This window comes from Lutzomyia longipalpis, chromosome 4, assembly GCF_024334085.1.
Source record: "Lutzomyia longipalpis isolate SR_M1_2022 chromosome 4, ASM2433408v1".
NCBI classification, from domain to species: Eukaryota; Metazoa; Arthropoda; class Insecta; order Diptera; family Psychodidae; genus Lutzomyia; species Lutzomyia longipalpis.
In genome coordinates this window covers 16,260,802-16,329,654 of record NC_074710.1, presented here as the reverse complement: position 1 = coordinate 16,329,654, position 68,853 = coordinate 16,260,802, and the positions used below count along the sequence as shown (strand labels likewise).

The following is a 68,853-nucleotide window of genomic DNA, read 5'->3' as shown; positions in this document are numbered from 1 at the left end:
TCATCCAGGCATCAAGTGGCAGCCCAGAAGCTTACACGGCCATCGTGCTGCACTGCACCACCCTCCTGGCCATCAATATTGTATTTGTGGAATTTTCACCTCTTCCCGAAACATCATCCCGTGTCTATGTGTGTGGAATGTTTAGCCAGCATGTGGTGCAGTATTGAGTTTCCCTGCCCATCATACCAAAGAATTTAGCAGCAGCAGCAGCAGCATTGGATGGTTGGAGGAGGATTCGCATTACGAGGAGAGACGGCAGCGGATGGGCCAAAAGGATTATGCCACACACATGTTTCACATCTCCCGGACAGATGATATTGAAGGCAAACAAGCGAGGCAATCCAGATGCTATCGCACCCACCATCGTTGCGTGGCCGAGGAGGGATGTTAGATTGCTACAGTTCGATTAAATCAAAACCACTTAATAGGTGAATGAAGCAAAGGCAAGAGTGAAGGCAGCACATAATTCCATTTAGTGTGCACCAGCACGAAAGTCATGTTGTTGTGCTCCAATGGGCTTTTGATATTAATATTTGAGCTTCATTCTTCACCATTCATCCCTCTCCTCTCTCTTCGATGTTTTGCACACAGAGAGGGAACTTAATACTGTGCGATGGGGATGAGTTTTTGGGGTTTTGTTTTGCAATTGGGATGCACAACAGCACATTGCAAAGAGGATGGATCAGATTGTAAGGGGAGCCTCGTCAGCGCCATAATTGGGGGCGATGTGCAATGGAAAAGCATTGCACTCGTCACCCCATTTATTGTGCTGACGAGGAACCCAAAAATTAATAAAACAGATGAAAGTATGAATAAAGAAGTTAGTCGCACTAAATGAGTCTTTTGAATCACCTGGAACCTTGCATGGCGATCCTGCCAGTTCCACATAAAATGTGAAAAAATTGAAAGAAAAAAAAATCATTAAAAACTTTAAGTGTAGAAGTGAACAAATAGTAGTTCCACATAAATTGTGAAAATTGAAAGAAAAAAAAAATCAAAAAAAAAAAAAAAACTTTAAGTGCAGAAGTGAACAAATAGTGAATCCAGCATGGGGAACTATTGTACAGCGGAAAAAGAGGCCCTCAACAATCTACAACAGGGAGGAAACAACGCAATGAGTGCAACCGTCGAAAGGCCCAACGTGTTCGAGCAACGTGAAGTGATCTATATAATCATCTTGGCCATCGGCGTCACCCTCCTCGTCCAGGCTGGTTGGAAACTCTGTTGGAAGAAACTAGAGGCCCGAAGACAACAAGTAAACGTCGTCTAAACAACTATCCAACGCAGAAGTCAACCACTATCCAGCGCAGATGCAACAGATATCAACGAAGATGCAACGTAGCCCCATCGCATAAAGCAGACAAAGAAAAGGATTAAGCTAAGTTTTTACATTATACATGGCCTTAAGCCAAAGTAATACCGATTTCCAAAGCGAAGTTAAACAATATTTAATCGAATTAAAAAATATATGGACTAATTTGAAAAAAGATGGACCAAATAGACAACGAACAAAAAAGTTGATTTTAGAAAAACAAACTCGGATAAATGAAATTAGATTAAAAACAAGAGAGCTACTGAGCGGGAAATCAGTAGACTCTGAAATAATAAAAGAAAGAAAAAAGTACTTAGAAGAAATCGAAGAAATATTAAAAAATTCCAAATTAATAGCTGAAGAAGCAGAAATAGGTGAAGAAATATTGAATAATCCAAAAGAAAGAGCTGAAGAAGCAGAAGTAAATGAAATCCCAATCCCCAATTCAGAAAACCCTAATAAAATGTCGGTATTTGATATTAGAACCGCGGCCACTATTCTTCCATGTCTCGAAGACACAGAAGAAAGTGCACACCGATTAATTGACGCGATTGAGATGTACAGCCTCGTCCTTGCTGCATCGGAACAAACATTGTTGATTAAATTTGTGTTAAAAACAAGACTTTCCCAAGGAGCCAAGCTCAAACTAAAGAATGAGTATGCGAACGTAGAGAATTTAGTGCGTGACATCAAGAAATTTTTATTACCAATCAGATCACAAACGGCGCTGATGCACAATCTCTGCACAGCTAAACAAGGAAGTGACAGTGTTGAAAATTTTGCTAAACAAATCGAAGAAACGTTCATCAAATTGACAATCTCCCAAGCACAAGGAGATGGTACTACACACTCTATTTTATCCCACACCAATGAAAAAATCGCGATAAATTCTTTTGCCAATGGATTAAAAAGCAGTCAGTTAGGAACTATAGTTAAAGCACGGAATTACGAAACCCTAAAAGAAGCAATCAGAGGTGCTCTAGACGAAGAGAGTACAAGAGGGCAAAGTTCAGGACAGATTTTTCACGCAGAAAAGAGAAATTTCACGCCAAAACGCGGACGTGGAAACAATTACCGAGGAAGACCAAATCGCGAAAATTATAACAGAACAAATAATAGAGGACAATACAGAGGACAATACAGAGGACAATCTAGAGGACAATATAGAGGTCAAAATAGAGGTCAAAATAGAGGACAAAATAGAGGAAACGCTAGAGGAAATAGTAGGAATACAAATTCAAATCAGTCAATCCGAACCGCAGAAGAGGAAAATGAACCTTCTGTAAATACCCTTTGTGAAGACGAATACTTTAACGCATTTTTTGCTTAAACATGAATTATTTAAGAATTCTAGTACATAAGAAACAATTTCGCTTCCTCATCGATACAGGAGCGTCAATTAGCGCTATAAAGAGTGAATGTGTAACGAATGACATGCAAATAAATAAGACTAAGAAAATAAAAATAAACGGAATAAGTGGATCGACATTTTCACTGGGATCAGCAAAATTGAAATGTAGGTTGAGGAATGAATGTTTTGATCACGAATTTTTAATACTAAGCACTCCAATTAATAATGCAGACGGAATTTTGGGCACAGACTTTCTTACAAAATTTGCAGCACGCATTGATTACACAACAGGCAATATTTCGATTAAATTGGACAAACAAAATCTTATTTTACCAATGGAAGCATCTGATGAATCCCTAAGTATGACTGTGGCAACTGATGTAAGAATCCCAAGCAGATGCGAATGTATGAGATATATAAGAACAAATGCAACAAAAGAATGTGTAATATTAGGGAATGAAGTAGAAAAAGGTGTGTTTGTAGCAGGAATGATTGCGAAACCTATGAATGGCAAAATACCTATAAGATTTTTGAATGTACGTGCGGAAGAGGTAATTATTAATAACTTTCAAACAGAAATACATGACGCAGACGATTTTACTGTAGGAGATTATGGTAAAGGGTACAACTCAGCAAAGAGAGTTGATAAGTTATTCAAATCATTAGAATTAGATTATCTCACAGGAGAAGAAAAGAAAACGATTAGCAATATCTGTAAAAAATATGCAGACATATTTTTCGTCGAAGGAGACAAACTTGACGTTACTAACGTATTACAACAAAAAATCCATCTAAAACCCAACACAAAACCAGTGTATGTAAAGCCCTATCGCCTGCCTCAGTCCCAAAAAGACGAAATACACCGTCAAATCCAAAAACTCCAAAAAGACGGCATAATAGAGGAGGCAAGGTCATCCTGGTCGTCACCACTTCTTTTAGTCCCTAAAAAAGTTGATAAAAATGGAAACAAAAAATGGCGACTCGTGATCGACTATAGGCTACTCAATAAGACAATTGAAGACGACAAATTCCCGCTACCAAACATAGTAGAAATTTTAGATTCGCTGGCTGGTGCGATCTACTTCAGCCACCTTGACCTATCCCAAGGTTATTATCAGCTTAAATTGCAGCCGGAAAGTAGGCCTGTAACGGCATTCACTACGGACCGGGGGCAATATCAGTTAACACGACTACCTATGGGGCTAAAAATTAGCCCAAGTTGCTTTTCCCGTTTAATGACAATCAGTATGGCAGGGCTAAATTATGAGGCCTGCCTAGTTTATCTCGACGACCTAATAGTCTTTGGAAGAAATTTAGAGGGTCATAATAAAAACCTTATCAAAGTCTTCCAAAGACTACGCGAGGTGAATTTGAAACTCAATCCGGAAAAATGTGAATTTTTAAAAAAAGAAATACTTTATTTAGGACACAATATAACCTCTGAGGGCATTTTTCCCGACCCTGCAAAAATAGAAGCAATGAAAAAATACCCTGTCCCACAAGATGCCGATGCAACAAAGAGATTTGTAGCATTTGCAAACTATTACAGAAAATTTATACAAAATTTTGCCCATATAGCAGCACCACTTACGAATCTAACGAAAAAGAACGTACAATTTATCTGGACAGATGAGTGTCAAAAGGCATTCGAAACATTAAAACAAAAACTAGTAAACCCATCGATACTACAATACCCCGACTTCTCAAAAGAAAACACCTTTGCAATTCATACGGACGCGTCTGGATTAGCGATAGGTGCAGTACTCAGCAACAAAGATGGTAAACCCGTTGCATATGCAAGTCGTACTTTAAATAAAGCCGAAGTAAACTACGCGGTCCCAGAAAAAGAACTATTAGCGATAGTGTGGGCAGTAAAATATTTTAGGCCATACATCTACGGGCGAAAATTTATAGTCTATACTGACCATCGGCCACTGGTCAGCCTATTTAGTATAAAAAACCCGTCAAGTAGACTCATGAAATTCAGACTTATACTGGAGGAATACGATTTCTCAGTGATTTATATCCCAGGAAAGAATAATGTAGCAGCAGATGCTTTGTCAAGAATCGAAGTCACATCATCAGACTTAAAAGCCATAAAAGAATCGCAAATATTCGTCACCACGAGAGCACAAAAACGAAAAGAAGAAATGGAGAATAAAGACAATTTAAACGAAAAGAACACGTCATTTGACCCAACGGTAGTAGAAATTTTGAAAAAGCCAAATAAATCGATAGAATTACGCGTTGTAGAAAAAATTAACTTTAACGAGATTAAAGGGAAAGAATGCATCGCGGATAAGAAGAGAGCTGTCGTATACGTTCCTTCTAAGAATACAATCTTCTTGACTCTAGATACTCCGGCAATGCTGACACGAGATGAAGTGTTGGGAGTACTAGACAAACTTTGTAAACAGGAAAGCATAAAGGAATTAATTCTAATCAAAAACCCCGGGAACGAATTAGTTTCAGACTTCCTTGAAAAATTAAAAAGAAAAGAAGCGCGCACACTCCTTAAAAACGTACGTATACTCATCTTAAAGGGAGTCAAAGTAATAAAACAGGAAGATAACAAATTGCTAATTTTGAATGAATTTCACTTACTACCGAGCAGCGGGCATGCCGGAATAAACCGAATGTATAACAATATCCGAAAAAGCTACTATTGGAATGGCATGCGGAAAGACGTCGAAAATTTCGTAAAATGCTGTGAAAAATGCCAAAAATTCAAGCACTCCCAACCCACAAAAGAAAAACTAATCATTACTACTACTGCTTCAACGGCGTTTGAAAAAATTTATATGGATTTAGTAGGACCATTTGAAAGAGATAACAATGATTATGCGTATGCATTGACATTACAATGTGAACTTACCAAATATATTGAAGTATACCCACTAAAAACTAAAGAGACAGCGGAAGTAGCAAAAAGCTTTGTTAATAATTTTGTATTACGTTATGGCATTCCAGATATTATTGCCACTGACAAAGGAAAAGAATTTACTTCCAATATTTTTGAAGAAATATGTAAATTATTAAAAATGAAGAAACTGTGTTCCACGGCATACCACCACGAGTCGATTGGATCTTTAGAGAATACCCATAAGTCTCTGGGAGCATTCCTAAGGATGCAAGTCGATGAGTATCCGGGTTCGTGGAGTACATGGTTACCTTTTTGGAGCTTCTCTTTTAACACGACAGTGCATACGGAAACGAAATATGCTCCGTATGAGCTTGTTTTTGGTAAGAGATGTAAGCTACCATCAGGGTTAGAAAGAGTAGATCCCGTCTACAATTTTGAAAATTACGCTCTTGAGTTGAAGTACAGACTTCAGAGAGCTCATGAGGACACAAAAACAAATCTATTAAAATCTAAGAAAAAAAGAAAAGAAAATTATGACAAAGTCACAAACCCAAAAGATTTCAATGTTAATGACAACGTTCTAACAAAAAGAGAATGTAGTTCAAAATTAGAGGCACTTTTTGAAGGGCCATACAAAGTCCTAAGGGTGGAACACCCAAATTTAATTATATTAAAAAATAACAAAGAATATACAATACATAAAAATAGGTGTAAATTATTCCATCAAGTAAACTAAATATTTAAATAGCTATTGCAAAGGTCACTATAACAAAAAAAAAATTTAATAAATAAATAATTAAACAAAAAAAAAAAAACTAATTAAATAAAATCTAAAATAAATAAATTTATGTAGAATTTAAATTTTATTGCAAAGATCACCTTCAAAATAAAAAATCAAAATAAAATAATATATCTATAGAAAAATTATGTATTAATAATAAATAATTTTTTTTTAAGTTAAGGGGGTGATGTAAGGGGAGCCTCGTCAGCGCCATAATTGGGGGCGATGTGCAATGGAAAAGCATTGCACTCGTCACCCCATTTATTGTGCTGACGAGGAACCCAAAAATTAATAAAACAGATGAAAGTATGAATAAAGAAGTTAGTCGCACTAAATGAGTCTTTTGAATCACCTGGAACCTTGCAAGATGCACGCATTCCATTGACTTACAATCCTCACGCACATCCTATTTCATCGTGTGTAGGTACTTCACTCAATGTGTAATAACTAATGAATACTTTGAGGGGAATTTCATTGAACATTTTAGTTTGCTTCTGTTGCATCTCAATATTAGGCTCTTTTTCCAAGAAAGATACTTTGCTCCATGTTTTGGGTTTTATGATCAGAAGAGAAGAGATTTATGCTTCAAATTTGTTTGCCAGTTAATAAGCAAATACTACGTAAATTACAGAATATGGAAGCTTTCGTTGTAGAAGATCTCTAAGCTTTTGCGTGCTAAAGGAGTTTGTTCATTTTTAAATTCATTGAAAAATAAAATACAAAACATTCATGAAAATTCAAAGAGATTTTTCACAAAAACCCTTAAAAGACTTTAAGGGAAACAGAGAGACATTTTATGTACAAAAAAATATTTTAAAGTTCTTTTATGAGCTTAAATAATTTTTGGCAAAGAATAAGATTTTAATTCTTTTCAGGCATTGAAGTAAAAATCTCTTAATAATATTCTGACTACTCCAAAGTTAATAAACTCCTTTAACCATTTGAAGACCAGGGTTAAAAATTATCAGAAGCCTCAACATAAATCCACCAAACTTCCGTTTATTTTTAAATCCTCTCACCATATTGGGGGTTTATTTAAATTTTAAAATGGGAATGTTTTTACAAGAATTTCCACACACTCTTGCGATAAAAAAACATTCAGTGCACTGTCGGAGGTGCAACAACACAACAAATTAAAGCAAAAAAAAAAAGTCCACCAATTATTCTTTTATTTATCCTCCCTTCGCCATTCCCGGAGGGATTCATCTGCATACCACGCAAAGGGTTTAAATTAAAAACAAAAAAAACGAGAGCCGGCTAATTTATATATAGAGTGGCCCCCGCGAGAGATTCTCCACGCAGCCCAATGGCTTCTGTCAATATTGGTTGGGGCGTTGTGCATTAATTCCACTTTATCGAATGAGTTAGCATCGTTTAGCTTTTAACATAAATCTCGATGGACCGCGCCAGGGCAACAAAAAGAGTTTTTTTTTGTTCTCTGCATTTTGGAATAAAATTCAACGCTAAAACGGCTGCCGCGCCACACTTTTTTCCTCCTTCTGCAGACAAATTCTGCCCTTTTTTCGGGGATCTCTTCGCCTCACACCACATACGCAAGAAAGGGGTTGATCATTAATGCGAATTTTGTGTTATTCCTTTTTTGGTGAATTCTGCACAGAAGAAGGGAATTCATTGCACTACCTCATGGCGATGATGAAGAATCTCACACGCAGCACACGAGACGAAATGGAGGAAAAAGAGCCGATTCCCCTTGAAATCTGATCTGCAAGCAAGGCAAGATCTGCAGCAGGAGAGCCATGGCGAACTCGTGTATAATTAAAATTAAATTCAATGCCCATTTCGTTGGCTTTAAGCGTGGTCATCGATTAATTTAGCAGCAATTTAATAAATTCATCCCTCGTTGCGCGGTAGGATGTTTCTCACGCACACCCAGAGTCCCAAACAAGGTGACAATTAATGAGATTGTCCATCTTCCCGCACTGATACGGTCGCCTCTCATCGTTGTTTTTTTCTCTGTAATTCCTTTAAACTTCTTCTCAGTGCATTGAGTTTTGCAAAAAGAAAAAAAAATAAGGAGAAGAAAAAAGGTACGAAAATGAGCCTGCTGATTAAAGGTGTTGATAGCATCTCTCCTCCTCCTTCTTTTTCCTCCGTGGTTTGTGTCACTTTTCACCTGGCCCCGTAGGAAGTCTCCTCTTCTGCCACTTCTCAATTAAAATTAAAGAAAATAATACGCGTTCTTTTGGGCAATTACACTCGCGTAAGCAACAACAGCAGAAAGGAACAAGATAGTGGGGTGAGAAGGAAGGAAAAATTTATTGAGTGTGGACACAAACTGCCGTTAACGGTCATTTATTTGATTATTTGAAATTAACTTGAAGATTATTCTTATCGTACAGCACAGACTCATACCCATTTTTTTTAAGCGGAGAGATAAAATTATCTTGCGACTTTAGTCGGATTTTTGGGATTCTTCACGAAGTAGAAGATCTTTTTTTATATTTCAATGAAGCATTGTAAGATCTGGCGTAGTGGCAGCTAAGGAGAGGGCTAAGACAATTCAGATTTTTATTTATTTAAAAAGGAAAAAAATCAAACGTTATAAATCAAAATGTAAAAAGTTTAAAAAAAAAGTTTAAAAAAAAAAACTCTAAAAGGCAAAATTTGAATTTAAAAATAAACGTCAAAAATTGGAAAACAAAATTCAAAATTTAATAAGATATGTCAAAAACGTTACAAAAAACCTCACTCAGTCAGTTCTGTTTCTTTTTATTTTTAGGCTATTTCCTTCATTTAACCTATCTATTAAGTTAGTTTTCCGGGTTTTTCGTCGGATCGGTATGGATGGAGATTAAAACACCAGAGTTTTCATCCCAGAGCTTTCGGCTTTACACAAAGCCTTCTTCAGTGGCTGTGGAAAAGTTTATTTGAACATTAGCAGCCGTACAATCATAAATATTTTTCTCAAAAACATACTCAAAAGGTTGGTGATTTTCTTTCTTCTCCTCAGCTCTGTTCGTCAAACATAGTCCCAACAATCTGGGCCACCACACAACAACATGGAAATTCTTTACAAAAACATCCAAGGTATGGAGGGCATCCTTCCATACCTTGATATTTCCATCCACAGGGCTTCCGATGGGTCCCTCAGCACCACATGGTACACGAAAAGCTGTGCATCAAACAGATTGTTAAACTTCAAGAGTGGCCATCCTGTGAACACAGTGATCAATGTGGGCAAGAATCTGGTGAGGAGAGCTCGTGCACTTACCACGAAGGATGATGATCGTCTGGATGCGAAATTGAGGAGTATACTCAAGCTGAACGACTTCCCGGATAAAATCATTCGCAGGATTATGAGACCCAACGAGAGAATTCCGGCGAGGGATGCTGCTGCCGGAAGCGCTAATGAGCCGAGGACATACAAGTCGATGTCGTACATTAGAGGGGTGTCTGAGAGGATGCGGAAGCTCATCGCGCGGGATACAAATGTGTCTCCAGCATTCTCTACACGTGAGAAAGTGGGCAACTACTTCAGTCGCCTGAAAGATCCAGTCCCGCTGGGACAGAGACGTCATGTCGTGTATGAGATTCCATGTGGAGATTGTCATAAGACCTACATTGGTACTACATCCCAGATGTTGTCCAAGCGGGTCTCCCAGCATGAAGGCGACTGCAGACCCCCCGTCAGGAACAAAGAGGTATCCGCCTTATGCGCCCACAGTGTTGGTTCCGGACATTCTTTCAAGTTTGGCGAGACGAAAATCATCGACACACACCAAACCTATGAAAAGAGACTACTGTTAGAAGCACTCCACATAAAAAGGAACCAGCACAAGACAGTAAACAAACGATCGGATTATGCTGGGGTGAGCGTAGTTTATGCTTCCTTGATAGAACACAGCAAAAGTGGATGATTCACATTGATGATTGTTTTGGTTTTGCACCTGACAGCTGTCAGTGATGACATCACTGTGGAATGACTTGGATAATGCGGATGCGCCACCTACGGCGGATGAATGAATGATACATTTTCCATCAAAGCGCGGGAGAAGGAAGTTTGGCTTTTTGTGTGTTTTCTCTCTAATTATTGTTTTTGTAAAGAATTTCCATGTTGTTGTGTGGTGGCCCAGATTGTTGGGACTATGTTTGACGAACAGAGCTGAGGAGAAGAAAGAAAATCACCAACCTTTTGAGTATGTTTTTGAGAAAAATATTTATGATTGTACGGCTGCTAATGTTCAAATAAACTTTTCCACAGCCACTGAAGAAGGCTTTGTGTAAAGCCGAAAGCTCTGGGATGAAAACTCTGGTGTTTTAATCTCCATCCATACCGATCCGACGAAAAACCCGGAAAACTAAATTGATCAATCACGTCGGTAAAAACAATCAACTATCTATTAAGTTTTCTTAAGCAAAATTTAATATTTCTTAGGAATTCTAAAATTTTCGAAAGATTTTCTTAAACGAAAATTAATGATTAAATCTTTTGATCAGAAAATTACGGTTTTGGTCAAAAAAAATCTACTCTTGCAAATATGTATCTTTAATTTTTCTTAAGAAAACATAATAAATATTAAGCAGATTAAAAAAAAATCTTTAGATAGGTATCGTAAAAAATCTTAAGAAGCCTTAACTTTCGCTTAAGAAAACTTAAGAAATTTTAAGTTTAATTTGAGGAAATTAACGAAATTTTAAGTTTTTCTAAGGAAATTTTGGGGTTTTTTAATGAAAATTTAAGAAAACTTAAGGTTTTCATGAGAAAAATTAAGAATGTCTTAGAAAATCTTTAAAAAATCTTAAGACTATAGTGATTTTCATCATTCATTTCCAAGATAAAATTCGTGTTATAAAAACAAACAAAAAGTTCTATTTTTGAACGAAAAAAAAAAAAGATTTTTGCCAAAAGCAAAATTGAAAATAATTAGGTATTATTTTTATTTAAAACGAATTGAAAGTTTTTTTTAACTAGACAATCCTCAAAAGGTTAGAATGGAGACTTAAGGAGAAATTCAGATAATTTTCCACGTGAAAATAAATCGGATGTCTCACTGATTTTGACGAGAAATAACCAACAAGTTCTTAAGATTTTAATTTAAATTTTTATTCATCTCCATTTTCATTCACAAATCATTAAAATTTCCTTCATAGTTGCTCTTATTTCCTATTAGGTGTTTTATTACTGTTTTACTTGCGCAAAAGAAATGTGGGCGATGCTTGTGTGCCTCCAAGGCTCTGCGGGATGCAAAAGAAGTGTCTTCTCCAATTAGCCTCCCCTTAAGAGGTTATCATCGTTTTTTCCATGCCAACAAAAAAGGTGCAAAGGAGGCCTCTTAAAACGCATGAAGAGGTGTAAAATGTTGCACTCATGTTTGCATTTATGCTGCATCAATTTAGTCTTTATTTGTATTCATTCATTCATTTTTTCTTCCCTTTTTGCCATGGCGCGTCTTCTCTCTCAAATAGAGTGTGGTGGTGCCCCATAAGAATATTTTCCATGGAGCAGAGGAGCTTCGCGGGCAGTGTCTGCATTTTTTCTTTCTTCATCATCACTCTGTATGCACTTCATTCGAAATAATATAATTTTGATGCCACTCTATAAACACATTTTACGATGGCAACCATAAGCGAAAAAGCTGCGCGCACGAGGTGTTGCAAAAGACGCGGGCAAGCGGAGGGATATGTTGGTGCTGCGTTCCGCCTTGTTAGTGATGGAGTCGCCCGGAGCGTCCAGGAGGATGACCACGGTGATGCCGTATATTTCGTCCCTTGTTGGTTTCTTAATAATTGGAGTGTAATGAAAGGAATTTTAATAAACTCCAATATTTATTTGCTGTTTGTATTCCTTTTATTATCTTCTCCCCATCCTCTCCCTGTGTGCTCCCCGCGCGCATATGCTTCTCTGCGCCTTGACTCCTATATTGCATGCAATAAAAATTTCTCAATAGGCCCATACAGCGGAATGAATGCCCATATGACGATCTCTTTTCGCCTTCTTCTCATATTCTTTCCATATTCTCTACCCCGGCTGCTACATAGCTTCAAACTATATGTAGTGTGTATGAGGAATAAAGGTGAAAATGTCGTGGGGCGAACAACTAACCCACTTTTAGGGATTTTTGAACTTTTTTTTTCTTTTGCTAAACATTTGACTAAATTTTCTTTTTTTGTGAGCTTTTTATTAAATTTATGATTCAAAAAACAATTGCGTGAAATAATTGAGAAAAACATTCGATGGTTGATGTATTGACTAATGTCGATAAGTTGATTGATCAACGAATTCTCGTCAAAATAAACTGTAATTCTGTATGATTTGCATAAAACAATTATTACAAAGCAATTATTTTAGGATCTTATGTAATGTCAAAAACTTCAGTAAAATATAATAACGAAAGATAGTTTGAACTTTCCTAAAAAACTGTCGAAAAGTAGTTTGTGTCTTGGGTTAAAAAAAAAGCACGATTAAAGCTAAGAAAATTACTACGATAAGTATTACGGAATTTTAATGATTGTTTAAAATATTTTCTTATATTAAATAAAAAATAAAAAATAAATATTTTGGCGCTACATCCCATATAGGAACAGGGCCGGCCGCCCTATATGATGTTGTTGTTCTCCTTGCGGAGAAGTAGTGGGCGGCCTTGCTAGATACTACCACGTGTGGGCCATTTTACGGATAGGAGTGTATCAATCTCCTGATCCAACCGGTCAACGTGATCGCTTGAGTGCGCATCCAAAGGTCGCCGGTTCGAATACAGAACCCGGCAACGCGCCCCATCCGCCAACGTGCAATTTTCTTATATTATACTCTTCTTTATTGAACAGTTTTAAATAATCTTAAAATTGAATTATCGTGAAGTGGTTTGTGACTTTGATAGAAAAAAGTAGATTTGTGGATTATTAAGCCTTTTGTGTTAACAAGAAATATTTGGATTTTTTATTATGGATGCTTTCTTAGAATATTTCTCAGGCAAAACGTTTTCTTTGACCCCTTCCTAGCAATTTAAGACTATTTTCAACATAAAAAAAATAATTTTTTTTTATATTATGGGAAATGTAAATTGTCACATTTAGATCATGGGCCAATGGACGTGAAAGGGTTAAAATTAACTAAAATTTTATTATTTTCATGAAATTTTGAAGATATCTTAAAAAATGTTTTACAATTTAAACAAATAAATAATTGTTCGTGAAAATAGTGTGTGTCTTGGCTAAAAAAAAACGATAAGTGATTTTTTTTAAATACTTTAAATATTTTTCTTTTTAAATTCCTAAAATACTTTGCAAAAAGTTCCATAAATGCGTTTAAAATTAAATAATCGTAAAGTAGTTTGTATCTTGGATAAGAGAAGTCGATAAGACGAATAAAATGGTGAGAAGCATATAAATTCGAATTAAAACTTGGAGGACAAAATTAGTAAATCGCTGCCAATTCCATTTTTAGAGGTGCTCAATTACTTAGAGTTCATCAAAAGTAAATTTTCGTTTTTTATGTGAAAATTAAGGTCAAAGTTCGAAGTTACAATTCTTGGTCCTCCAAGTGTTACACAGAAGCAAAAAAAATTAATATTGAACGTTAGAAATCTACTTAGGCACCCCCAATATTTTGTACGATAAACTAAACCCAAACAAACCCATGAGTGCGAGAGATTCCTTGGAAATATGTGCATAAAATCCACCATCGTGAAGCACAATGAGGTATAATATGCAAAGTGGAGGCACACGCGGCTATCACAATGGCTTCTGGGTATTCTCCACAACTCATCCAACAATCTCTTCTACGCAAATTTCACAATTGAACCATTTGAAGTGCTTTTCACATTATACCTACCAAAGCCATGCAGCAGAGCAATTACTAAATCAGCAAATTTTCCTGCCAGTTTTTGATGGTTTCGTGATTTATTTTAGCCTCTCTTCCACACCACGTACATATATGTATGTACAAACCCGAATTGGGATCATTTTGATTTATGCAAAATTACCATGAGAACGCCCGGATTGTGAGAGACAATGGCCCCACGTGAAAGTCTCAAAGCGCGCGCGCGTAATTTTGCAACCTTAAATGCACTTAAGCCCAAAACAATTTCTTCCAAAAGCCACTCTCGCGAGAAGGAAATTGCTTGATATGTATACATTATGTAGGTGAGATTGTGAAGGGTGATAAAATTATGTGAAATGGTTCGAGAGCTTTGATGGTGCGGTGTTTACTTTAAATCGAATCATCAATTGGTTGGCTATTTCGTTAGAAAAAACCTTTTGCCACTTTTGACGGCTTTTGTCTTTTATCTGAGGGTGATTACTTTAAAAATAATCTAAAAATTTTAAATTAAAAAATGAATTGAATTTTTCTAAATTTTTACCCCTTAAATACCAAACTTATCGACATTTTTATCTGAGACACAAACTACTTTACGATAAATTTTGTTTAATGGAACTCGTATAACACTGATAAAAAATATATTTTTTTGTAAATTCGGCGTGAAAAGAAAATATCCTTTCATTGATTTTTATCTCGGTTTTCTTTTAATTTTTGGCGAAATTGGTGGAGCATCAGAGAAAGCGTTTGGAAAAAAAAATATTCAGTTTTTAGGAAATTTTATTTTATGTAATTTATTTATTTATAAAAGAGATGGCATCATCCGTGATAATTTCCCTATTTAGAAAATGATCGACTTGTTGAATATTTGTAATTGGAATCTCAACTATAGAACTGTCGTAAGGTAGTTTGCATCTTGGATAAAAAGGGTCGACAAGACAAATATTTTTTACCAAAATATTCCCCAAATCCTACACCGAAAATATGCCAAATCTTGCATCAAAAAAATTACAAAATTTCTCAAAATCTCGAGTAACTCTCGCTATAAAGTTAATCAGTTTATCAGGTAATTTCTGATAAATTATATCAGGTTAAAAAATCTATATGCAACGTGATGGGAAATTTTCATGACGAATCAATTTGAAATTATGTTAAAGAAAGATTTGATAAAGGGAACTTTTAGAGTATTTTTGGTCAGTATTCAGCTGTCTCGCGGGCTTTAACGAACTCTGCAGGATGCCTTCGACAAATTTCAATAGTGGAGTTTATCAGAAGTACATCGGAATCCGTGATTACTACACAGAGCTTTTCATTGAAAAATTGAGTGAATTGGTGAAATGGAGGCCAAATGGATCAATTCTTGAGGTTGGATGTGGAACAGGTGATGCAACGCTCAAGTACATTTGTCCAGAACTTCCTGAAGACTTCTCCAAGTTAGTCTGCACAGATATCTCGGAAGAAATGGTGAAGGATACTCAGAAGCTCTTTGCGGAGGATCCCAAAGTATCCTGCAGAGTTCTGGACATCGGCAGAGACATAGAAGCTTCGGAGAAGGATCAATTTGATCAAGTTCTATCATTGAATTGCCTGATGTGGGTGCCAAATCAAAAGAAAGCCTTTCAAAATTTGTACGATTTCCTAAAACCTGGAGGAAGCTGCTTCCTGATCTTCGTTTGCACAGCTTCATTGTGGGACGTTATATTTGAACTTATTTCAAGACCAAAATGGAGAAAATTTGTTCCACATCCCAAGAAAATATATCCATTTCCCTACAGACAGGACCCAAATCCCGTCAAAACTGTTACAGAATTAATGGAGTCAATTGGATTTGTTAATGTTAAAGTTGAAATGCGTGAAAGCAAATTCCTGTTTCGGAGCAAGGAAGAATTTATGGGTTAGTTTTTACTTAATTTAAAAAAATAATTTGTTGGAATTTCATTAAATTCTTTCGTTCTTTGTAGGATTTGTTAAAGCTCTTCCTAATCCGTTGGATCAGATGACTCTGGAGGAGCAGGATGAATACTTAAAGGAAGCAGTTGACTTGGCTTTCTCCTATGAGAATGTAATTGATCAATCTGGCTGTGATGAAAAGGTGTCTGGGACACAACTAATGGCTTACGGAGAGAAATAAAGAGAGATAAGGCTTTAATCTAAATTCTAAACATAAGTTTTAATAAATTTTTAAAGAAATCTTGAATAGTTTTACTGACTTTATTCGGCAATAAATGAAACTTGAGTCTCAAATCTGTGTTAGAAAAAATCTAGTCCTAATTTCTAAATTATTTGCCTTTTTCGCATAATGAGCAGAATTTACTACTCAGTCGGACTTTAAAATTCAAATCGGTTTTTAAATTAGTCTTAAGGTTTTAAGTCAGTTCTTTTTAAGTCTGACTTAAAAATTTCAAGACCTACTTACAAATTTTGTTACCGACTTAAAAATTTTAAGTCAGACTTTAAAAAAAACCGACTTGAAACCTTAAGACCGACTTAAAAACTGACTTAAATTTTTAAGCCCGACTGAATTCCACCCAATTGTGAAGATTTATAATAATATTCATTCACAATTATATTAGGATTTAACTTTTTTTTAGAAGCGATGAGCTGATAAGTTCCGTCACGTATTTTTATACGTCACTTAATACTTCATAAGAAGTACCTAATCTCAAGAAAAGAACTTTATTAACCAACTTGAAAGTAGATAACATTTTATCAGTCTATTTTTGCGTGAATGAAATTTGATATTAAATTCAAGGTTTAATACTTTGGAATGTTTGATAAAATTGAAAGACTTTCACCTTTAATTTTTTCCAGAAAAATCAGAAACAGGGTGAATCAGTTTTTAATGAAATAAATCCATTTAAATAAAATTCTTTAATTCTTTTATTTAGAAATCTTTTAATTATGCTTAAAATTTATTCTAAAAATACTTATTTTATTCAGCAAAAAAATACATTAAACAAAAAAAATCATTTTAATTTCAAATACATTTTTTGCTGGAAATGAAAGCCTTTTTCATCCTATGCTGTTTTTTTTTCACGATCAGATTTTCCCATTTGGCGTGATTTATTTAGCGAGAATTTAGTGAAACGAATTGATTTTTTTAATAGATTTTTTCGGGGGGTGAATCATCCACCAATTGTCACCCCAAATGAACGTTAAAAAAATATGTTCTATCTTGTTTTTTTTGGGTGGAGAATGATTTATTTGGCAAAATATTGTGACAATCAGGGGTAGTTTATTGAGGTGAATTAAAGCAAAGAAGGTTGGACCACCTCTGAGGACATTTTGGCATATATTTTGTGCACAGCCCTCCATGAAAGGACCTCTGCGAAGGCATTTAAATGGCGCGTATTGTTGAAATTTTAAAAATCCATCAATTTTGGGATGATGCCTGTGGTCTCATTTTTGGTCATCCCATCCGCAATAGAGCCCTTCCTCTCATATTGTTCTCACTCCCCCTTCTAAAGAAGGTTCAAAAGGCCCATCAAATGTGATTCCAAAACCGCGCCATACGGAAATTCAAAAGGACACAAAAATCCTCTGCTGTGAAGATATAGATAGATAGATAGATAGATGATTAATTCAAAGGACTAAGAGGGGAAGGATGTGTGTGTGGTGCATTCCAAATGCGTCTCTAAATGATTTATTCCCTGACACGTTGTTTGACAACAAAGTCCAGGATGTTTTTCAATGCACATTCGGTGACTTTTGAGCCTTCCCTTTCCCTTTTGTTAGAGCTTCCAACTGATTTATTTTTACCTTCGAGGCTTCCTCAAAATCTCTGTTTTTGCCACAAGCTAACAACAAGACCTTTGTCACCTTTGTTTGAGGTGTTTCTATACTTTGCAGGAGTTTCTCTTTCAAAGGGATTTTTCTTCTTCATCCTGAAACTCACAGTCTCTCTCTCCGTCCCTTCTGCAGCATCTGCAGAGTCGTTGCATTGGTATGGATTATAGAAATTAAATTAGTCAATTGTGTGGTAGGATGTTTGTTGGGATATGAAGAAGAAAAAAATCCCTGAAATGGCATCGTGCAGCCGAACCACAGATTTATGATGTCCTTTTGTGTCCTGTGCCCATTCATTCGGGGATAAAATTGCATTAAATATGAATGTTTCACACAACTGTTTGAATTTTCTTTTGCTTCCCTCTCTCTGCCTGCGCGCAACTCGAAGGTATTTTAGCAAATTTTCTTCATCCCTTTTCAGGGTTTGTTTCTGGGGGAGGGATTTGTATTTATATTATTACAAAAAGGGATTTAAATGATAAAATATATTTGAAATTTATTCACAATTTTCTTCATTAAGGAAGGGATGGCAAAAAAGTCGTTGAGATTTTGTTTAGATTCAAAAATAGACGAGGAATTCCCAAGAGGTGAGCCATTGAGAGAAAAGAAGGTTATCCATTAAAGAAAAAGGATTTGGAAGAAAAAAGATAGAGAATAGAGGTCAATTAAAAAGAATTGTATATGAATACCTTTAAAGATAGTGGTAGAGCAGTGGTTAAGGTAATCCCATCAATTTTCTCCCTTCAATCCCTAACACAGCCCTCTAACTCTGCAGCTCTATGCGCAGTCTCACCTGTACAGATCATACGATTATATTAATATTCGGCGATGTGGGATCAAAAAATTTATTGTGGTCCCGGATGCTCTCAGGTGATTTCAATTGCCCATAAGAAGTACCACGAGGTGGCACGTGTAGTCTCGAAATCCTGCTGAATTTTACAATTCCCAATGAAACAGCCAATTCTCCGTTCACTTATCACTCAATATTTATTTCACAGCAAGTAATTTAATTTAATAAATAATTCAATTTTTTTCAGACAATTCTAGAGTAAATCTTTCCACACAATCAGCACACGGATAAGTAAGAGATGATCTCCAAAACTCTCCACTCTTATCAGTCTCTTTCAATGTGTGTGCGCATTTGCGGGTCTCCCGCGGTGATTTAAACCAACAGTCATTTGAATTTAACTTAGACTTCAATATTTCATGAAATTTTCAATAGAATGAAGTAAGGGGAAAGTAAATAAAAAAAATAGAACGGGAAATTCATTGAGAAAGTAAAGACCTTTCATCGAGTTCCCATTTAGTCACGAGAGTGAGCAGTCGAATTTTAGTTCTCTCTCTGATATTGTGAATTTTTTGGCGTAATTAAAGCGGTTTTTTGGTAGAAATTCCAAGTTAAATAATTTTTAAAGTTGCAATTAGTATTTTAAAGAAGTTTTGAAGTGGTGAAAAAGACTTTTCCGCAGTTTTCTTTCAAAATTTAAACTTTTTATTTCTCTTTTGTAAAGTACTATACAAACTAGTTTCTGTGTGAGTGAGTGAAAGAGACAGGAAGATGGCGGCAGCGTCGTCAGGCGCTAGCCGAAAGAGAGGTATGAATTTGGCAACGGACACTGATTTTCCCCCACTGGACTCTGGACAAAAGAAGAGAAACCGGAATATTTTTATTTTTGGAAGAGGTGATGAATTGAGCAGCCCGCGTTATCTGGTTGTGGAGAGAACTGGAGAAGGGGAGAGTATGAAATCTCTCTCTGTATTCAAAGTGAAGAGAGAAATTACCAAACTAGTTGGCAAGGTCAAACGCCTGCAACCGCTGCTGATGCAAGGAAAGACACTACTGATTGAGATTTCCTCTGATGATCAGGCGAATAAGCTCCTGGAAATGAAAATTCTTGCTGGAAAATCTGTCAAGGTATCATGGCATCAGACCATGAACAAGAGCAAGGGAATTATAGCGTGCTTTGATTGGACATACATTCCATTGGATGAGCTTAAAGAGGAATTGAAAGCTTTCAACATCTCTGACGTCACGGCGATCAAGAGAAAGGCTGAATCAGGACAAATGATTGATACTGGGACATTTATCGTCACTTTTGATTCTCCGAACTTGCCGGATTCAATTGATGCATTCTATTATCCTCTCAAGGTCAAGGTCTTTGTACCAAATCCTGCGCGGTGCTTCAAATGCCAGAAATACGGTCACTTTGTGGATAAGTGCCGTATCACGAGGAAAATTTGTGGAAAATGCTTGCACGATGAACACGAGGGAGAATGTCAGCATCCTCACATTTGCGCAAATTGTGGAGAAAATCACCTCTCTTGGTCCAGGAAGTGTCCGATTTTCAAGCAGGAATTCGCGATCATGCGAATCAAGGTCACACAGAAGATGTCGTACTATGCTGCTAAGCAAGAATACAAGAGAAACAGAAATATGGATCAGTCTTTTGCGGAGACGGTGGCAAAATCCAAGGCCACGAAGATGCTGAAGAATATTCAACCGGCAAAGAAAAACGTCTTTCCTGGACATGAGCAAGAACAGTCAAGTACAGCTGGAGTCAATGGAGTGGGGCTTCCCTCGACGGAATTTGTGAATTCACTTAGAAACGATAGGATCAATGTTGACGATCCACAACCTGGCACATCGACGGATGGACATCAGCTCGCAGGTGTCTCCCCAGGAGACACCTCTTTGGGTGCTATTCCTAGCACCGGTAGCTTTTTAAGTCTTCCAACAACAGGAATTTTGATCAGAGAAGCGATAAATGCTTTAGCTGAAGAATATTAGATTAATTATATATACTTTTGTATATATAATTAAATTTTTTAAAGAATTTTTTCTTACTAAAATTTTTTTTTTTTTTTGGTAAATAATGGCTCTTTGGAGTCAATTAATTGAAAAATTGAATAGTAATTGATTTTTTAATATATATATTAATTGTCGAGCAGTTATGTATTATACACGCTATGGCTTCGGCCCCTGTGTAATTTTTATCTTAAATATATCTATATAATAAAGAAAGGTCTGTTTGTTGGTAATCTTCGTGTCTGTACAGCTATACAAATCTACACCGTTTAATCGATTGCGATGAAATTTGGTACAGAGGCTCCTTATATCAGGCGCTTTCGAGTGGCCGTATTCATTTTCCCCCCAAAGCCCCCTTCAGGTAGCCCCCATATAAAAGTCATGCATTTTTTGCAAATTTTTGAATTTGGCGCCTGATATGTTGTATGAAAATGATTTCTTCTCTTTGCAAATTTTTTTCTTTGGGTTTGATAAGTTTTCCAAATATACTTATAAACCATCATAATTTTTTCTCTCTGAAATTTGCGCGAAGCGCAACAAATCCCCGCGAAGCGGGGCGAGGTAAATTGGAGCGAAGCGACAATTTACCTCGTATATATATATATAAAGACCTTTCACGTGGAGCGTGAACAAGAATATCATCAAGAATTTTAAGAAATGAATAAATAAAATTGGCCAAAACAGTAATCATCACATTTTATCCATATAAAATATTAAAATATTTTACATATTCACAACATAATTACTCCTTCTCACCATAAACAACTAAATTGTCTCCAGCATCTTCCAATTTACCCGATTCATTAATAACATTGTTGACATAAGCCAGTTCAACATTTTCTCTTAAGTACTCTTCTTGCTCAGGTTTAGTCATCAAATGCAAAGGATTCGGAAGGGTCATTAGGAATCCTGCGTAAAACGAAAATGTATTTCAGAAGAAGTTTTTTTTATTCTCTAAAGGATTTCGGACTTACCAAAAAATTCTTCTTTATTGGCAAAAGCAAAAGTGTTTGGTTCCAAATAAACTTCCACGTTAACGTACCCAATCTTCTTCATCATGCTCCTTATTCTTTCAACGGGATCAGGATCATTTTGGTAGGGGAATGGATAAACTTCTCTTGGATTTGGAATGAATTTCTTCCATTTGGGGCGTTGAATTACCTCTAAGATTGTCTCCATGAAAATATGCCTCTGAATGAAGACGTGGAAACTTCGTCCTCCAGGTGCTAGAAGTTCGTACATATTCTTGAAGGCTTTCGACTGATCTGCCACCCACATCAGGCACCACATAGAGAAGATGTGATCAAAGGTATTCGTTTCATTTAACTTCTTCGTTATGTCCAAGAGTTCAAAGGAAACTCTGGGTTTCCCCGCAAACTTCTTCTCCGCTTCCTTAAGCATTGTAGGCGATATGTCAGAGCAAACGTAGCGTGAATAATTTTTGGGAATGAGTGGATAAATAAACTTCGAGGATATATCTCCTGTTCCACAGCCAACATCAAGAATAGCTTCTTTCGGCGTCCAATTAAGCAGATAGCCGTATTTTGAGAATATCGGTTTAAGTTCAGAGTCACGAATCCGATTAAACTGATTAATGAGGTGTGAATCAAAGCCAACACTCATGTCTGCTTACTTCTTCTTACAAAATTTCACTTCAACTGATCACTTTCATTCGCAGATTGTCTTTTATATTCTCACTCAGATACAATCAAATAAGTGCAAGGGGAGTTTAACTGATTAAAAAAAAAAGTAAAATTCGGATACATATTTTTGTGAATATTTGAAAATACGGAAAATACTTAATTTGAGATTTAAAATTCTTTGAATATTTGAGAAAAACTATTAAAAAATTAAATAAAAAATGATTAAGATTAGAGAAAGAAAACATGCTAAAAGGACTGCAAAATTATGTCAAATGAAGAGCCTGTAATCATTTAAAAAAAATCGTGATAACAGTGTAATAAAGTTAATAAAAAAAATGAATCAAAAGTATTCGAAACGTTAATTAACACATTTAAGGATCAATGAAACAAATTATTAAGAAATGACGATATTAACCAACACTCTGTAAAACATTCGAAATGAATTAAAAAAATATTCGGCGAAAATTTCCAAATATTTGCCAGATAAATACCCCTTGGCAAAGTATCGAGAATAATTTTACGTTTGAACATTGAACTATGATAATGAAATGCTTTATACGGCCTCTCGGAGAATAGCCTCATTATTAAATTTAAGATTTTATAACAATGTGTAATTTCTGTTCTATTTGTGTTCTGAAGGCTTTAAACTTGTTTATTAATTATAGCTTCTGACTAAGCTGCAAAATGAGTAAATTAACGATTAGTTTTTAAGCTTTCCGTAACTATTGGCTTTTATCTCATAGCCCACGATTTAATTTTTTTTAATAAGAACAAGATTTATTTTATTATTTATTTTATTATTTTCCTTTACAGTGCTTTACATGTTTTATAAGTAAGTTATCTTTTTTATTGTATGTCCTTGTAGAACGTAGAGTATTCAGAGAATTTGCTCTATATGTAGAGGAAAAATCTTTTTATTTTTCCCCGTAAACTATAAAATTTTTTCCAGCATCTTTAAATTCACTCGGATCTGTAATAGCATTGTTGGCATAACCAATTTCAAGGGCTTCCTTTAGGTACTCTTCCTGCTCTTCTTCCGTCATCAAATGCAGAGGATTCGGAAGGGCTTTTAGGAATCCTGCAAAACGGATAAATTTCAGTTGAGAAAAAATTCTGTTTTTCTGTATAACTTCGTCTTACCCAAAAATTCTTCATCACTCGAAAAGCCAAAAGTATTTGTCTCCAAATAAACTTGCACATTAATAAATCCAATGTCCTCCATCATACTTTTTATACTGGCGACAGGATCTGGATCATTTCGATAGGGGAATGGATAAACTTCTCTTGGATTCGGGACGAATGGTTGCCATTTTGGCCTCTCAAGTAACTCAAGGATTGTCTCAATCATAATGTGCTTCTCAACGAAGATCAGGTAAGTTCCTCCACCAGGCACGAGAAGATCATAAATATTCCTGAAGGCTTTTACGTGATCCGACACCCACATCAAGCACCAAATGGAGAAGATGTGATCATAGATGTTCGTCTCATTTAAATCCTTCGCAATGTCCAATTGCTGGAAGAAAACTTTCGGATAATCTGCAAAAGTTTTCTCAGCTTCCTGCACCATTGCTTGGGAAATGTCTGAGCAGACGTAGCGTGAGTAGTCCTCCGGGATGAGGGGATAGATAAATTCCTTCGAAGTGAATCCACTACCGCAGCCAATGTCCAGGATCACCTCATTTGGCGACCAATGCACCAAATTGTCGTACTTTGCGAAAATCGGTGGAAGCTGGGAGTTTTGAATCACATCAAAGTGATTCAGAAGGTCTATATTAAAATCCGCACACATTTTTCTAAATTAATTTTCAGCACAAAGTTTCACCTTTAACTGAACATCTGGAGCCCCAGATTCGTCTATTTATTCCCAGGTGATAACACCTTCAGACAGATAGCACAAAAAGTTTAACTATTCTAAGTAATCGTCTTTGAACTATGATTTACGTGAATTCATTATTTTTTTTTTAATTTAATTACTTAGCATAACCACGTGTACACTGAGAGAAAAATTTACTTCAAAGTTTGTGAAAAATTATTGCTAAAGAAATTTATTCGTTGCTATTATCTCCCTATGAGCTATTTTTTTTTATAAAAATTGAAATCTTAATACAGTCATTTTTTTTAAAATAAACTTCATTTTCCATTAAATTTAATTACATTCCAATGAAAACAAGATGTGGGAAAAAACAAGGATAGAAAATTGTTTGAAAATTCTCCCTGGTGGTTGGAGGATAAACCTCTTGTCTTCATCAAAGCTTTTGTCCGCGGAGAAAAAAACGGCGCCCCTTTGTCGCGCGTTGAGGGTGGAGTTTTAATCCACCCCATTCAGCACAATTTACTCTCAAACAGCAATGAATGGCATTCCACAGGACGAAGACAAACATCCCCGCGCGCATTGTGAGTAACTCACGCGGAGTAAATCTCATGTTTTTCCAATCTGCAACCCTTTGTTCGTCATCCCCCTTTTTCCCTATTTTTTCCTGCTTCACTTTTCACGGGGAAAACAATCACAAAAGGAGGCATGAGCCACAAGTTCCCTATTAAATGAAGAACATTCGCAGTCAAAAGGGAGACTCTCCTTTAGGTCTTTAAGAGGAACAATCCCCAAAGAAAAAATCCTTTTTTTATATTACAATTTTTATCGTTGAATAAGCGCACAAAATGAGGGAACAAAGGGCTTTTCGGTGGGAGCTGGGAGACAGGGATTTGCTATGCCAAAATGTAGGTTAAAAGGGCAATCAGGTGGGAGTCAAAGTAGCTCTACGTGTGGGAGATAAAAAAAAGAAAAGGTGTGGCTTTATATAAAATACAAAATTATTTTGTGTGCCAAAACAATATTTCCCTTAAGTATCCTGTTAAGGGGTATTCATTAGCAGCATTGATGTACATAAGGGGGAAAATATTCGGAATATTTGTTAGTTTTTCTTTTATAGATGAATATTTATTTAAAGAACTTATTAAAGTTTTTTTTGTTGAATTTTTGAAATTTTTTTTAATTCGTTTAGTTAATGTTGGTAAATGGGTTAAGTTGTTTAACTGATTTTTAATTACCTATAGGCAATTTTTAACTTTTTAAATCAAGAAAAACATGGAAATATCTTAGAGATCTTTAGTTTTTTATTTAGCGTACAGTTATAAAGTCTTTATTTAGAAGCTGTTTTTTTAATGTCTTATAAAACATTTGATTACCATAGTTCAATGTTCAAAAAAGTAAAACAATCTCGTCATTTAAATAATTACGTTCATGGATGTGAATCATTTGAATATAAAAGAGAATCTCGGATTGAAAATGATCAGTTAAAGTACAATTTTGCAGAAAGAAGTTGTGAAGATGAATACAAGTTACGATACAAACCTCTTTAATCAGTTCAATCGAATTCGTGATTCTGAACTTAAACCGATTTTTTCCAAATACGAATATTTGCTAAATTGGAAGACCAATGAGAGTATTCTTGATATTGGCTGCGGAACTGGAGATATGTCCGTGGAGTTTATCTATCCCCTCATCCCGGACGACTACTCACGCTACGTTTGCTCCGACATTTCGGATTCAATGCTCAAGGAAGCGGAGAAGAAGTTTAAAGGAGAGAGTTTCCTTTGAAATCTTAGACATAACGAAAGATCTCAATGAAACGAATTCTTTCGATCACATCTTCTCCATGTGGTGCCTGATGTGGATAGCAGATCAGGCTAAAGCCTTCAGGAATATTTACGACCTCCTAGCACCTGGCGGAAGAAGCTTCCACGTCCTCATCCAAAGGGTTAATTTTGTGGAAACAATCCTGCAGTTAGTTAATAGGCCAAAATGGAAGAAATTCATCCCGAATGTTGATGAAATGTATCCTTTTCCGTACTTTTACGATTCTGATCCCGTTGCAAGAATACGGAGTATGATGGAGGACATCGGTTTTGTTAACGTGGAAGTTTCCTTGGAGCAAAATACTTTTGCCTTCGTTAATAAAGAAGAATTTTTAGGTAAGGCGAAAATAAAAAACTTAAGAAAGAATTTTTTTTGTAACAAAATCATCAAAACATTTCTACTTGCAGGATACATAAAAGCCCTTCCGAATCCTTTGCATTTGATGAAGGAAGAGGAGCAGGATGAGTACTTTAGAGAAGCAGTTGAACTGGCTTACGTCAATAAAGCTATCGCTAAGTCGGGTAAATATGCTAAAGCTGGAGGAAATTTAGTTGTTTACGGAGAAAAGAAATTATTTGATAATTAAAATAAAATTAATACGTTACAAGTTGTTGGCTTTCAAATTCACAATGGTTGATTTATATTTTGTCTTGAATTTAATACCTTATTTAAATTTAAATTTTACTGAATTTAAAATTTTTAGAACATCTTAAAACGATAACATTCAAAGGTCATATATTCAACAATTCCATTGGACTATTTTTACTAGCTCATCAATGACGTATTAAATCTCTTACGTTCCCATCTACATAATATTTCTTTACACTCTAATTCGACGTCATGAATGATTATTAAGAAAACAAATATCAGACCTCACATCAGCGTAATAATAAAAACTCTTTATGTTCCTCTCACGTTGATAAAAAGGTTTAAAGGTCTTTCAATATGGACGATAAAATAGTCTAGAAGATAAACTCATCTCGCAAAAAACTGTTTATATTTTCAAGAGTTTTTGCAACCAAAGGTGCTTCTTTTTATCACTTCAAATTAATGTTTATTACCGTGAGATTGTAGGAATTAATATCATGCTTCTGGCCCCGATTAGGGCCAAATAAAAAAAGAAAGTGATCAAAAAACAACTGGTTAGTGTCACGTAGACTTCCTCAGGAGAGAGTGTTTGAAATGAATCGAGATACCTTGCCTGCTACATTCAGTGCTGGTTACCTCAATAGGCATACCTGTGTACGGTATCACTACACAGAGCTCTTCATTGGAAAATTGAGTGAATTGGTGAAGTGGAGGCCAAATGGATCAATTCTTGAGGTTGGATGTGGAACAGGTGATGCAACGCTCAAGTACATTTGTCCAGAACTTCCCCAAGACTTCTCCAAATTAGTCTGTACGGACATCTCGGAAGAAATGGTGGAAGAGACTGAAAAGCTCTTTGCGAAAGAACCCAAAATATCGTGCAATGTTTTGGATATTGGTAGAGATATTGGAGCTTCTGAAAGAAATCAATTTGATCACATTATCTCCTTGGAGTGTCTAATGTGGGTAACGGACCAGCGAAAAGCCTTTCAGAATATGTACGACTTTCTTAAGCCTGGTGGAAGCTGTTTCCTGATCTTTGTTCGTCGATCTACACTCTGTGATATTTTTTTTGAACTCTCAAACATGGATAAATGGAAGAGATTTGTTCCAGATTCAAAGAAAATGTATCCATTTCCCTACAGACTGGATCCAGATCCTGTCAAAACTATTACAGAATTAATGGAGTCAATTGGATTTGTTAATGTTAAAGTTGAAATGCGTGAGAGCAAATTCTTATTCCGCAACAAGGAAGAATTTATAGGTAAGTACTTCAATTAATAATTTGAAAAAAAAAATATATATAGAAACGTTTTGTTCTGCAGGATTTATTAAAGCTCTCCCGAATCCTCTGAAAATGATGACTCCTGAAGAGCAGGAAGAATACATACAGGATGCAGTTGAAGTAGCCTTATTAGGAGGCAATGTTATCCATGATTCGGGATTTAGTAGAAGAGTAACAGGGACTCAACTTATGGCTTATGGCGAGAAATAGTTTTGTTTAAATAAAAATAAACCTTCAAACCCAAATTTTAAATTTTAACCTTCACACATCAAAACGAATCTGTGTGTGGTTTCGATATGTCATAAAAGCATATTGCTCTCTCATAGATAAGTAACCATATGATCGTACATCCTGAGTAAAGATAATGATAAAGCATTATTTGAGTTTAGAGAACAATATAAGTAGATTCTCAAAGAATTTAGGTCAGTATCATTTAGTATCTTCTAACGAAAAGGTCTAAAAATGAATATTAATAACTTCAACGGAGATTTCCTCAACAAATATCGTGGAATCCGTAACTACTACATTAAGCTTTTTATCTCAAAACTAAGTGAATTGGTAAAGTGGAGGCCTAATGGATCAATTCTTGAGGTTGGATGTGGAACAGGTGATGCAACACTCAAGTACATTTGTCCAGAACTTCCCCAAGACTTCTCCAAATTAGTCTGTACGGACATCTCGGAAGAAATGGTGGAAGAGACTGAAAAGCTCTTTGCAAAGGATCCAAAAATATCTTGCAGTGTTTTGGACATTACCAGAGATTTAGAAGCTTCTGAGAAAAATCAATTTGATCATATTTTGTCAACGCATTGTCTGATGTGGGTAACAGATCAACAGAAGGCATTTCAGAATTTATATGATCTGCTAAAGCCTGGTGGAAGCTGCTTCTTGATCTTCGTTTGAAGAACTTCCATCAATGATCTTATAATTGAGCTCTCAACATCACCAAAATGGAGGAAATATTTTCCACAACCAAGAAAAACTTATCCATTTCCTTACCGAGATGATCCAGATCCAGTGAGAACTATTTTAAATTTGATGGAGTCAATTGGATTTGTTAATGTTATAGTTGAAATGCGTGAGAGCAACTTTATGTTTAGAAGCAAGGAAGAGTTTATAGGTTCGTTGAACTATTTACGGAGCAATAAATTAGTTTATAAGTTAGTCATTTGTTTTTTCTTCTTGCAGGATTCCTGAAAGCTCTTCCAAATCCGTTGAAGTCAATGACTCTTGCAGAGCAGGAGGAGTATTTGAAAGAAGTTACAGAGAAAGCTCTCTTAAAAGGCAATGTTATTCATGAATCAGGCTTCAGTGAATGTGTCACGGGAACTCAACTAATGGCTTATGGAGAGAAAAGATAGATCCTTTTACCTGCTAAGCCAGGATACTATCTTCTTCATTTTAGTAGTTCAAGAAGTTCAACACAAACTCTTATCAATAAAAGTAATACTTTGAGATAAATAAAAATTTTATTAAATATCAATTAAATAATATTCCATTTAATAAATATTTTCTTGGACGTTAAATCTTCCGGATAAGTCCTTGTGATCATACAGACAGTGGATCATCACAGTGTAGATTAAAGGATAATATGGCTGATCTATCGCTCTATTTCTCTCCGTAGGCCATTAGTTGTGTCCCAGTAACTCCTCCACCAAAGCCCGATTGATCAATTACATTCTCATATGAGAAAGCCAAGTCAGCTGCTTCCTTTAAGTATTCATCCTGCTCCTCCAGAGTCATCTGATCCAACGGATTAGGAAGAGCTTTAACAAATCCTACAAAGAACGAAAGAATTTAATGAAATTCCAACAAATTAGTCATTTAAATTAAGTAGAGACTAACCCAAAAATTCTTCCTTGCTCCGAAACAGGAATTTGCTCTCACGCATTTCAACTTTAACATTAACAAATCCAATTGACTCCATTAATTCCGTAATAGTTTTTACGGGATTAGGATCGTGTCTGTATGGATAGGGGTACATTTCCTTGACTTTCGGAACGAATTTCCTCCATTTGGGCCTTGCTGAGAGCTCAAAGATTACCTCACAGAATGTGGTTCTTCGAACAAAGATAAGGAAACAGCTTCCACCAGGCTTAAGGAAATCGTACAAGTTCTGAAAGGCTTTCTGTTGGTTCGTCACCCACATTAGACACTCCAAGGAGATAATGTGATCAAATTGATTCTTCTCAGAAGCTTGTAAATCTCTGGTAATGTCCAGAACATTGCTGGATATTTTCGGTTCTTTCGCAAAGAGCTTTTCAGTCTCTTCCACCATTTCTTCCGAAATATCCGTACAGACTAACTTGGAGAAGTCTTCTGGAAGTTCTGGACAAATGTATTTCAACGTTGCATCACCTGTTCCACATCCAACCTCAAGAATTGATCCATTTGGCCTCCACTTCACCAATTCACTCAATTTCCCAATGAAGAGCTCTGTGTAGTAGTCACGGATTCCCTTGAACTCGTTGAGGAAGTCGGTGTTGAAGTCAGAAATTTCCATCTTTGAGAGTTGTCTTGGTAAGATTCCACTTGATACTGATAATTTGATCTGGGAAGCATCTCTTTAAATATTCCATAACTCACTTAATTGGCACAATTTATTAGCAAAAACCTTGTGTTTTATGTGGGAAAAACAATTAATGTTGTGCAAGTGTTCTGCTTTGAAAAGAATCTGTGATTAAAAAATTGATGACGGCTCCATTGGTTAGATCCATTCTTCTGTGATGCAATGAATTTTTTTTATTTAATTAAAATAATTTTGCGTGGAAAAGAAATGGAAAAATATCTACTTTTTCTGTTGAAAAGAGGCGTTAAAACAATTAAATTTCATTAATTAAGAACAAAGACGGAATTTAATTTCCTGGAGAGTGGACTATAGTCCCTCACCTGCAGAAATAGACTTTGAAATTTAATAATTAGTTATTCGTAGAAAGAGGCCGCAAAATATACGGATTGACGATAAAAAGAAAGTTTATCAGGTACAAAGTTTATTTGGGAGGATGGATGACCCCAAAAAATCAACATTGAAAGGTTAATTTCTTAAAGATTTTTTTTATATAAAAGAATTCCTAAGTTTTTTTTTTATTTTTTTTCCAAAATTATTATTTTTCTGTTTTTTTTAATTAACTTTTTAAATAAACTTAATTACCTATTCTTTTTTTATATAAAATAAGAGAGAAAAGTGGGTTCATAAGGTCACCTTATGGGTCATTCTGTTTTATTAAATAAGCTTTTATTTCCTAATTTTCCAATGAGGTTTACTCCTAAAGATAATCTTCATTTGGACCTTTACTAAGGCCCCTTGTTAAGGGTCTACGTCAAATTTTTCTTCTTGAGCTTTCCTTATAAGCTTAATTATCTGTTCCTTGCAAAAATTAAGTTTTCAATTTTATTTTTATAGAAATAAAAATTTCATTTTTGATAAAAAAAATTCTATCTTTTTCAAAGAAATTAAATTATTCTCTTTCCTAAAAATTAAAAACTTTTATAGAAAATAATAAAAGTTTCTTTTTCCTACAAAATATCTTTTTAAAAAAAATAAAATTTTCTTTTCTAAATAATTAAAAATTCTTTTTTTTTCTTTAAGAAATATTTTTCTTTAAGAAATATTTTATTTTTCACCATATACAATCAAAATTTTCCCGGCATTTTTAAATTCTCCCGACGGTTGAATAACTTTGTTGGCATAGGCTGTCGCAATTGCATCCTTTAGATACTCTTCCTTCTCTTCTTCTTTCATCAATGCCAAAGGATTAGGAATAGCTTGGAAGAATCCTTTAAAACAAAAGGGAAAACAGTTTATTTGAAAAAAAAAAAATTTTAATTTATTTATAATTTTTACCTAAAAGTTCATTTTCATTCTCAAAAGCAAAATGATTCGTCTCCAAATAAACTTCCACATTGACGTATCCGATGTCTTTTAACATCTTTGTGATTGTTGCCACAGGATCTGGATCACTTCTGTAGGGAAAAGGATACAATTCATCGGTATTTGGGATGAATTTCTTCCATTTTGGCCGCTCAACTAGTTGACGAATTGTTTTAAGAAAAATGTGCCCTTGAACAAAAATATGAAAGGTCCCTCCACCAGGTGCTAGAAGATCATAGATATTCCGGAAAGCCTTTGTTTGATTAGCTACCCACATTAGGCACCAAATGGAGAAGATGTGATCAAACTTATTCTTCTGCTCTGTGGCCAGATCTTCAGTTATGTCCATTTCCTCAAAGGAAACTCGAGGATTTCCCTCAAAAAGCTTCCTGGCGCTCTGAAGCATCTCCGTGGATTTGTCCACACAAACCAACTGCTTGTAGTCATTGGGCAAGAGGGGGTAGATGAATTTCTTGGATAAATCTCCACTTCCACATCCAATATCGAGAACAGACTCATTCGATCGCCACTTGAGCAAAGCCTCGTACTTTGGGAACAAAGTCACCAGATGTGATTCCCGAATACGATTGAATTTATTGAGTAGCCCAACCTCCGTCCAAATTCGACTCATTTTCCCCAACACGCAACCACTTCGAGTGAGATGAAGAATAATACTGAATACAGAGATAATTTTATTTTTTAAGCAATTGAATATTTTCTTACGCACGAAGAGTTAATGTAGTGAGTCAAAAATACGAATTGAAAGTGAGAGAGAGTGAGAGAAGCATAAAATCTTCAAGATAATAATTAAGAATGAGACAAGAGGGAGATGGCAAAATTTCGCTGTGGAACTTAATAACATATTATGTATGTCTTGAGAAAAGCTGTTGTATATGAAATAAATTTGATTAGATTAGGAGACTTTTGGAGGGGAGACTGGGCTGATAAATTGATAAGAAATATTCATTTTTTTTATTTAGTCATTTTATAACATTCTTAAGCATTATATGCGCGAAAGATATACTTAATATTTTATTTTATTCTTTCATAAATATTTTGTGTATGTACAGTACATACATAATTAATACATATTAAATTTTTTTATTTTAAAATTTTTTTCTTTAATTATTTTGTTTCTATTTTGTTCTAGGATTTTTTTACCTTAATCTTTTACCTTTTATTTTATTCCAGTTCAATCTATTCCATTTGTTTCCAATTCCTTCCAGTCCTATTCTATTTTATTATTTTCCATTTGGTTTCTTTCATTAGATTCTATTTTGTTCCATTTTATTGATTTCCATGCTCTTTTATTCTTTTCTAGTTCATTCAATTCTTTTTTAAATTAATTTCCAGTTCTTTCTATTCTTTTTAATTCCTTTCCAGTCCATTAAATTCTTTTTTTTTTCAATTCCTTTCCAGTTCTTTTCAATTTTTTTCCAGTTCTTTCAATTCTTTTTTTTCAATTCCTTTCCAGTTCTTCCAATTCTTTTTAATTCCTTTTCAGCCCATTCAATTCCTTTTTTTAATTCCTTTCCAGTCCATTCAATTCTTTTTTTTTCAATTCCTTTCGAGTTCTTTCAATTCTTTTTAATTCCTTTCCAGTCCATTCAATTCTTTTTTTTTCAATTCCTTTCCAGTTCTTCCAATACACTTTAATTCCTTTCCAGTTCATTCAATTCCTTTTTTTCAAGTCCTTTCCAATTCTTTTATTCCTTTGCAATCCTTCAAATTCTTTTTACTTAATTTATAGTATGTATTTTAATTCTTTTTAATTAATTTCCATTTTTTAAATTCTGTTTGTTTCATTTCCAGTCTTTGCAATTCTCTTTAATTTCTTTCCGCCTATTTCAGTCCGTTCAGTTCCCTTCCAGTCCATTTTATGCTCTTCAAATTCATTCAATATTCCATTCCATTCCCCTCCATCCCCGAATATTTGAAAAATATAATTTTAAACCAAAAATCATGCATTTCTCTGGAATTAATTAAGAGCAAAAATTCCTTAATTCTCGACGTGTCCTTAATGAAGGATCCCATTTTGATAATTTAATTATGCTACGAATTTTGCTTTTGGCGCTCTTTTGCACGCAACTTCACGACCAATTTCACGCACAAAAACATCACAGGAAGACTTTTGATGATAACCCCCCATGTGTGTGTGGGAGGCAACCTCCTCCCTGCATGGAATAAATCCAAAATATGTTCCTGAAAAGTCTTGGCGTCTCCTCTTTTTCCATTAGATGGTACTTTTGAATATTTAATGATACCATCTCACACACAGAGGATACGATTCTCTGTTTATAATTTTCCCTTCATTCTCCCAACAGTTGGGAGGGGGGAATCACTCTGGATGTCGCAATGCGTGCGAAATTGACGCAAATGCGGGGAGGGTGGGAAAAAGCTTTCACTGTGAAAGCTCATTCGCAGACTAAATTGATTTTCTCGTCCTTCTACTTGAGAGACTTTTTTTTCCCTCAAATCTTGATGCTTTCGATGCGCGGGGGCAAAGAAGGAGAAAACAATAAAAATTTGAGAGACAAATTTGAACATTCTTTGTGGTATTTTCTCAATTTTCCTGTCATTCAGCAGTTTAGCATGTAATACAATTTCTCGCTAAGAAAGAGAGAGAGAGAGAGTGGGAGGCTCTTTATACACCACAAATTGCACTCTTGCCTCCCATTTTTCCTTTTATATCTCTGAATTTTCTTTTTTTTTCTTTCTTGAATATTATATATCTCGTGCTATGTATATTGACAGATATTTAATGGCGCCATTAGTGTATTTGCTCAATGTCTGTGATTTCCCGAAATGTCTCTGCCAAAAGATGCTGTGAGCCGTGTGTGGAGATGGGGAAAGGGGGTGAGGAGGTGCGCGCATTATGTATTATAGATAAAATCCTAAAGTAAGTTGGAGGGAACATCAATTCAGAAGCACTTACGAGACGTGAAGAGTCATCGAGGGGTTTGTACAAACATACACACATATAGCAAAGTAAATATAGCAAAATTCCTTCAAGAAGGAAACTCCTTGGTAGTGCAGCGGATGGAGAGGGAAATGCAACGTGTGGAATTAAACATGAGAATCACAAGTGGGAGAGTTTTGGAGAAATCCTTTTGGCAAACTTTTATCCATACAGTGCACCTTCTTGCACCCACATTGAGACACCTTGTCTTATCTCAGGGCATCTTCCGCAGCTCTCAAGGAGGAAATTTGTTCAGTAATTTGTTGAAGACATTTTCTCAATCTTCACGATGGTCTCTCTTTTGGAACAATCACCAAACTTCAACCCCTTCTCAGCTTCCTTTCAAAAGGAAGAAACCATCAAAAGGAACAAAAGGACTAGTCAGTGTTTTTGTGAGAAAAATTAAAAGCCAAGGGGTGTTTATCTGGCGAATATTTGGAATATTTTAGAGAATAATCCGAATCTTGAGGAATAATCAGACTGCCAAAAAATAAACCGAATCTTGACAAAAACTTTGAATCATTTTGAGGAAAAATCAGAATTTTAACGAATGTGAGGGCCCCTAAAGAATTAGGCGTAAGGAAAGCCTTATAAAAATTAAAAACTTTCTTCAAGAAAAATCTAGAAAAAAATCAAATAGAAAATTTTGAAAAAGAACAACAAATTGGCAGAAAAAGCATCTTTTTCTCACCATCTTCTTCTGCACAGACAACCAGACTGAGAGAGAGAAAGAGATATTTGACGAAAATTGCATTGGTGCAATAAAAATAATTTAGTGCGTCTGTCGTGCAAATTGTTTTCAATTATATTCCTTCTTGCACTTCTCAATGAACTGTTTATTTGCGCTACAATGCCAAGAAAATCATAATATTGCTGTGCTCCGTGCAATGGTCGTCTGTTTGCAGCAAAATGTTGTAAAGAAATAGATGAGAATGACTGAGAGAATATATATAATTTTCTGGAGGCTGCATTTATTGTCGTCGCGCGTCACCTTTATAATTTAAGGCATTTTCTATGAATTCTTATTTGGTTGTCTCACCACGATGTGTGGAGCTTTTTTTTCTTTTCTTTTGTTCTTCACTCTTCATCTCCCAAAGGTTGCGCGAGAAGAAGAATATTTATTAAATAGACTTCCTGTCGTCTGCTCGTAAAGTTGTGGAAATTATTGGAGCTCGCGTTGGAGAGCGAAATGCCGCACAAATTTTTTTTTCATCTTCATTTTTAACTTCTTTCTTTTTTTTTTGACCGTATAGTCTCACCTTCCAACATCACACATATCTACAAAATATATAATATATTTTATATACATACATACATACATTACATATGTATGTAATATCTGTGAAGAAGGATTGATGCAAAAAAAACGTAGTAGTGAGATGAACTCAGATATGGAGCGGGGGGGGATACAAGTAGGAGAGATACCATATCGAATTAGCATAGTTTTTGTAGGTATAAAGAAAATGAGATAATCGACCAATTCCGTCTCCCTCTTTTACCTCAAATTCTTTCTCATTTTTGTTTCAAAAATCGCGATAAGTGTGGCAAGAATGGGGGGCTTTTAATTAAAATATATCACTTATGGGGCAATATTAGAAGAAATTTGAATGAGAAAATGGAAGAAATAAACCATGAAGAATGTTTTGTGAGACGAAAAAGTAAAGATGTTTATTGGATGACTTTTTTGCCTTCTATTTCTTCGTGGGGAATTTATGGCAAAAGCTGCGGAAAATTAGAAGATGAGAATTTTTTAGCCTTTGATATTTTTTAACTCATTTGCTGGTCTCAGTTACTAGAAATTGAGGATTTAATGGGCCTTATTCAGCGACCAAGAAACCCTTGAAATCTTAGAATTTTTCACTGAAATCTTAAGATTTCAAACGAATATTTAAAGGTTCTTGGTCACTGAATAAGGCGCATTAATTCAGATTTTTCAAAAATTTGTAAAAAAAAAATTATCATGAATATTGATGATAGTTTTCTTCGTATTTAAGAATGTTCTTGAAGAATTTTTAGAATGTTCTTAGACATAAAATACATTCTTCGACAAAGAATTCTTTTAGGTAATTATTTTTATTCGTAAACAAATAAATCCATAATCAAAAAATAAAGTTCTTTTACTGCTATACTTCTATTTTTTAGAGCCAGTTCTTACAAATATTGTTTAAAATCCTTCTAAAACGAACAATCTTACATTAGTGCAAATAATCCCCTATTTTAATAGTTGTACCAAACAACATTAATAAATCTCAGTGATTTTTCAGAGAATTTTATCAGCAACCGTCCACTTATTTTGAACTTTCTGCAATAAATTTCCTTCTTGTGTGCGGTGCAAAAATTGCTTGCGGTTGCCCCAAAGGTGAGCTCGAAGTGTTTGACAACAAATTTATTAAAATCCTCTTATAAATGCAATCATTAAAAATCGATAACAGCTCTCACTGACAAAAATGTGCATCGCAGCAAGATGCAGCAAACAACCCAGCTGTGGCATGAAAAGCCTGCGACCCTTTGGGAGGCCTCCTCACTTCGTGCCTGATGGCCATAAAGGTGAGGAAGAGACTTCATTGCGTGACACCCACTGAGAGTTGCACATTTTGCAATTTGTCGAGTTTTACCTCAATATCCCATCAAATCACTTCATAGATTTGCTTCTCTTATTTTGTTGCACCTTTTTTATTGGAGTTGCAAAATGAAGTATTTTGTGTAGAAGAAAAAGTGTGAGGGGCTGGTAATTAATCGAATACTTTGCTTGATTCTCAGATTATGAAAAAAAAAAGATAAAAATTCTTAAAGATATTTTTGAATTAGAAGCTTTATCTTAAGAGAAAGAAGCAAGAAATTTTGTACTCACAAATTAAAAAAGAAATACTTGATAAGGGCGTTACCTTTAAATATACAGGGCGATAGCATTAATATTCAGTGGTAGAGCAGTGTGGGGGCTTTCTTTTGGGCATACCTGTGGAGACACATGAGAATAAGGTTAGAATCGGGCTCCGGAGGATCAAAAATTAACGGTTCCGGTAGCCACGATTCTTGTGTCTCTCTCTTTTCCCTTCCAGGCTTCCTCCTTCTCCGGAACAACAAATAAAAGGTCCTTATTTTTCACTCACAACACTTCTTTACTCTACTTTATCTATTTTACAAACTTATTTTACAGATTGAGGAAAATTAAAGTGAAAGTTAAAGTGTATATATTAAAGTGTATAGTCCTATATATATGTATATCTTTATACTCAGGGCATGTCTTAAATAAATAAATAAATAAATAAAATAAAATAAACAAAAACGACGACATGCACACGCACAGAGCTATAATAGCAAGAGTCCGAATTGACCGTTTCGGTCCTTTTTATAGCCATTTTTCGGCTTTTTGTGGGTTTTTTCCATGACAGAAATCAAAGTGGGGATGTTCCATGGAACCGTTGAAAAATTTCCTTTTGCACTTGAAAGTTTCTTATTTTTGAACGAACATTCTTAACAATACTTTTAAAATAGTTTACGTCAGATTTTCATAAGAAATTCATTAACTAGAAATTCTTCTTTCAGAAGTTCATTTGCTAGAATTTATTAAAATAAATTGAAATATTTTTTTCAAAAAAATCTGACTTTTTAAATTTTTCTGAAAGAAATGCAGAGAAAGAAAATTAATTGGAAAAAAACATTTTATTTTACAAAAAAAATCAAAATTCTCGAAAGAAAATTTCAATTATTTAATTCTTCATGATCATATGATTCCATTAGTTAAACACCCTTTACTCCCTTGATTTAGGACGTGTTTGGTTGCAAAACCAGGGAGGAAAAAATTCAAACAACTAACAAATGAGAAAATGTTTCGGTATGGCGAAAAGAAAATCCATTTGCGGCGGGAAAAGACGATGGGAAAGTGCTGAGAAAAAGTTGACAAATAGAATAAAATATTTCAAACTAAAAAATTCCACGATCACGCCATTAATCACTGCGGTGGTTACGTTTCGAGATGGGAAAATGGATTGAGCCAGGATGCGCAGAGGGCTTGTCTTTTACTTCCTTTTCCGCCTTTCCGTGTTTCACGGAGGGCGTGTGAAAAAGCACAGGGTGGGCAAGAAGTCGACAGTCAATATTTTCACTTCGGAGTGATTCCAATAAATTTTTCCTTCTTCTCCCAGCAGAAGGGCGCACACGTACACAGAAAAAAAGTCCATGAATTTGATTAAAAAATGAACCGCAGCAGAGATGAATTTTTAAAAATCCAATCAAAAAGGATTGCGCCGTATTTTTTTTCTAAAAAGGGAGGGGAAGGCGGCCAGCACGGAGATTGGCCTGTGAGATATATATGCGGACGATTGAATAATTGATTGAGATTTGAGGCCACACATTCAAGAGAGAGCGAGCGCGCGCAAATTTATAGACACCCTTCGGTCAGTCACGAATGTGTCCATGAGATTGACCCGCATGCTGCTGCCCCAAAAGAAGCCCAAGACCCACCAAAATCAATTTAATTTTTCAACCAACACGCTCTCCGTGAAAGTTTTCCTTTCCCGAGATGCCTGCAATAAAATTGAGATATTTATTGGTGTGTCTATCTTTCTTCATCGTTAATACATCCGAATTGCCCCCTCGAGGATGAATTTCTCACCAGCTATTTATGCTTCTTCTTCACATAAAATGCTTCAAGAGTATCTGATGGGCGGGGGGGGGGGTGTGATCTTCTTCCGTACATTTTGTCCAAAGAATATTCTACTTTTTACAAAAAATCTTTCTGGAAACATTTACAGTGAAGAGAAAAATAATAGAACCATCTCTATTATAATGGAAAGTTTTAAACAATGTAGCCTTAAAATTTCAGGCCATTTAATTAAAAATAAAATAAATAAAAATTAAATTAAAAATTCCAAAAATTTGTTGAATTTATTAAAGTAGAACCACGCACAAAAATTTGCATAACTTTTTTTTACAGAGTGTCCGATTTTGATAATTTAAAAAAGCTCTAAAAGCTGTACTCTTCCTTTGTTCAGAACTTTTCAGGTGATCAAAAATCGATCAAAAGGTTAATTTTTACAGTCTTTTAAGTAGATCCATTACCAAAGCGCCCATTTCACTTCAACCCTTAATTAAAATTCAGGGGATGAACCGATTTTCAAAAATTTATGACTGTTGGAAAGGGGAAGAACGCAGCTTTCAGAATCTTATTTACTTCTCAAAATCGGTCACCAATAGCCGGAAATATTTATGATTGAAGTCAAGGGCCAAATCAACCTTTAAAATAATACAAGTGGTTCTATTATTTTGCCAGATACTGTATTTGAAAATTCACCAAAGAAAACCTCGAAAAAGGAATAAAATAAAATTTATTTCCTTCCGTAAATTACAAAAATTTCCGACACCGTGTCATTTTGCTTCCTCTCACCAATGTCCCCAATTAAATTGTGAGCAACTGCAAGATCAGCGGCCTGTTTGAGATAATCCTCCTGCTCTTTGGGTGACATTTTGTCCAAAGGATTCGGCAGGGATTTGAAGAAGCCTTTCATTTGAAAAGGGAGAAAATGAAGGTATTAACAACAAACTATTGCGAAGGATTTTATTAAATTCTCTCACCCAAAAATTCATCGATGGTGCTGAAAACGAAGAGGGATTCCTCGAGTTTAACATTAATATTGACAAATCCAATTGATTCCATCATTTTTGTGACACTCCCTACGGGATCGGGGTCCTTTCGATAGGGGAATGGGTACATAGCATCGGGGTTTGGGATGAATTTTCTCCATCTGGCCTTTCCCGTCAACTCCGCAATTATTTCCATGTACAAACTCCCAGCGACGAATATGAGAAAGCAATCGCCACCAGGTGATAGCAAGTCATAAATTCTCTCAAAGCACTTTTGCTGATCTGCCACCCACATAAGGCTGAACAGGGAGAAAATATGATCAAATGTCCCCAATGAGCTGCTGCCACTCTCACAGTCAGCAAAGTCCAGAATTTCACACGAAACCTTCGGATTGTCTGCAAAGAGTTTCTTCGCAGCTTCCAACATTTTTGGTGATTTATCCACCAAGTGGAGCTTTGAAAAGTTTTCCGGGAGAATTGGCACGATGAATTTATTCGTCAACTGACCACTGCGACAGCCAATGTCCAAAATTCTATCTTCACCCTTTGGACACCACTTTAGCCAATGCTTGTACTTATCAATGAAAATCTTCGTGTGAACTTCATGGATTCGAAGGAATTTATTGAGGTGGTCAGGATTGGACTCAAAACTCATTTTTGGAACTTTTCTTTTAGAGAAAATTGTTGTTTTGTTAATAGAAGAAGAAACTCTCAATTGAAAAGTCTTCACTGCACTGACGACGACTTATCAGTTTTCTTTGCTATTAAAGGTATGCTGTTTACATAAGAATCTCAACACTGAGAGGAAGAAAACCGTTGAATTTTGAACAAGAAGAATTTTTAAAAGAGAAGTTTTGGTAAAAAATGTAGAATTTTTCAAGAATAAGTTGTTGTCTGATCTGAATTTTCAAGAATTATTTAGAAGTTTAAGAATTTTTCTCGTGGAAAAACCCAAGCATTAACAATTTATTGTGCTGAAAAATTTTAAAATTGAAAGACTGAAAAATGAATATTTTTGTAATTTTTTTTTTTGAACTCTTTTTCCAATTAATAAAACTGTCCACAAAATTGTCTCAAAAAAATTAATAAAATAAATCAATAAAGAAATATTTCTTGAAAGATTTTTGCAGATTTGTTTTCCTCTCAGTGTCTGCTATAAATATCTTTCAGAGTTTTTGTCTTATCATTTGATGTACAATATATCTCTCTCGCGGTATATAGCATCGAAAGCATCGAACGCTATCAATCATAAATTGATTTCCTATCGCACCCCAGGCAATAATTGGCCTCTTGAACACCACTTGATTTAATTTCTTACATGGAAGGAGATAAGATTATTTTTTTTTTTGCATGGAAAATTTGGTTATAAAATTAAGCTCATGAACTGATAAGACCTGAGCAGCTGCCGGCGTTCATGCAGCAGTGCGAGAAATTAGCCATTCGTGGAGTTTTGCTTTTTTTCTTCTTTGAGTATTTCTTGTGTGTTGTGCGAGAGCAGCTGAAAGGATGACTGAGAAACCTCCGCCATCTATAAAAGTGTTTCGTTTTAAATATTCTCATTTGTCTTTTTAATATCTTTTTCAACATTTCAGACGAATACCGGAGCTATGAGAAGTAATTTGCACGCCGTGCAGAAACATACCTCTTGAGGTTTTCTTGTTTTGGTGGAGCTATTTAAATGCTAAAATAAATGTTGCGCTTTTTTTCTTCCTCTTCCATCGACTTCTTATTTTTTGTCTACCTGCCAGGTGAGTTGGAAAAGTGTTGCAGCTGAATATTTATTAATTTTCTGGTGGCTAAATGGGGCAACAATGCCAAATGTGGTGTCAATTCCCATAGAAATATTTACCAGAAAATTCATTTCCTACAAATTCCTTTTCAATCATTTGTTCACAACGGAGTTTAACGTGATAGTTTCCATCGTGGTCAAGACTGTGACGAATTACAGGTGGTTTAATGAAGAAAAAAATTCAATAAACATTTCAAGGTGATTGGTGTAACAATGCGCGGGTTGGTATCAAAACAATCGACAATTGAATATACCTCCAAATCCCAAGCACTTTGGCACGTTCTCGCAGCAACTTTCCCCGACTGAAGAACATCCGACTAATTTACCACGTGAGTGGGATTCCTCCTCATCTATTGCATTGCACCAGCAGACCATTCTTAGACCTTTCTTAGAGAGAAAGAAAAAAAAACTGAAGAGAACACAAAATCTGCGACTCATGGTGTTTGTCTTGAGAAGTAGCACCAACCAAGTGAGCCTCTGAGCAATGAAACTTTTCATTCAACACAATAATTGGGCTCATTTGCACCGCGTCGTGTACCTCCAAAGAGATTCTCTGACACTGTGAGAACCACACCAACTCAATTCTTTTCTTTTCACCTTCATCGCATAACAATTGCATTTTCTGGATTTAACGAAAGCATTTGATACCGTATCTCATAAAATTCTGCTGGGGAAGCTATTTGATGTGGGGGTTAGGGGGGTAGCTTTCTCTCTATTTGAATCTTATCTCTCCCAAAGACGACAGTGTGTGAGGTTGGAGGGCTCTTTGAGTGATTTTGAGACCTCTAAGTGTGGGGTGCCGCAGGGCACAATTTTGGGCCCACTTTTCTTTATCATATATTTAAATGATTTGTTGAAACAAAGCTTTAATGGGGATATATTGGCCTATGCGGACGATTTGGCATTAGTTTTTGATGGTAACGAGTGGGCTGAGGTGGATAATAAAATGTCTGAGGATGTGAGATGTATAAGAAGATGGCTAGACAATAATTCCTTGATTTTAAGCAATAAATCTACTGCAATGCGCTTTTTCTCCCCGTCTCCTCCGTCAGGTGATACCTCCATAATCTCCCACTCCCAATCCTGCGGAGGAATTTGCGGGGACGCATGCATTGAGATTCCTTTTATGGAAGAGAGTCGATACCTTGGGATCATTATTGATAGCAAATTAACCTGGAAGCCACAGCTCCACCGATTGTGTGATTCCCTCAACCGCCTAATCCCTAAGGCCTATCAGATTGGAAAATATTGTCCATCTGGCGTTGCTCGGTCGTTTTATTTTGCATGCATAGAATCAAGACTCCAGTATGGTATCGTTATTTGGGGTGCGGCCTTTCGTTCCAATTGGAAAGCCGTAGAAATGGCACAGCGCAGATCAATGAGAGCTCTTTTCAGAAAACGTAAATTTGACTCCCTTTTTCAAACTTTTCTTGATCAAAAAATCCTTCCTTTCGAATACATTTTCAAATTTAAAACTCTAAGAACATTCTTTATCAGAGGAGGATTTCTGAACTCTCGTAGAACTCGCCCACTTAGGGCGGGCGTCAATCTGCAAATACCGCACCCCAAAACAGAGTGGTTTAAACGAACTTATTCTTTTCTAGCTCCTCACTTGTACAATGACCTGCCAAACCATATGAAGAATCAGAATATGTCCTCCTTCTCATTTATAAGGCACCTATTGAAGATATTATGGGATGATTTCGCGACGTCCCGTAAATAGAGGTTTCCGCGTTCCGTGCTGCATTGCGGTTTGGACCCGTGAGCTTTGGCTTCTCTCTGGGTGGGTGTGGGTGTTCGTCCAGTGACCGCGATTTGTTTCCTAAGATGTTGATTCATGGCCTCGCCAAGGGAAACCCCGTAGCACTCTGAGGCTTATGTAGTTTTGCCAAGTGGGAGTTCTTTTCCCTTCTGGTTTTCTTCGCCCACTTGTAATTGATAGGCAGTTAAATAAGAAAGAATGTAATACATTAGATTGTAAAGAGATGCTGCGGGTAATCCTGGATACGACGGCTTATATAAGGGCGATCCCCTTATTTGTTCCATCGCTCAATTTATACATATTTTTTTATTACAAGGAATTTCTGTTTCTTGCTGGATGGACGCTCACTCCTATTTGTGATGGTTTGCCTCGGTTGCTTGGGTCTGGTTTTAATGCTTGCGCTTGCTGCTGATTCCTAGGAGTGCTATTTTTTTAAGCTCACTTGCCTTTCTTACCGAAATATTACTCAGTTTTTTTCTTTATTCCAGTCTCCTTTTCTTTCTTTTTTCTTTCTCTGACTAAAATTCTCCATGATTATCAATATTTATAAAAAATAATAACGATACCATACTTCTCCAATATATTATCCTGTTTTCTTTATTTTTATATTTTTTTCTCTACTTGATTTTTCTATGCTAATGTAACGTAACGTAAGATTTTGTGATATTGTTAATAGTTTTCTTTGTTCTCTATCAAATTATTGTAATTAATTATATTTTTAAATTGTTTAATAAATGAACTCAGCGACAACGAAGCGTGCCCTAGGGCCTGTTGTCGCTTACCTTACCTCGGGTCTGCCCTACTTTCCTCTTTCCTTTTTCCTCCCTACCACCTAGTGAGAATTTTCTCTCAATAATATATAGGCTGTAGTGTGAACATATTGTTAATGTTAATTATTTGTAAAACATTGAATGACACATACAGCCAAAGAACCAGGTTTTCTGCCGTTTTCCTGGGGAGGCTGGTAATGGTAAGACGGCGGCAGACGCAACCCGAGTTAAAGGAAAATAAAATAAATAAATAATAAAATAATATTTAATTCTCAACACACAAATTTAATTAAAAAAAAGCCCCCAGATTAAAACGCGGCAAATTGCAGCTGAGGGGCCCTTCGCGGATTAAATGGCTTCAAGCGGAAAAAAGAGAAAAAATTGCAGACACGCAAAAATGCGTGATTTTTTTCAATTTCTTTGCACAATAGCTGCGTGCCATGCTTAAAATCCACGACGAATTGTTGACAGACGCGATCTCTCAATGGGCCACAAACCCCCCACCCACTTTACCATGAGATTAAATCGTTTCTTTTACATTTCATAATAAAATTATTCGTTACATTCCCACCCTGATTGGCGAGAAAAAAGAAAGAAACCAGAAACAAGATAAATGCCGGAAGGTATTAAATAAAATCTTAAGGCCAGTAATGGGTTAAGTAGTAACAACTGAAGGATTTTAATTATTTTCTAGAATTTTTTTTAACAATTGTGGCACCCTGAATAGGGGGGCGCCACAAGAGGCTTTGGTCAACTCCTCTAGTAACCTCCACCCTCTCCTTTCGTTAATCTATAAAGCACTTTTTAGCTTGCAGCCACCCGCGTCCAAGGCTGAGCTCTATCTAACTCTCCCTACACTCATCAGCACTCTTTGCTATTCTCCCATCTAATTACTCTCTCAGTGCTCTCCTACATTCTCTTGTGAATTCTCATACTCTCGCTCGCCTATTTGAGGGTTTGTAACCTAGAGGCAGAAGCCGTTGCCAAGGGTGGGCTGGGCAGCCATTATAGTTACAGCAAATCTAAGGGTACTCACTCTATGAGCAGGTTAATATTCGCTGGATAGTGAGTCGGTTGCTACACAATAAATAAAGTTCAGATAATAAAGTGATTTTCCGACGTACAGTAACAATAATAATTTTCTGGGTTTTTCGTCGGTTTAATAGGGTTCTCTTCCAGACTAAGGAAATCTTAAATTTTGCTTAAGAAAACTAAAGAAATTTTAAGAAATTCTAAAACTGTAGTGAATTTAACCCAATTTCAGAGACACAGATTTTTTTAAAAAATAAATTTTGTAATAATAATTGTAATAAAATGTAGATCTTGCGATCTACAAAGAAATCCAAGAAATCAGCCAAAGAAATTCTCTCATGATCGTAATTTTTTATCAGCTTCCTCTGAATCTAGCCAAAAGGAAAAAAAAATTAAGGGGCCAGAAGACACCTTTCCCCTTGTCAAAATGTATTAAAAAATAAATAATTTTTGTTACAACACTTCACCAACTTAGCGTCACGGATACTTCAGCTTAAGTTTAGAAAGAATTTTCCTAATTCCTCAAAGCCTCATGTGTGACAATTAACTGTTTAGAGAAGAAATAAAAAAAAAGAATAACCGACGACACCTCAAGAAGAAGAAAATGTCATTCCGCCAGGTGATCCCGTTTCAATTTGCCCCAGCCCCGCGTGTGTCTGTTGAGAACGGGGAAAAGAAGAAGTTGCGTGACGAAAAATCATCTTATACGATCCGTAATGAAATTAACAAATTCATTCGCATTTCATGGGCTTAGACATGAAACTTAATACGCGTGATTGCTGGGAAAAAGAAGTTGTTGTAAAATAATAATTTTTTCGGGGACGCGCATTGTGACAAAAAAGAACTGACTGAGCACATCAATCGAATGCAAAATAGACGCGTTATGTGTTTTCTTTGGCATCACAAATATGGGATTATTTGGAGATTGAGGAGAGAGTGCGATTGAGTACATTTGGGGATTTTTTTTAGCTCTTTGCGGCGCTGCTGGTGTGTGGAAGGTAAATACGCTGCGACACCTTTTCATTCACACGTGATTAAGATTTTTTTTGGCCTAGCATCCATACCAGGAAGTAATATTTAATAAGTTAGAAAACTCAGCTGAATGAGGGCTTCTAAGTGCCCAATTTATGGTACTCTCGTCAATCAATGAGATTGCTGCAACAAGAAAAAATCTTCACCATCCTGGAGACGCCTGGTTGTAGTCTGAACGTAACTGAATATTTTATTTTCTAGCAAAAATAAATAAAACGTTCCCATTTTCCATATTTTTCCCTGACTCGTGGATCGCTTTGTACTTCTTTGCCAACATCAGAGCATCCTTTTGGTATTCTTCCTGAATTTCTGGTGCCGTCTTTGACATTGGATTTGGAATAGCTCTGAGGAATCCTAGAAACAAACAAGAATTAATTTATTTTATTTAAAAAATTATTTTTAAATTCTGAACAAATTCTTACCTAAATATTCTTCTTCACTGCGGAAAGCAAAGTCAGCGGACTCAAGATTAACTTGAATATGCCTAAATCCTAGTCTTTGCATCCTTGTCTCTATAGTCTTTACGGGATCTGAATCCTTCGAATAGGGAAACGGATAATTTTGACGAATGTCCTTAAAATATTTCTCCCACTTCGGCTCATCCATTAACTCAAGAAGAATTCTCGAGAAGAGATCCTTCCGGATAAGGACCAGGAAACACTCCCCGCTTGGTTTGAGGAGATCGCAGATATTCTGGAAGGCTTTCTCTTGATCAGCAACCCACATGAGGCAGTACAGAGAGAAGATTCGATCATATCTCCCCTTCATGGGGTCCTCCAGTTCACCAGCAATGTCCAGAAGTTGAAAATTCACCTTCGCTATGTCTTTGAATGTTTTCTTCGCTTCATCAATCATATACGGAGCAATGTCAGAGCAAACAAACTCACAAAAGTCTGGAGGAAGTAAAGGGAAGATGTACTTGTAGGTCATTTCACCAGTTCCACATCCAATATCCAAAATTCTCTCATTTTCTTTCCACTTGAAGAGTTTTTTATACTTAGGCAGGTAAAGATCAATATTTGATTCCCGAATGCGATTGAATTTATTTAGAAAGTCGGTGTCGTAGGTTAAACTCATTGCAACTTATTCACGTAAAGAGGAAAAAAGAATACTGCAAATTTAGTAGATTGGAGTAGGTTTTTATATCCACTAATGACACAAAATAAGTCTGATAAGGCTAAGTCACGTAATTAGACGAAATTGATCCATAAAAGTGCAATAAAAAGGTTAAAAAAAGATACGAAGAATGCGCTTTAATCTTCTAAAGAAGACAGAGACAACCAGAAAGTCAATCATAACGCGTCCAGTTATAAGAGTTGGTGTCCCACAACGTGTAGAAGTTTGTTTATGCGTTGTAATGCGATTTGTGAGCAGAATTAGTAGGCAAAGTTGATTTTTTTGTGAAATTCAGCAATTTGTTGGATAAAAATGGTCATATCTCTGGTTCTATAAGACCTACAGAAATTTTTTGACTAGTTTTGGAAAGCTATTGAAATAAGCTATAATTTGATATATGTCTCAATGATTTTCAAGGTCACCACTAGAACATAAAATGATGGATTTTTGTGTCACAAAAAAGAGTTTTTCGCATTTTTCGTCCTGAAGGAATAGTTCTAGAGGTTTCTGATGTTATAAAAAGTTGTAGATAATTGCAAAACCTTTAATTTGATACCAAGTTGAGCAAAATCGGACAAGCCGTTCAAGAGATATGACTCTTAGAACTTTTCAAACTCAAGAATTTTTCAAATGGCCATATCTTCTAAACGGCGACATAGAATTTCTTCATTTTTGGACTGAAGATAGATATTGAGTCAGGCCACAACATATCCAAATTTAAAGGAAATCGATAATGGGGATTCGGAGATATTGCCCCTTAAAGTTAGGCAATTTTTGTTTTTGATTTTAGCGCCTCTTGCGGATGTTTTTTTTAACTTGAAATGTTTTAAACAGTTGTAGGGCTTCCCAATACCTTTCATTTGATACCAAGATGGTCAAAATCGGTCAAGCCGTTCTCGAGTTATATTAAAAAAACACTTTTTGCTTTAGGCCGCCATATTTGCTAAACCGCTTGACCGATTTTCAAGTATGAATTGTTGATGAAAACATCTCACTGAGCCCTACAACATACTAAAATTTCAGACCTCTATCTATAAGGGAAGTGGTTGACGGTATTTCAAAATGGTGGACGGCGGCCATCTTGGATTTTGAAAATGCGAAAAAATGAAAATTTACACCCACATTTCTATAGAAAACTTCAAACCGGAAGTCTCTATCTGCTACAGTATCAGTATCTTTTTATTGATCACTCTTCTCCCCATAGACTACAAGCAAGGATCCATTCACTTCCTTCTCAGTATTTTTACGGATAATCTTATTTTCAAAAGCTAGTTCAACTGCATCAGTAAGATAATCATTTTGTTCTTCCATCGACATGAGCTTCAGAGGATTAGGAAGAGCCCTGAAGAATCCTACAGAAGAGAAATTATTTTAAAATCCTCTTAAAATAATATTTTTCTTTGTTTTTCTCACCTAAAAATTCTTCTTGGCTGTGAAATGTGAAGTCACTGTCCTCGATGAAAACTTTCACGTTAACATACCCGATAGCCTCCATCATATCCTTAATAGTTCCAACAGGATCCACATCTGTAGCATAGTGGAAGGGGTACATCTCACTACGAACTGGTACGTATTTCTTCCATCGTGACTTTTCTACTAGTTGAAAAATAGTCGACATAAAGGGATGTTTATTGACAAGAACGTGGAAGCATCCTCCTCCAGGAGTTAGGAGTTGGTAGATATTCTCAAAAGCCTTCCTTTGATCAGCAATCCACATCAGGAGGTAAGCGGAGAAAACGTAGTCAAACCTCTCTTTGTTCTTCTCCTCAACTTTTGCAGTAAGATCTAAATGCTCAAAAGAAACTTTTGGCTTTCCTGCGAAGCGCATCTTTGCCTGCTGAAGCATATCTCGGCTGATGTCCATGCAGACGAATTGAGAGAAATCCTTCGGGAGTTGAGGATAGATAAACTTGTACGATAAATCACCAGTTCCACAACCAATATCTGCAATTTTTGCTTCTGGTTTCCACTTTAGTAAACTTTTGTGTTTAGACAGATAGGCCGATAAGTGTACATCCCTAATACGGGTATACTTATTAAGCAGATCAATCTTGAAGTCCGTCATTCTTTCTCCAGAGAACAGCTTCAAACAATCAAATGAATAAAACTGAGGAAATTTCCAAATTTAATTTGCTTTTATTTCATTTTACATAGGCGCGTTAAAAAAGTGAGCTGATAAGGCTTTCTCAAGTTCATAGTTTTGTTCACGATTGTCTCGGAATTTTCTTTATCAATCTTTCTCTTCTTCTTTTGTCATTTTCTTAACTTGAAAGTTGGAGCTCATTTAATTTCTCTTGATAAGGCTTTAAAGTGTCTAAATTGATAATGAAGAGATTAAACAGATTCTTACGTCAGCTTTAGATTCTGAACTTTCTAGAGAAAGATTCTAGAAGAAGTTCTTCTTTATTTTTCACCATAAATAACCATCAATGAAGCACTTTCACCTTTTCTTCCTGATTTATTGATCACTTTGCGTGCGTAGGCCAGTTCAAGGGCTTCCTTCAGGTAGTCTCCTTTCTCCTCAGGCGTCATGCATCCCATTGGATTGGGGAAGCTCTCAAAGAATCCTGAAAAGACAGATTTAAGGCTAATTTATTCCCTTTTTTAAAATAAATTTAATCTATTTCTTTACCCAAAAACTCCTCTTCGTCGTAGAAAGCAAAAGTTGTTTCCTCCAGGTAAACCTTCACGTTGACAAATCCAACGGTTTTCATCAATTTCTCAACCGTCTTGACGGGATCAGCTTCACTTCTATACGGAAAAGGGTACGCATTCTGCACATCAGGGACGAATTTCTTCCATTTGGGCTTCTCCAGCAATTCATACACAATATCCGGCACAAAATGCTTCGAAACGAGAACAAGGAAGCACCCTCCTCCGGGAATTAGGAGTTTGTAAATATTCTCAAAAGCCTTCTTCTGATCATTGATCCACATAAGGCAAAAAGCTGAGAAGATATGATCGAATTTTCCCTCCAATTCCTTCTGGAGTTCACAAACAACGTCCAAATTTTCAAATTCAACTCTGGGATCTTCGTCAAAGAATTCTTTCGCTTTCGTCAGAGCTTCATCAGATACATCAGTAAGGATAAACTTCGAGAAGTCTGGTGGGAGCAAAGGGTAGACGTACTTGTAGGTCAAGTCTCCAGTTCCACATCCAATGTCCAAAATTCTTTCATTTGACTTCCATTTGAGGAGATTTTTATACTTCTCCACGAAAGCTTCCATGTGGACATCACGAATGCGCGAGAATTTCCTTTGAAGACTGAAATTCGGTTTAACGTTCATTTTTTCGGGGTTCTTCACGGTGCACTGCAGAGAAAGTACTGAAGTAGCATAATATTTAAATTAGGCTCTTGAGCTGCTTAACCTTGAATGATAAGAAAGTTTTCGGGGAGAAATGGCGATTGTTTTGGCAATTAAATTGATAAGCAATATTTTTTTTAATTGTTGTTCTTGTGGGAAAGTCTGGAAGTCAATGTACTATTGGAAAATGATAAGAAATCCCGCGGATTTTTTAATCTTAAGGTCACATTGCGTCTCTAGATGGCTTAAGCTATTGCTAGATCCGGCAGGAACTAGATTAACACCAGAATTATTTTTTTAGAGAATAAAAACATTTTTTGTTCGAAATTAAATAATGTTTATTGAGATTGAATTATTTATTCTGTTAATTGGAACATGATATAATTTTATTTGGTTTGAAAGTAATTGAATTCAGTCAATAAAATCTTTATTCAAGAATAAAAAAAACATATTTTTCTTTGCATTATTTTTCTATGATTCTTTATTCGTTTAGAATTCATTTTATTCTGTAAGCGAATCATTACATGATAAGCAATTTTCCATTTTGAGTTTTTTATTCTCTTTTAGATTAGAGTTTCATTATAACGGATTTGTTTTTCAAGTTTTTTATTGTATTCAGTGATTTTTTATTCCGTCAACAAAAAAAAATATTCTGTAAGCAAAAGAATTTATTCTGTAAGTAGAAAAATTGTAGTCGTTTAGCTTATCATTCTTTGAGCTTATAAATTCTTGAATTCGGTCAGAAAATTCCTTTATATGTTAGAAAAAATTCTATTAACAAAAGAATTTATTCTGTAAGCAAAAATAATAATTCTGTGAACAAAGGAATTTATTCTGTTAGCAAATGAATTTATTAATTTGTTCAAATTAATTTCAAAAATAATATTAATAAATTTTGTTAAAAAATCTACAAAATAAATGAATAAAAACTCTGATAACCTTCATTAATTACTTAATCAATACGTAAATGCCCAATTAATCTTCACGTTAAGATATCCCCTTGAACTTGACTCCATAATTATACAATTTATTTCATTACAATCACATTTGGGGCTATCAGAAGAGCTTTGATTGGGAATTTTAAGCGCATCTTCAGCATGCTTTAGGGCAGTTCTTTTCCATCTTTTCGTACCGAAGGTTGGTGAGGAAAATTAAAGACAAAATGTTGGGTGAATTTGATTGTGAGCTGTACAATAAGTACAACAGGATGGTGTACTACCACGTAGAGCCTTACCTGCTCAAGTACGGTAGCTTACTCAAATGGAAGCCGAAAGAGACAATTGTAGACGTTGGATGTGGAACTGGCAGTACGACCTATGACCTCATCTACCCACTAATTCCACGAGATTATTCCCAACTAATCTGTACTGATGCCAGTGAAAAGATGCTCTATGAGGCTAAGAAGAAGTTTGCAGGCGTGCCAAAGGTCACCTTTGAACTCTTTGACATTACTGGGAGGCTGAAAAATTCGTGGATTGGGGCATTTGATCATGTCTTCAGTTCATTTTGCCTAATGTGGATTGCAGATCAAGAGAAGGCTTTCAGTAACATCTACCAGATGCTCTCACCTGGCGGAGGTTGCTTCCTGATCATCACCAAAATGCACGCATTCAAGAGCACAATGTACGAATTGCTGGAGAAGCCAAAATGGAAGAAATTCCTTCCAAATCCCGACGATATCTACGTGATGCCGTACAAAAATGACCCAAATCCTACGGAGACCATCCTGCAAATGATGAAAAAAATTGGCTTTGTTAACGTCCAAGTTAACGTGGAAGAAAGTGATTTTAAATTTGAAAGTGAAGAGGAGTTCTTGGGTAAAAAACAGGAGATTCTTTAAGAAGACCAAAAGAGAAGAAAATTTAATGAAATTTGTTAATTTCTTGTAGGTTTGTTCAGATCTTTTCCCAATCCAATGGATCTGATGACGGAGGAAGAGCAGCAGGATTACCTGGATGATGCAGTGGAGATAGCCTATGCAAACAACCTAATCGGAGAGGCAAATGAAGATGATGTAACAGGAACAATTTTGGTTGTTTATGGAGAGAAATAAACTCAAATAATTGCAGAAGTTTTATTATAAACAAATCATAATTGAAATTAATAGGTACTGATTTTGCTTACAAAGCGTAAAATTATTAAATTTAAATTTCAGAGAAAATTAAAAATTTGCTGAATGAATATAATTGCTGACAGAATAAAGCAAAACCTTTTAGCGAATTAAAGAACTTGCTAAAAAATAATTATCTGATGAAGAAATATATGAAATTGCTGACAGAATCAAAGATTTTGCTGACAGAAAAAATACAGTTTGCTGATAAAATTAAGGGATTAATTTTCATTTTTTTTTCAATTAAGGAATTTGATGACAGAATAAATTATTTTGCTGACAGAATAAAATAATTTGCTGAAAGAATAAAAGAACTTGCTGACATAATAAAGTAAAACCTTTTAGAGAATTAAAGAAAATGCTGAAAAATCCGCTTAAGAAGTATATGAAATTGCTGACAGAATCAAAGAATTTGCTGACAGAATAAATCAGTTTGCTTATAAAATAAAGAGATTTGCTGACAGAATACAATTTTCCGCTAACAGAATAAATTCTTTTGCTGACAAAAAATATTTAATGACAGAATAAAAGAATTTCCAATTCTTTAAAAATATTTTTCGTAAACATTTTTTCAGCAATTTTCTTTGTTTTTATTGAGAAATAAATATTCAAAAAATAAGTTTTGCCAAAGTATTTAACGACAGAATAAAAAGACTTGCTGACAGAATAAAGTAAAACTTTTTAAAGAATTAAAGAACTTGGTGAAATATAATTATCTGCAGAAGAAGTATATGAAATTGCTGACAGAATAAATCACTTCGCTGATAAAATAAAGGGATTTGCTGACAGAATACAATTTTCCGCTAACAGAATAAATTCTTTTGCTGACAAAAAATATTTAATGATAGAATAAAAGAGTTTTTAATTCTTTTAAATTATTTTTCATACAAATTTTCCTGCAATTTTCTTAGTTTTTATTTAAAAATAAATATTCAAAAATTAGGTTTTGCCTTTCTTCAGCTTCAGTGTTCAATTTTCTTTTGAAAATTGCTCTGAAAATGCTCCAGATGAGCCAGAAAAAAACTTTTAATCTCATTTTTTTTTATGCAAAAAGGATTAATGCGCGGAATTCTTTCGGAGAATTAAATGCAACCTTTAGTTAGTAATTCCCGTATGCAGCTTTTGTGTCCATTAACAATTTAATTAACCTTTTCCCACCACGATGGGATTTTTCAATTAAACGGCCAAGAAAGGATTAAATGGCCGCACTGGCAAAAGAAACTTCTGCTTCACTGAACATTTATTCATTTCTCTTTCTTAAGGGCGGAATTATATCGTTGTCCGCGAGATCTTTTCCCATTTTTTTTTGCCATTTGGACGTGGCATTTGTTGGCAAATCTCCTTGCATATGGCGGCGCGGTGTTGTGGCTGCGTGTGAGTCTTACTGGTTGTGTCTGAATGAAAAGGAGAAATTCCCCGCATGTTGGCTCTGTGACTGTGACTACAATGAGATGAGACAGATCATGCTACTGCATAACTTTAAGTCCGCGCGCAGCCACATTGTCCCGCCGACCATTGGGCTCCTCTCTGTGTGCGCGGCGTGGAATTAATCCGATTACGTCACTTATGAGCGCGTATATCAATTAAAATTGCATACGCAGAATTGGACTTGTCAGCTCATATCGTAATAATTGACAATTTATATAAATTGGATTGGATGGTGTTGTGCTGGCTGCCTCCTTATGACCATCACTGTATATTGGCAAAATCATTGCAGCAGCAGATTCCTCCTTTACACAGAGAGAGAATCCAGCAGTGGCAAAGAATGTCCACATGAGGATGGAGCGAGCTAGCTATGTGTCGATTATGATGATGATGATGATGGGACGACTGCCACGCAAAGGAAGATAAATGGACTCTCATGAGACAATCTTTTCTTCTTCCTTTTTTTCTGTGGTCTTCTACTTATACATTTAATTTTGCGTGACATCGTGGCACCTTCTCCCCATCCCTAAGAATCTTTTCGCAAGCTAAACGCAAAGAGTTGGCAAAGAAAACGAAGTAAAACACTCCAAGTTCATTTCTTGTGTGATTTACAGCGAAATTGCAAGTCATTCAGAACTATGAAGCTAGATGTTTAGTGGAGGAAAAGTCTTCCTGCAATTTTGCCATTGATTTGTTAAAAAAAAGATGGAAAATCACAAAAAAAATATTTTTTGGGTAGGTATGTGTTTTTGCTAAATATTGCTCCTTTTAGGTATTTTTAGATAGAGAGAATAGAGAGAAAAAAATTGTGATGATTTATACGTAGATTGGGGCCACTCATCAACCCCAAAAAAATTGCAAAGAGAAGAAATCATTTTCATACAACATTTCCGGCGCCAAATTCAAAAATTCGCAAAAAATGCATGAGAGTTATATGGGGGCCACCTGAAGGGGGGCTTAGGGGGGAAATGAATACGGCCACTTGAAAACGCCTGATATAAGGAGCCTCTGTACCAAATTTCATCGCGATCGGTCAAACGGTGTAGATTTGTATAGCTGTACACAGACACGAAGATTACCAACAAACAGACCTTTCTTTATTATATAGATATAAAAGTTAGGAAAGAGATGGAAAATTTTTAGGTAGAAAGAAAATCTCATCAACTATGTTGAATACGCCATAAATAAATTAATAAAAAATTATATTCCTTTTTATCAATAAAGAAAATTAATTAATTAATAAATTATTTAATTACGTCAAACTTCGTGACTTATATTGAAAATACTAAAGAGAAAAATTAGTATGTGTATTTGCAAAACAATTAAAAAGAAGCTAATTAAAAACAAATTAATATTCAAATTTAATGGCGAAAAATACCTTTCTTGCTATTTTCATTACTAATTTTTATGATAAAAAAAAAACTGTGAGAGTGAGATAAATCAATGAAAAATCATAGAAAAAACGGAAAAGGTAAAAGGTGTCTTTGCTAGGTAATGAAGTATTTATGCAAAATCTAATATAATTGACTTTTTTAATATTCCACTTTTCACGAATACTTATATAATTTTTTTTTATCTTTATTAATTTATATGTAAAAAAAATTTTATTGAACGTAAAAATTTCTCAAATGAAAATCTAAAAAAAATCTGAATGTGTCTCTGCTAAAACCTAATTTATTTGAATAAGTTATAAATAAGAATTCTTTATTATTTCATGCAGAATTCTTTTAAAAATCACAATTTCCTAATTTTACTCTTCATATAAAAAATTAAAAAAATATACATATATTTAAAAAAGTTGCCTAACTTTTAAAAAAGTTGCCTAACTTTTTTTTTATTTCTATGATTTTTAATACAAGACTTTACATTGGATTTTATTTGTTACATAACTTGAAACAAAATTAAATTAAAATTACTTAACAGCCCTTTTATGCTTCTTTGAAAATCCTTTTGCTCCTTGAATTTAAACATTGGTCTGTGCTCTAAGCAAAGACATCTTCAGATTTTTCTATTTTTATTCAAAAAATCTTTTTAAAATTGTCTAAAAAAAAATAAAAGTAAAGTGAATAAAATATAAGACAAAAGGCCAAGATTAAATTCAAATTAAGATTCAAATAGATAAATTACGATTTAATTAATTTTCCTCGCGGAAGAAAAAGAAACCTCTATGGGGTAATTAATTCATTCATGGGGAGAGACGCGGAGAATCATTAGAAAATATAATTGGTCAATAAAATTAATAGAGTGCCGAGCTGTGCTTGCGTACACAAAAAGCCCATGGCGCAGGCACACAGCATGTCAAGTTCATCACAAGGATGACTGTCGGAGGAGGAAAGAGCTGCCATCGTCTTTTTAATTACGCGCACTCTTCGCAGTGGGCAAAAGAAGTCTCCACCAATCTATCCCACATTATGAGCTTTAGGAGTGCATGGCAGGAGTAAAGTATCTCTCTCTCAACTCTTTGACATCTCATCCGTCTGATTTGTGCGCGATTTGATCTCCTTCGGTTGTCCACGTCGCGTCTTCTTCTTCGCCGATTAGATTGGAGTCACGTGTTTGGGGTCCATCCGACGCGAAGGGGACACACACAAGGCGGCAAATGAAGACTGACGGGGCAATTAATGCGCTACCTCTTCGCGCGCAAGTTAAGAGGGACAACGAATCACTTCCACAGCAAAGAGAGACGGAGAGTAGGGACGCCCGGTGAGGTGGAAACAATCACGCACTCTTGCTGGATGCTGCTTCCCATGGGGGATTCATCTCGTCAAGAATCCCAAGCAGCTATCTTTCCCTTACCATTGGTATGAGACGAGGGCGCCCCAATGGGTGCCAACCCCCTCAAAATGATGGATGATACCCCATTACAGATGACAGATGACTGCGGTTATTGCGGTGTTTATATTTATTAACACAAACGTGTTCCAATCCAGCCTCCTGTGCTTCGCTCGCTGTCTCCTCCGCCAACGCACAGACATCCAGAAATGATCGAAGAGGAGCCTCCACACTTCACAAGGATCCCACGAGAAAAGATTCTCATCACAAAAGATATCTCAAAGGATTTTAATTTCATTTTTCTGCTATTTTTTTTTACTATGGGTGAAATTCACTAGTCAGACACACTTAAGATTCCATAAGAAAAAATTAAGTTTACTTAAGATTCTTTTAGTTTTGCATAAGATTCTTTAAGTTTTCCTAAGATTCTTTAAATTTCCTTAAGATTCTTTAAGTTTTTTCTAAGATTCTCAAAGTTTTCTGAAGATTCCTTAAGGAAAAACCCATAATCTCATAAGAAGAATTTAAGATATTCAAGTTTTATTAAGCAAAACTTAAGATTTCTTCAGTCAAGCTGAATTCGGTTAAATGCATATTTTTCGATGTTTTCTTTTCTTGTTCGCCTTCAGGCATCGAAATTCGTAAGAATCATAAAAATATGCATTTACCCCGATTTACTACGAAATCTTTACATAATTTTCCTTTAATAAAATTAAGAATCTTTAATTTTTCCTAAGAAATTTTAAGTCTTTTCTCAAGGAATTAAAAAAAAACTGAAAGAATCTTAAGAAAACTTAAGTCTGTCTGACTATTGAATGTCACCCTATGTTAAACAACAGTTATACATATTTGTCGTGGAGACGCCTGGTGGTTTTCACATGTTTTTGTGAGCTTAAGTTAAATTTTAAATCATATATTATTTAAGACACATCCTTTCCTTTCGTTTTAAAGCTCTGTTATAGCTTTATTTTAAATGTGATTTCTTTTTCTCACTATTCTAGCTCTTCTAGCTTTTCTAGGAAAACCCACTTTGTACCCACAAAGACACAGTGAAGAGCAAGTTTATAAGGTCTCCTGATTTTGTTTGCAATGTACTCTCTTTTATGCATAAATTATTCTCTTTAAACCACAGCGTAACACGACAAAAAAAAATAGTCAAAGCTCGACTCTTTTAGTTTCGGGGGGAAAACTCATCAAAGTGTCTGGATGTGACCTCATGGTGGACACAGAGAGAGAAGGAAATGCAATTTTCTCCCATTTTGAAACCGCACACGAATGCACGCAAGGCATGGAAAGGGGAAAAAGCGGGATTTTCGAATGTAAAATAATTTTAAATGTCCCCCATTCTTTTTCCATTTAATTCCCCACCCGCCCTCTCCCCCACCATTTGCTTCACTTTCTCAGCCAGCCAGTCAGCCTGGAGGGCACATCTCCTCCACCAAGCATTGCCATTGTCTTGCATGTCGTTGCCATCATTTCCGGTTGGTCTCTCGAAAAAGCTTGCGAATTTCACACTCGCACAAGCAAGAGTACTGTGCAATTAAACCCACAGAATCTCTGCCCACACCCCACCCATCAACCTCTTGTACTTTCCCATTCACCCACCCAATGAATCCTCCGAGGGGATTCACAGTGTGGCGTGGAAGAAAGAGAACAAAGTGCGGGGATGGTGGAAATTTTCCTATCCATTGTCTGCATCAGTGGCAGCTGATTAAAATTTCCCGGTCATGGATCTCATTTTCTTTTGCCATCACTTTTCATTTTGGGATTTTCCATCAATTTAACCGCAAAAGGAATTCATTCACCCACATAAATCAATATTGGTTTTTCCTTCTCATGCTAAATTATTCCCTCGCTTTGCAAAATTCGCTGAAATGCATGGAAATTTCGTGGAAAATTGTGGAAAAAATAGGTGTGTGTCTTTACTAATTTTCCAATCTATGGGATTTTTTGATTTTTTTTTCGATTTATTGCTTTAAAATTAAGTGTAGAACTTTAATAAATGAAAAAAATCAATAATTTCCTTTACAAAGGCATGGGCTGTGGGTTTTCCACAAAAAGGGCAATTACATGGCATTTTGAGATGACATTTTCCACACCCGCGCACACAACAAGGGCGCAAAAGTTTCCAAAGCTCAACTGGAGGGAGTTGTGGGAGTCAGAGGGTAAGAAAAAGAAACGAAAAAGATCTTATTTCGCGCCGTATAAAGTATGAGGAAAAAGATGTTGCGGACTTTTGTGTTGATTTGACAATTTTTGTCTCTTATCGCAATGTTCCCATCATTATGGGGCTTCTTCTTCTTCACATCCCTCTATGAAAAGTGGTTGCTTTTAGCGTTTCATAGCGAAAGAATAAAAACACACACACACACACACCACAAAAGCATGTGGGGGTGGGGTGGAAAAAATACGTTTAGCACATTAAAAATTCATAAGTCCTTCGGCTTCCATTTAAAGTTTCTTAAAATGAAAGTTTTCCACTTATGTCCACCCCCAACATCGTCAACCGAGATGAAAAAAGAAGAAGAAATGAGAATGAGCCATGAGATAAGAATAATTTCTATGGTTCCACATTCTATGACACCACCACCACCCGGTCTGGAATATCTTCTTTTCCTCTTTGTGCTTAAGGATGGAGAAAACTTTTATTTTCTCTTAAAAGATAATTTTTTTGTGGACACCAAGAACCACCTGCTTGATTTTTTTTGCCAACGTGCAGATGAGGTGCGAGACGGAGAAGGTGATAAAAGGATAATTTTTTGGAGTAGTCGAGAGAGCTTAAAAGCTCCCCCATAGCACTAAAGTAAGCTCAAACACATCTGACACAAATCTCTCAAAGTTTCTGCATCTCTCCTGGGGAGATTTTCCAAAAGAAGATGAAGGTAAAATCCTCTTTTGCAGAAACTCATCCAGGGTACATATTTACTGAATTATTTGCAAAAGATTATATTGATTTTGCAGAGAGAGAGAATAAAACAGAATTGAGAAAATCGATATAATTAACATTTTCGATAAGCTTTGTGAAGCTTTAGAAAAGTAAATAATAAGATTTATATTTTCTATGTAACGAAAGAGCTTTTTTAAGCTATTTAGAAGTCAATTCGTCAATTAGAAAAGGGAAAAAGCTCCTTAAAACCATTAAAGCTTTTGATAAAATCTCTTTGATTAATTCAAATATTAATACCAAAAGGTTCTCCAAAGTCAAATTCTTGTTAATTTATTAAAAATTTAGCGACATTTAAGTGGGATATAACGTGCTTTTGGTGTTTGATTTTCTAAAACCCCTTTTTGAAAGCTTTTCCCGCACCCTCTCACAGCTATTACACACAGCATGTACTATATATAGCATTCGATGGAGCTTTTCACATTCAGGGTGGAAGTTAATAATTCATGGCACCATTTCCTGATTTAATTACAAAAGCAGTCGCTTTTGCTCTTTCAATTATTCAGTGAACTTTCATTACCATATCCCATACTCGCGCGGATACGTCCACCTCTCTGTACTAAAACTCCCCCCTTTTTGCTTTGCTCTCTGTGAACCAATTTCCACGATCTCACGAGCTTTTCCACCTCAAGCACGGAGTAACCATAAAGCTTTCTAAGAAGGGAGAAGTTGGAAAAAATGAGCAAAAGGCGTTCATTTGCTCACCTCCCACATGCTGTGTGGGTGGGAGCTTTCCAATAGCTGTTGCTGGGAGTGCATTGAAATAAACCTTAAGTACACCCTTAGACTACAAGCAAAACGGGGAGAGCCTCATCTTCCCATCCCTTTGTGTGGCTTTTTATTTTACACTCCCTCAATCGCCAAGATGCAATTTACTCCTTTTAGTTCACATCAGTTGCTCTGACCAGACCACCTCGTCCTCAATATGGGAGCTAGCAGACCCCTTTATGAGCCTCCTCGGCTATATTGAAGTCCGGGAACGAATAAATTTTGAGCGTCGTCGTTGTAAAGCGAGCAGGTCGTTCAGCCATTCACCCACCCACACCTCCCAGAACCACCATGCTGCTAAAGGACGATGGGAGTTTTATTCATGGTGGTGATTGCTTTCGAGGAAAATTCAATACAAGTGTTTTCCCAATGCTTCAAAGCAAAATATCCTTCAGCCAATCGTGATTCCGGATAAATGGAGATTGTACGATTATCCAAACAGTTTAAGGGGTACTTAAATGTGAAAGTTTAGATACCTTTCTTTAATACTTCTTGACTTCTTTCTTTCTCTGTATTTTGCTGTAAAGAATTACGAAATTTTTGTGTTAGCGGGCATAATGTTTGATTTTTTATGCCTTCAACATTTTTCACACAAGATGGCGTTGTTTTATCGGAGAGTCTGCTACTAAAATTACTTTACAAGTCTCTGGAAAATTTTTTCTGTTATAATTCGTTATAAAACAAATTTGCCTACTATTGATATTTCCGTACATTTTTCCACAAAATGGCGTTACTGAATTGGATTGATTCTCAGATAATTAGTTCTTAATGAAAGTAAAAACAACCAAGCGCCTCCACAGCTATATTTAATTTTTTTATTATTGAAATTGAAATGTTAAGTGATAATACCAGGCGCCTCCATTGCAATTTCTAGCTGATTATGGGAAGAAAATGGCGTACACCAGGCGCCTCCACGGCAATATTTATTTCTCTTTCTGAAGAAATCTGACGTTTAGTGCCTACCAGGCGCCTCCACTGCTGTTATAATTGTTTAAAAAGATAAATAAAACAATTTTTTAAACACTTATGATTTAAAAGGTGTATTCAAAGCCAAAAAAACTGTAAAGGCAAATGAGGACAAAAGTTTAATTACCAGGCGCCTCCAGAGCTGTTTCTTGCAATTTTCAACAGAAATTGTCGCGTTTGGTTTCCACCAGGCGCCTCCAGAGCAATTTCTAGGCTTTTTTTGACAAAAACTGTCATATTTGGCCACTACTTGGCGTCTCCATCGTATTATTTCTTTCTATTCTACTCAAGAATTAATTGTAAAGTAATAAAACAAATAAAACTCATCTTCGTCATCCTAAGTCAACGAAAATGTTAAAGAATTTTTTAAAAATCAGTTAAACAGTTATTTAGAAAAAAAATTCCCCAAAAGTATCAAAGAAGAAATTCCATCATAAACTGCCCCCACGTGTCGTGTTGTAACCCCAATGCCCCTCCCTTCTCGTACTACATATTCTCTCAATCGCAATCCATGCAAAAAAATCAACACCTGTAGCTTAATTAGACGACCTCCATGGGCGAAATAACCTCCTCCTTCTTTTTGCTTCTAATTGAGCCATTTCGCTGTATGTCTTAGAATTTCATTAGGACAAATTATTTCTTTCATTACCTCCACCAGCAGAGGCGACGGATGGAACGAAAAAAGAAGTTTGATGAGAGCAAAAACACCCTGGGCGGAGAAAAAAGAAGTTGAGGTGACATTTCTGACACTTTAGCACCTTGTCAATACCCATTTTGATGCGACGGATAAAAGTTCCAATGACCCGAAAATGGATCATCGTCGGTCCACTGAAAGACAAAGAGAGAATTTTTGATGTTGAGGCAAAAAAAACTCACAGACGAAGAAATTAAATCTTTAAAAAAAAAAAATGAAGGAATGCTTGAAGGTTCCTTTGGCTCTCTTTTTTTCTTCTTGTATTTTTAGTTAGTTTCTATGCGATGCTTGCCCTAGAGAAGTTCATGGCATTGAAGAGGAGTGTATAAAATGTAGGTACTTGGAATTTAATTGGTTACTTGCCGTATTATGTTGCTGGAGATTGAGCTCTAAAACAAATGGAAACTGGAGATGTTCATTTAGCCTGGAAGAAGACGTCATATAATGATTATTTGCGTGGTTATAATAACGCTCTCTGGTGCGTCTTCACCACGTGATCTCTCCTCGAATGTCTTGAGGGCCACCAGAGGAAGAGGGAGGGAGGGTGGGGTAAGTAGACCGTGTGTGTGTATGAGGGGCTAAAAAGGAGGATGAGGTCTTAAAGGTGGAAGTAACATCCACGGAGTAAGAGAGAAGAATTAATTGGATTCTCAATGTCTTCACTTGCGCGCGTAGCCAAGAGAAGCTTGAAATCAGATGAAGGGATTGAGTACTTGAGAAATTTTGACGCCTCTCCATTTTTTTGTCCATCTTTGCATCCCGTATGGAGACGTAGAGTTACCCATCTTCAGTCTTTTTTTTCTCACCACTTCTCATCCAAAGTATAAATTTGCTTGAAGAAGAAGGAAAAAAAAGAACTCGCAGAGGCATCAAACACTTTCAGGTGTCAAACTACACTTGCCTCTTAATTAACAAGAATAACACACTTCATGGGTTCTCTTAACCAAGATGACGACGCCCTGGCAGAGGAGGAATCATCCCGCCGCGGGGATTGTGCGGTGTGGAGAAAAAAAGGAAGAAGAGACACAGCTAAAAAAAATTAATTGAATTGAAGATGAAGAAGGTGAAGAAACCAACATTAAAATTAAATTCATAAAAATTCAACATCCTCTCAAAAATTGGGCGTCTTCTGTGTGCTTATTATGGGAATATGGGAATGTCTTTCCAATTGTACAAATCAATACGATTAATTGAATGATGGACTATACGGTTCCTGTCAATTAAAAGTGAGCCAAATCACACGGAAGCCATTATAGGTAAACTTTCTTCTTGACTTTCTTTTTAGGCTTGTAAGACCCTGGCTGAACTATGGGAGAGTGTGAGAAGCTAATAGATCGATCCATATTTCAGACACCTTTTCAGGTGTAGATTTTTTAAAGAATATTTGAAGAATTTTAGTGAAAAATTTATTCTAATTTTCCCATTTAATTTAGAATAATTTTTACATTCTAATTAAGAAGTTTTCCATTTATAAAAAAATCACTTTTCTCCAAGGGGTGTTTTCTGAAGGAAAGTATTCGGATTATTCGTTAATATTTGGATGATTTGCCAAAGAAATAAAAATAGTGGTTTTAGACTCAAAATGACTCAGATTGAGGAGCAAGAGCCTGAAAAATACATAATTCAAGCATTAAAATGATTAAATTTAAGCCGAGTAGTATATTTAACCCTAACCATGCTAAATTCAAGCCTAAAAAAGATTAAACTGAAGCATAAAAATATTTTTTTCAACCCTAAAATGGCAGAGATTGAGCAAAAAAAAGCCTTAAAAAAACAAGGGGTGTTTAACTGGCGAAAACTTTAGTTTTTAAGCGAATCCTCGAATATTTCCTAAGATCTAAATATTTGTCTTCTCATGAATATCTTTTGTTAAAAACCGATTAATTCAAAACCGAAAAAAATGCAATCTTTTTTTTGGGTGGAATTTATTACTTTTTAGCATCAATTTATTACTTTTCGGTTTTAAATTTAGTCCTTTTTGAGGCTTGAGGGGTTGAATTTACTGCTTTTTGGCTATAATTTAGAACTCTTCGGCTTGAATTTACTATTTTTCGGTTAGATGTAAGCCTTGAGTTTAGTAGTTTTATGCTGTTACTTATATTTTAATTTCCTTGGCGAATCAATTGAATAATCCGAAAGATCTGAATAAGTTTTGTCTATAGAACTCCTACTCTTAAAAAAATATTAAAGGAATAAATTTAAGCCGAGTAGTAAATACAAGCCTAAAATGATTAAATTTAAGCATAGAATTTTTTTTCAGTCCTAAAATGGCGGAGATTGTGCAACAGAAGCTTTAAAAATGTAAGCTCGAAAACAAAACGTTGTAAATTTATCCGACAAGTAATAAATTCAATGCAAAACGTGCTAAATGCATGCTTAAAAGTATTATTTGTTTTTCAGCCCTAAAGAAGCAGAGTCTTCAATCTCAAAAAACTAAAAAAAAATGTTTAATTTAGGACTTGCATTAAAGCCTCAAAAGAACTAAATTAAAACCGAAAGGGCTAAGCTTTTTTCGATTCTTTTCGGTTTCGTGTTATTTGGCTATAATCCCTATAATCAGATCTTCTTTAATATTTGAATGATTTGCCATACTAACCAAAATATTCGTCAGATAAACACCCCTTGATTTTCTCAGATACTAACGAAATAGAAAATTTATTCTCGTAACAAACTTTCTAAAGAATTTTTAATTACAATTTTAATTTAAATATAGAAGAAATTTTCCAATTAAAATTCCTCATTTTCCTCTAAAACTTCTTTGCAAAATTTAATTTTCAAAATAAGTAAATGAATATTGAGAAAATTTCATTTGCTAACATACTCCTTGAATCCTTTAAATTGAGGACATTAAGAAAGTCCCTCTTAAAAAGAATATTTACAACTGATTTGTGATCCGAATAAAATTCTTTGCTGAATCTTTTAATTTCTTTTTTCTTATAACTTCAATCTCACATTGCGCATTTTGCAATTTCCTCCCAAGTTTAAGTTCCAACATAATTTGCAATAAAAGTTAAATTAAGACAAAGGATGGATGTGCAGCAGCAGCAGCAGATGATGGAACTGCCAGCGAGACAAATTGCATTAAAATGACTCTACTGCGCGCGAGGAGGGAAATATGGAGTAAAGTGACCATTTCAGGTTGAAATGGTCGAGAGATAAAAGTAAAAACGGATATTGGTCGAAGCGGAGAGCTCTAAAAATTTGTTTTATTCGATGCGAGCTGTAATCGCAAATGCTCTTGACTTTTACAGGAGATGAATTGAGCGAAAGACAAGAAAAAAAAACGAAGAAAAAGGAATAAGGAGGCAAGTACCCATTGCACTTTCTTAATCGCCGATAAAATTCCTTATTGCAGCATTCACAGAGATTCAGCACAGACAGACAGTTGCTGGGAGGAAAAGAAGTTGAAGTTGGGAGTACTCAAAGTTTGCTGCAATGTTATATTCAAAGTGGAGCAATCACTGTTTACTCAACCATAAAATCCTCAACATAGCACAACTCCCCCATCACCCACGCACCAACCCCCCACACCGCGTTTTCCCTCGCTGAAGCAAATCTGTGGAATTATCCGATATATTTGCATCAGTTTTCGAATCTTGTTTTGTGATTGAGGCGCATCAAAGTGAATTGATACGTAAAACACCCGAGTGAGGAATTTTGATCCCGAAAATGGTAATTCGTAACCATGTGTGCAGCCTCTCTCCTCTTGAAACAGAGGCTACCACCATCACGAGTATTCGTGTGGGAGTCTAGAGAGGAATTCCACCACAACATCAATTTGCCGAGACATCACATTTTGCAGCAGATTTGACTCGCAGCAGCATCCCTTTGATCCTTCCACTCAATATCTTTATCTATCTCGTGCTGTTTCACCGCTTGCATCAAGGCTTTCACTCACAGTCAACATATAGCCAACACGTGAGGTTCTAGATTAAAGATTAGGTGATCAGCATTTCATTAATTTGGGAGAATATTGAATTTAATTTGAAGAGAAAATTTTCAAATATTCGATTTTTTGTTTCAATTATTCGGAATAATTTGTAACAATCTTTCATATAATAGACGATTATTCTTTCTAAAAGAAAATTTGACTTTTTTCTATAGAATAATAAGGAAAATTCTGTTTAAACCCACGAAAATCTATCCCACTTGCACGTGACAAATTTTCCAGTAGCACAATACATAAACTTCTCTTGTAGAATTTTATTGAACCTTTATTTTCACGACTAAAATTAATGCTTCATTATCATCCTCACAAATGAATCCATAATTCGCACTCTCTCTTAACTACTGAGGACTTCCCACATTGAAGTCTTTTTTATCTTAAAACTTTTTCAACACCGAATTCATAACACTTAAGCCCCGATAAGTTTGTCTGCGTTTCAATAAACATTAAACAGATGTAAATATGTGGTTTGAAAGCACACGGAAAGAGCTTCATTGAGAGGTGCTACTCGCAAGTCTTATCAACTCTTCTTTTTTTGTTCTTCGCTTTGACTTCTCATGGAATTACTCTTCAGCGCGCCGTTGCGTGCATCAATTAATTTACCTTATCACGTCTTCAATTTAAATCCAAATAAAATATAATGAGGTGCCGTTTTAGATTAAGAACCATGGCGCAATGGAGGTTTCCTTTTCTTTTTTGCATGGTTCTGCGCGCGCGAAAAAGATGTCTCCATGAGGAACTTCTGCTTTGCAATATATTCCTTTTAACATAAGAGAGACCTTCATCACGACAGGGGCGTACTGAGAAATTTACTCAAGGACAGGTTATTTTGTGATTGTAAAATGATATCAAATGTTAAAATAATGTCAAACGTTAGCAAAAAAGCGACAGATGATGAAATAAACGTCAAATGTTAGAAAAAATGTTAAATACATGTTAAAATTAATGTCAGTTAGAAGAGAATTGTCAAATGTCAAAAGAAAAGAAATGTCAAACGCCAAAAGGATGTCAAACGTTAGGAATAAAGCACCAAATATTTAAACGAATGTCGCATATTCGATAAGAAAATTCAACTGTTAAAAAAGTAATGTGAAATGCTAAAAACTAACTTCAAACGTTAGAAGAGAACTGTCAAACGTTTGTAAAGTAAGTCAAGTATTTTTTTAAATCATTTTTTTATTGACTTTTTTAAATTTTAATTTGAAAGAGCAATGAATTTAAAAAATATTTGACATTTCTTTCTTCAGCTTGACATTTTTCTTTGAACGTTTAAAATTAATTTTTTGCTAATTTTCAAGTTTTGACATTTTTCTTTTAACGTAAAACATTAATTTTTATCGTTTGGATTTTCTTTTATAACATTTTAAGTTCATTTGAGGGCCCTTTTATATCTTTGCTAACGTTTGACATTTTCTTACCGTTTGACGTTTCTTTTGACACTTGACATTTGACATTATATAACTATTTTCTAACATTAGACATTTCTTTTAAATATTTTTTTTTCTTACGTTAAATGCCTTTAATATGTTAGGAAATTTTGTCTCTAAATATTTTAAAATAATTTTTTTAGCTTAAAAATAATATATTTTAATTTCTAAAATATTTAATCTACTTGAGGGTGCTTCTTGGACACCTAAAGACCAACCCTGACTACGCCCCTGTCTCGTGGTGTAATTAAGTAGTTGTTGTGCTTGGCAAGGGAAGCCGACTCTCACAGATAAGCTTTGCAGAAATGAATGAGAATTTATTTATAGGTGGTTGCATTCACCATCAGAACGATGCATCCATCTCGATGTAGAAGCTGAAAGCGTTGCGATAAAATGCAAATAACTCGACCTTATGCTCGCATTTCCTCTGAAAATTCTTGAATTATTTCCACAAAAGCGCCATCATTCAAAAGAAAGCAAAAGAAAGACAATTTGATGCAAAATTTCGTTAATTTTCCCGCCAAAATATTGCAATTTTCATGCTGTTTAAACATCTGCTCTCTCTGTGTGCATGCCGTGGAGAGAAGGACGATGGAGGACTTTCAGCCAATAAAGAGGGTCTGTGTGTGGGGGGAAAATTGAAATCTCAGAGCGTCTGTGGTCTCGTGGGAACTGCAGATGGCCATTAAGGGACGGAACGTTGTAACGTACGATGAGGCGAGAGAAAATGGGAGATGGATGACCATCCTAATG

General features: G+C 35.5%; 12 protein-coding genes across 12 annotated transcripts; 4 read left to right on the top strand and 8 right to left on the bottom strand.

Annotated features, from left to right (window-relative positions):
* Positions 1–15,320: 15,320 nt before the first annotated feature.
* Positions 15,321–16,274, top strand: LOC129794568 (juvenile hormone acid O-methyltransferase-like). The gene is made up of 2 exons (XM_055835324.1): positions 15,321–15,978; positions 16,046–16,274. The coding sequence occupies exons 1-2, from the start codon at positions 15,321–15,323 to the stop codon at positions 16,213–16,215; spliced, it is 828 nt and encodes a 275-aa protein (XP_055691299.1). The 3' UTR covers positions 16,216–16,274.
* A 3,154-nt stretch (positions 16,275–19,428) lies between these two features.
* LOC129794567 (uncharacterized) lies at positions 19,429–20,658 on the top strand. Its single transcript, XM_055835323.1, has one exon. It carries the CDS (start codon positions 19,429–19,431, stop codon positions 20,656–20,658), a length of 1,230 nt encoding a protein of 409 aa, XP_055691298.1.
* A 760-nt stretch (positions 20,659–21,418) lies between these two features.
* LOC129794566 (juvenile hormone acid O-methyltransferase-like) lies at positions 21,419–22,299 on the bottom strand. Its single transcript, XM_055835321.1, has 2 exons — positions 21,651–22,299; positions 21,419–21,585 (listed from the first exon to the last, which is right to left on the bottom strand). The coding sequence occupies exons 1-2, from the start codon at positions 22,297–22,299 to the stop codon at positions 21,419–21,421; spliced, it is 816 nt and encodes a 271-aa protein (XP_055691296.1).
* Positions 22,300–22,991: 692 nt separating this feature from the next.
* LOC129794565 (juvenile hormone acid O-methyltransferase-like) lies at positions 22,992–24,108 on the bottom strand. Its single transcript, XM_055835320.1, has 3 exons — positions 23,460–24,108; positions 23,284–23,397; positions 22,992–22,996 (listed from the first exon to the last, which is right to left on the bottom strand). The coding sequence occupies exons 1-3, from the start codon at positions 24,106–24,108 to the stop codon at positions 22,992–22,994; spliced, it is 768 nt and encodes a 255-aa protein (XP_055691295.1).
* Positions 24,109–28,291: 4,183 nt separating this feature from the next.
* On the top strand, positions 28,292–28,732 carry LOC129794564 (juvenile hormone acid O-methyltransferase-like). Its single transcript, XM_055835319.1, has one exon. The coding sequence runs from the start codon at positions 28,292–28,294 to the stop codon at positions 28,730–28,732; it is 441 nt and encodes a 146-aa protein (XP_055691294.1).
* A 705-nt stretch (positions 28,733–29,437) lies between these two features.
* LOC129794562 (juvenile hormone acid O-methyltransferase-like) lies at positions 29,438–30,332 on the bottom strand. The gene is made up of 2 exons (XM_055835318.1): positions 29,675–30,332; positions 29,438–29,607 (listed from the first exon to the last, which is right to left on the bottom strand). The coding sequence occupies exons 1-2, from the start codon at positions 30,330–30,332 to the stop codon at positions 29,438–29,440; spliced, it is 828 nt and encodes a 275-aa protein (XP_055691293.1).
* A 1,454-nt stretch (positions 30,333–31,786) lies between these two features.
* LOC129794561 (juvenile hormone acid O-methyltransferase-like) lies at positions 31,787–32,343 on the bottom strand. The gene is made up of 2 exons (XM_055835317.1): positions 31,858–32,343; positions 31,787–31,792 (listed from the first exon to the last, which is right to left on the bottom strand). Exons 1-2 carry the CDS (start codon positions 32,329–32,331, stop codon positions 31,787–31,789), a joined length of 480 nt encoding a protein of 159 aa, XP_055691292.1. The 5' UTR covers positions 32,332–32,343.
* A 7,625-nt stretch (positions 32,344–39,968) lies between these two features.
* On the bottom strand, positions 39,969–40,972 carry LOC129795311 (juvenile hormone acid O-methyltransferase-like). Its single transcript, XM_055836460.1, has 2 exons — positions 40,234–40,972; positions 39,969–40,159 (listed from the first exon to the last, which is right to left on the bottom strand). Exons 1-2 carry the CDS (start codon positions 40,895–40,897, stop codon positions 39,987–39,989), a joined length of 837 nt encoding a protein of 278 aa, XP_055692435.1. The 5' UTR covers positions 40,898–40,972; the 3' UTR covers positions 39,969–39,986.
* Positions 40,973–46,815: 5,843 nt separating this feature from the next.
* On the bottom strand, positions 46,816–47,654 carry LOC129795318 (juvenile hormone acid O-methyltransferase-like). Its single transcript, XM_055836467.1, has 2 exons — positions 47,050–47,654; positions 46,816–46,981 (listed from the first exon to the last, which is right to left on the bottom strand). The coding sequence occupies exons 1-2, from the start codon at positions 47,555–47,557 to the stop codon at positions 46,818–46,820; spliced, it is 672 nt and encodes a 223-aa protein (XP_055692442.1). The 5' UTR covers positions 47,558–47,654; the 3' UTR covers positions 46,816–46,817.
* Positions 47,655–48,917: 1,263 nt separating this feature from the next.
* LOC129795312 (juvenile hormone acid O-methyltransferase-like) lies at positions 48,918–49,829 on the bottom strand. The gene is made up of 2 exons (XM_055836461.1): positions 49,157–49,829; positions 48,918–49,095 (listed from the first exon to the last, which is right to left on the bottom strand). The coding sequence occupies exons 1-2, from the start codon at positions 49,806–49,808 to the stop codon at positions 48,923–48,925; spliced, it is 825 nt and encodes a 274-aa protein (XP_055692436.1). The 5' UTR covers positions 49,809–49,829; the 3' UTR covers positions 48,918–48,922.
* A 30-nt stretch (positions 49,830–49,859) lies between these two features.
* On the bottom strand, positions 49,860–51,050 carry LOC129795314 (juvenile hormone acid O-methyltransferase-like). Its single transcript, XM_055836462.1, has 2 exons — positions 50,376–51,050; positions 49,860–50,310 (listed from the first exon to the last, which is right to left on the bottom strand). The coding sequence occupies exons 1-2, from the start codon at positions 51,028–51,030 to the stop codon at positions 50,147–50,149; spliced, it is 819 nt and encodes a 272-aa protein (XP_055692437.1). The 5' UTR covers positions 51,031–51,050; the 3' UTR covers positions 49,860–50,146.
* A 1,109-nt stretch (positions 51,051–52,159) lies between these two features.
* On the top strand, positions 52,160–54,033 carry LOC129795315 (juvenile hormone acid O-methyltransferase-like). The gene is made up of 2 exons (XM_055836463.1): positions 52,160–52,865; positions 52,938–54,033. The coding sequence occupies exons 1-2, from the start codon at positions 52,211–52,213 to the stop codon at positions 53,099–53,101; spliced, it is 819 nt and encodes a 272-aa protein (XP_055692438.1). The 5' UTR covers positions 52,160–52,210; the 3' UTR covers positions 53,102–54,033.
* Positions 54,034–68,853: the final 14,820 nt, after the last annotated feature.

Bases quoted from the DNA above. Each gene is read 5' to 3' on its own strand.
- LOC129794564 (XM_055835319.1), top strand. From the start codon at position 28,292: ATGAATATTAATAACTTCAACGGAGATTTCCTCAACAAATATCGTGGA.
- LOC129794568 (XM_055835324.1), top strand. From the start codon at position 15,321: ATGCCTTCGACAAATTTCAATAGTGGAGTTTATCAGAAGTACATCGGA. The intron at 15,979-16,045 runs GTTAGTTTTTAC...CGTTCTTTGTAG, and splicing joins GAGCAAGGAAGAATTTATGG to GATTTGTTAAAGCTCTTCCT.
- LOC129794565 (XM_055835320.1), bottom strand. From the start codon at position 24,108: ATGTGTGCGGATTTTAATATAGACCTTCTGAATCACTTTGATGTGATT. The intron at 23,398-23,459 runs GTAAGACGAAGT...TCCGTTTTGCAG, and splicing joins GAGTGATGAAGAATTTTTGG to GATTCCTAAAAGCCCTTCCG.
- LOC129795311 (XM_055836460.1), bottom strand. From the start codon at position 40,897: ATGAGTTTTGAGTCCAATCCTGACCACCTCAATAAATTCCTTCGAATC. The intron at 40,160-40,233 runs GTGAGAGAATTT...TTCAAATGAAAG, and splicing joins CACCATCGATGAATTTTTGG to GCTTCTTCAAATCCCTGCCG.
- LOC129795314 (XM_055836462.1), bottom strand. From the start codon at position 51,030: ATGAACGTTAAACCGAATTTCAGTCTTCAAAGGAAATTCTCGCGCATT. The intron at 50,311-50,375 runs GTAAAGAAATAG...CTGTCTTTTCAG, and splicing joins CGACGAAGAGGAGTTTTTGG to GATTCTTTGAGAGCTTCCCC.
- LOC129795312 (XM_055836461.1), bottom strand. From the start codon at position 49,808: ATGACGGACTTCAAGATTGATCTGCTTAATAAGTATACCCGTATTAGG. The intron at 49,096-49,156 runs GTGAGAAAAACA...TCTCTTCTGTAG, and splicing joins CAGCCAAGAAGAATTTTTAG to GATTCTTCAGGGCTCTTCCT.
- LOC129794561 (XM_055835317.1), bottom strand. From the start codon at position 32,331: ATGAGTCGAATTTGGACGGAGGTTGGGCTACTCAATAAATTCAATCGT.
- LOC129794566 (XM_055835321.1), bottom strand. From the start codon at position 22,299: ATGAGTGTTGGCTTTGATTCACACCTCATTAATCAGTTTAATCGGATT. The intron at 21,586-21,650 runs GTAAGTCCGAAA...CGTTTTACGCAG, and splicing joins CAATAAAGAAGAATTTTTTG to GATTCCTAATGACCCTTCCG.
- LOC129794567 (XM_055835323.1), top strand. From the start codon at position 19,429: ATGGCGGCAGCGTCGTCAGGCGCTAGCCGAAAGAGAGGTATGAATTTG.
- LOC129794562 (XM_055835318.1), bottom strand. From the start codon at position 30,332: ATGGAAATTTCTGACTTCAACACCGACTTCCTCAACGAGTTCAAGGGA. The intron at 29,608-29,674 runs GTTAGTCTCTAC...CGTTCTTTGTAG, and splicing joins GAGCAAGGAAGAATTTTTGG to GATTTGTTAAAGCTCTTCCT.
- LOC129795315 (XM_055836463.1), top strand. From the start codon at position 52,211: ATGTTGGGTGAATTTGATTGTGAGCTGTACAATAAGTACAACAGGATG. The intron at 52,866-52,937 runs GTAAAAAACAGG...AATTTCTTGTAG, and splicing joins AAGTGAAGAGGAGTTCTTGG to GTTTGTTCAGATCTTTTCCC.
- LOC129795318 (XM_055836467.1), bottom strand. From the start codon at position 47,557: ATGACCTACAAGTACATCTTCCCTTTACTTCCTCCAGACTTTTGTGAG. The intron at 46,982-47,049 runs GTAAGAATTTGT...GTTTGTTTCTAG, and splicing joins CAGTGAAGAAGAATATTTAG to GATTCCTCAGAGCTATTCCA.